The following is a 72089-nucleotide window of genomic DNA, read 5'->3' as shown; positions in this document are numbered from 1 at the left end:
ACCGGAAACAAGACCTGTCAAAGGGTGGATGAGCTTCTAGCGAGCCAACGGCCATCCATACTTCAGTAGAAGTTGCGATCACTGTCATACACAGCATTGTAAGGAATGATGATAAAGCACACACACACAACATCCTATACTTCAAGCGGCGGAAGTCCGCAGGAACTGGAGGACGGAGATGTGTGGTGCGTCCATCATCGTTCCCGTTGGAAACCAGCGCCACTGCGTCGCTATTGTTTTCAACGGTGATGCTGACAACCTACAACTAAACTCTGCATTATTTTAGTTGCACACAGGACTCCAGGCTTGGCTTTGTTTGGCAATATAATGTTTCTTTTAATTGTGGAACTTTTTTTGTTTGTTAATCATGTTATCACTTGAGTACTGATTTTAGAACCCTCTTGTGCTGCTGCAAGTAATGATTTCATTGTTCCATTTCTGCACACTTGAAAATTAACCATTCTTGACTAGAACTTGGACATTGGACTTTGGAACTGATGCATTACAGTGCTGAGAACTACGTTCTGCACTCTGTATCTTCCCCTTTGCTCTATCTATTATACCTGAATTTGACGATTGCATTTATGTACGGTATATCTGACCTGATGGGATAACATACAAAAGAGTGCTTTACACTGTACCTCGGTACACATGCCAATTATAAATCTAATCCTAAATGCTTGATCAAATCATCGGCCACTCCATTTAAAGGGATGGGGGCTATCTGGTGAATCCTGGATTCAGATAGCTATTTTTTATTGATTCTGACACTTTTTTTATGAACTTTATCACCAAATTACCTCAACTTTATTAAAGGATCACCCTAATCTATGTAGGAAAGAACTGCAGATGCTGGTTTATACCGAAGATAGACCCACGTTCCATCCTGATTACTGGTGCCGTCTGTACGGAGTTTGCACATTCTCCCCGTATCCGTGTGGGTTTTCTCCGGATTCCTCCCACACTCCAAAGATGTACAGGTTTGCAGGTTAATTGACTTTGGTAAAAATTGTAAATTGTCCACGGAGTGTAGGATAGTGCTAGTGTACGGGGATCGCTGGTCGGCTCCGACCCGGTGGGCCGAAGGGCCTGTTTCCGCGCTATATCGCTGAACTAAATTAAACTAAATGATCGCAATTAAGGAATATTACCATTACTCAGTGCAATGGGAGTGAATCAGTATTCCACCCTGTCACAGTGTAGGGGAGTGTATCGCTATTAATGGAGACCAGCGAAACAGTGATGTGCAGTGATTAAGGGCTGGATTACTTCTAAGCAATGAAATGTACACATGCTCTCTCTTATATGAAGATTTCGAGCCACACAAACGCTCTAAAATTCTGTTTAATTAGCAGCCCGAGTGCTGGCATATAATAAAATTCAAGGCCATTAAGCTTTCATATATTGCTATTAATATTTAATATGGTTTTATTAGATGTAATGCAACATACATGGTGGTATTGCCCGAGGCTATCACTGAGTGTTCCACTCAAGGCCCTCTCCCAATGTGTCAGTTGTAATTCGGATCAAATTCAAGAACTATCAATATTGCATGCAGGTCTGTAAGGTTTTACAGACTTTGATTTGTTGTGGTTTAACCTCTTAAGTGCCGCGGGGCAGTTCTAAAGTAGGCATCTGAATGCAGCGTCCCAGATGGAAGTGCCACACTGCCAGTGTCCACTCCATGCCCGGCAAAGAGCAGACCAAGCACTGCAGACCTAAGTTTAGATTAGAGATTACAATGGGGAAACAGGCCCTTCGGCCCACCGAGACCGTGCTGACCGGCGATCCTCGTACACTATCCTACACACACTAGGGACACTTTAAAATTTTACCGAAGCCATTTAACCTACAAACCTGTACGTCTTTTGGAGTGTGGGAGGAAACCAGAGCACCCGGAGAAAACCGACGCAGGTCACAGGGAGAACGTACAAACTCCGTACAGACAGCACTCGTAGTCAGGATCAAACCCGCATTTCTGGCGTTTGAAGGCAGCAACTCTACCGCTGTGCCACCGTGCCGCACCCACCTTGTTGGAGATTGTTCTCTTCGCTTGGAACTCAAAGTGCATTGAACACACACACAGATAATTCAATGTTTATAACATCAAGGACTTTTTCACCCATTCTTTCTATCAGAGATGTGGCCTGTCCCGCTGAGTTACTCCAGCGTTCTGTGTCTATCTTCGGTGTAAATCAGTCTGAAGGAGGGTCCCAATCCAAAACGCCACCTGTCCATGTTTTCCAGAGATGCTGCCTGACCCGCTGAATTACTCCAGCAATTTGTGTCTTTCTGGTGCTGTAAGGCAACAACACTACTGCTGCACCACTGTATGTGCCAAGCCAATTGTAAGTGAAGCCTATTCAGTAGCAAAGGTCTTCCTGTTGCACTGCCTGGAAACCCAATCAAGTCTGTAGGGGTCAGGTCAGGAGAGAGGCAACACAATTAGCACCAGAGTCTTCTACTTAGAAACATAGAAAATGAGTGCAGGAGTGGGCCATTCAGCCCTTTGAGCCAGCAGCGCAGTTCAATATAATCATGGCTGATCATCCTAAATTAGTACCCCGTACTGTCTTTTTCCCCATATCCTTGATTCCCTTATTCCTAAGAGCTAAATCTAACTATCTTTTGAAAACATCCAGTGAAATGGCCTCCACAGCCTTCTGTGGCAGAGAATTCCACAGATTCACAACTCTCTAGGAGAAAAAAAAATTCCTCATCTCAGTCCTAAATGGCCTACACCTTATTCTTAAACTGTCACCACTGGTTCTGGACTCCCCAACATCGGGAACATTTTTCAAGCATCTACCCCGTCCAGAAATTAATATATTTCTATAAGATTGCCTCTCATCCTTCTAAATTTCAGCGAATACAAGCCCAGTCGACCCATTCTTTCATCATACGCCAGTCCCGCCATCCCGGGAATTAACTTGGTGAACCTACGCTGCACTTCCTCAAAAGCAATAATGTTCTTTCTCAAATTAGGATACCAAAATTGCACATAATACTCCACGTGTGGTCTCACCAGGGGCCTGTACAACTGCAGTAGGACCTCCTTGCTCCTAAACTCAAATCCTCATGCAATGCAGGCCAACATGCCATCGGCTTTCTTCACTGCCTGCTGTACCTGCATGCTTACTTTCAGTGACTGATGTACAAACACACCCAGGTCTCATTTCACCTCCCCTTCTCCTAATCTGACGCCATTCAGATAATAATCTGCCTTCCTGTTCTTGCCACCATAATCACACATTTATCCACATTATACTGCATCTGCCATGCTTCTGCCCACTCACCCAACCTATTCAAGTCACCTGAAGCCTCATAGCATTCTCCTCGCAGCTCACACTGCCACCCGGTTTAGTGTCATCCACTAACTTAGAGATGTTACATTTAATTCCATCGTCTAAATCATTAATATATATTGTAAACAACTGGAGTCCCAGCACCAAGCCTTGCGGCACCTCACTAGTCACTGCCTGCCATTCTGGAAAGGACCCGTTAATTCCTACTCTTTGCTTCCTGTCTGCCAACCAGTTGTCTATCCATGTCATTACCTTACCGCCAATACCATGTGCTCTGATTTGGCACACTAATCTCTTGTGTGGGACCTTGTCAAAGGCTTTTTGAAAGTCCAGATACATTACATCCACTGGCTCTCCCTTATCCATTCTACTTGTTACATGCTCAAAACATTCCAAAAAATGAGTCAAGCATGATATCCCCTTCATAAATCCATGCTGACTTTGACCAATCCCATAACTGCTTTCCAAATAAGCTGCTATAACATCTTTAACAAGCAACTCCATTATCTTCTCCACTACCGATGTAAGGCTAACTGGTCTGTAATTCCTGTTTTCTCTCTCTTAAAAAGTGGGTTACATTGGCTACCCTCCAATCCACAGGAACTGATCCAGAGTCAAGAGAACATTGGAAAATGATCACCAATGCATCCACGATTTCTAGGGCCACCTCCTTGGATGCAGACCATCAGGCCCTGGGGATTTATCTGCCCTCTGTTTCGAGTATTGCTGGGAGGGGCATTGAATACGCCATTATCTATTGTTCTGGGTTGAGAGAAATATCTAATGGGGGAAGTGAAAGATCAGAGACGTTATACAAGTTTTAGCAAAAATCACACCCTGTCATCATAAGAGAGAATGTGAAACTTCTTCAAAAGCCAGTGTTATCTATTTCACCATGCTGCTTTGAATAAATAACTTGTGAAAATGCACATTGACCTCTTTGTGTTTAACTGTGTGGCAATATCTCCAAGATTAACCATAAATTTGTGAGTCATGGAGTTATACAGCACGGAAACAGGACCTTCGACCCAACTCATCCAAGATGCCTATCCAATCTGGTCTCAGTTGCTCGAGTTTGGCTCATATCCTTCTAATCCCTTCTCATCCAAATAAATTCATAAATTCATAAATTCTAGGAGCAGAATTAAGCCATTCGGCCCTTCAAGTCTACTCCACCATTCAATCATGGCTGATCTATCTTTCCCACTCAACCCCATTCTCCTTCCTTCTCCCCAGAACCCCTGCCTCCCGTTTCCTAAATATTGAAATATTGAAAATAGATTCCAAGAGTTTTTTCAGATTATTAAGTGAGATGAAATTAAGGGGTAGAGAGAATGGCCGTAAGGTCATCTAAATGGTGGCCGATTGGGAAAGGGGGAGATGCAGCGAGACCTGGGTGTCATGGTACACCAGTCATTGAAGGTAGGCATGCAGGTGCAGCAGGCAGTAAAGAAAGCGAATGGTATGTTAGCTTTCATTGCAAAAGGATTTGAGTATAGGAGCAGGGAGGTTCTACTGCAGTTGTACAGGGTCTTGGTGAGACCACACCTGGAGTATTGCGTACAGTTTTGGTCTCCAAATCTGAGGAAGGACATTATTGCCATAGAGGGAGTGCAGAGAAGGTTCACCAGACTGATTCCTGGGATGTCAGGACTGTCTTATGAAGAAAGACTGGATAGACTTGGTTTATACTCTCTAGAATTTAGGAGATTGAGAGGGGATCTTATAGAAACTTACAAAATTCTTAAGGGGTTGGACAGGCTAGATGCAGGAAGATTGTTCCCGATGTTAGGGAAGTCCAGGACAAGGGGTCACAGCTTAAGGATAAGGGGGAAATCCTTTAAAACCGAGATGAGAAGAACTTTTTTCACACAGAGAGTGGTGAATCTCTGGAACTCTCTGCCACAGAGGGTAGTTGAGGCCAGTTCATTGGCTATATTTAAGAGGGAGTTAGATGTGGCCCTTGTGGCTAAGGGGATCAGGGGGTATGGAGAGAAGGCAGGTACGGGATACTGAGTTGGATGATCAGCCATGATCATATTGAATGGCGGTGCAGGCTCGAAGGGCCGAATGGCCTACTCCTGCACCTAATTTCTATATTTCTATGTTTCTAAGGTCATAAGTGATAGGTGCAGGATGAGGCCATTCGGCCCATTGTCTACTCCGCCATTCAATCATGGCTGATCAATCTTTCCCTCATAGTCCCTTTCACCTGCCTTCTCCCCATCACCACGAACACCAGGCCAGTGCCAGAAATCAGTATTAATTGCTGATTTGACACCAGCTCAACCATTTTAGCTAACCTTTGAGCTAAACCAAGTTGAATGGAATGAAGGTCATCCAAACCCACACCCCACAGCAGTGCTAGGTTAAGGGCCTGTCCCACTTACACAATTTCTTCGGTGGCTGCCGGCAGCCGTCATAGTTGCAGCAGGTCGCCGACATGTTGCGGGGTGACGCCTGTATGGTCGTGAGCAGTCGCCCAAAGAGTCGTACCTTTTTCTGGTCGCCGCTGGATTTTCAACATGTGACCTGCTGCGACTATGACGGGTGCCGGCAGTCGATGAAAAAATCTCATAAGTGGGACAGGCCTAATAATGGCATAGTAATTCCTTGCAAGGTCATTATTGGATTATTCTTTCTGACTATTGTATAATCTAATATACGTACACGTTTGTACTTAAGTGTGATCGTGACTATGTGTTAACTATGCAAAAAAAGTAATTTCTCTGTACCGAGGTACATGTGACAATGAAGTACCATTGAACCATTGATGACATGGTCTGTGTGAAAACTAGCAACATTGATCCTTGTAATGACCTGACACAGGAAGCGAAGGATTGGAAATAAATCCACGGGTATCTTTCTGAACCACAAATAGCTGTCCAAGTGTCTTTTAATCGTGACATGGGTCCTTGTCACGGTTTATCCCGAATAGCTCCGTAACAGAGGATTGTCTGATTTACAGACTGTTCCCAGGGACACATTTAGGGCCAGAGAGTGCTGCTGGAAGGTCTTCAACACAGTGAAAGACTCTGCCTGAACCTTGTTGACCTCCCAGCAGAGCGAGATGGCCGTCGGGGGAATGTTGCCGACTGGCCCGCTGCAGACTGCAGGAGTACGTGCTGAGGAACGCACTGAAGCTCGATGCAGCCAACGCCAAGGCTCGGTGGGGGAGGACCACAGTCTAGGGACCTCCCACTGCTGTACTTTGGGGGGCTGAGTGAGGTGGGGATATCCCCTCAAACAAGGGAAGGGATATCATCCCAGGAGGCCACATGAATGGCATGGATGGCAGGTAAATGATGGTTTTGTCAACACTACCAAATGTAACGCAAACTAATGTATGTATAGAAACGTAGAAACGTAGAAAATAGGTGCAGGAGTAGGCCATTCGGCCCTTCGAGCCTACACCACCATTCAATATGATCATGGCTGATCATCCAAAATCAGTACCTCATTCCTGCCTTCTCCCCATATCCCCAGTTGCTGAGAATGGCAGCAGCGTTTTTGTACTCTCCTTGATTTGTGTATATTTTTTATTATTCTGAATTCTGAAATGTGTGCCACTAAGACAACGGGCCTTTAAGCCTTTACATCCGGAAGTGGCGGCGCTGGTGAACGGCAGCGGCTTGCCTGCAGTCCGGTTGTCTTTACTTTTTTGTGTTGGTTTTTTTCATTTTGTCTAGTTAAGTTTTTGGTTTTTAGATTGTGTTTATGTGGGGGGGGGGGGGGGGAATGTTGAAACAGGGCCTTCGGGGGAATGCGACTTTTTTGGCGTATCCCCCTTCTCTGCCTCCGTCTGCGCTGAGGCCTAATGGAGGAGCTGGCGTCCTCGAGACTCCGGAGGCAGCCAGTCAGGACTCACCCTGGGCTCGCTCCCGTGAGGGCGGCCCAGCTCGGGGCTGGAACGGCGCTCCCGTGAGGGGCTGTGACGCTCCCGTGAGGGCGGCCTGGCGAGGGGCTGAGACTCTCCCGTGAGGGGCTGTGGCGCTCCCATCGGAGCGGCCCAGCCCGAGGGTGGAATGGCACTCACGTGAGGGCGATCCGGCTCGGGGCTGGAACTGTGCTCGGGTGGCTGGGATGGCGTTCTGGCGGCTATGACCTGAGTCCTGGGTTCAGCCGTGGGCCAGCGGCTGTGTCCGCTGAACTGGAGGGCGGCAGCTTCGACCACCCCGGGCCGCGGTGTTTGAGCCGGCCCGTTTGCGGGGTTCGATGAGCCGCGGGACTGTTTGTGCCATCGCCCGGTGGGGAATCGCCTCAGCGCAGAGGGAGAAGAGGAGGGAAGATACTGCAGCCCTAAGATTTTTGCCTCCACCACAGTGAGGAGGAGCTTGGAGGATACACTGTGGTGGATGTTAATTTGTGTTTAGTGTTGTTTATTATTGTATGATTATATGTATGACTGCAGGCACGAAATTTCATTCAGACCGTAAGGTCTGAATGACAATAAAGGAACTCAATTCAATTCAATTAAAAAAGATAAAACTTCACTCTTAAAAACTTTAAAATCTAGTTGGCGGCAGTAACGTGGCGACTCTGAGGAGTTCACTGCCTCAGTGAAGTCCCCTAATACATTATAGAGTGGATGTGGAGAGGATATTTCCACTAGTGGGAGAATCTATGACAGAGGGCACAGTCTCGGAATAAAAGAACGTACTTTTAGAAAGGAGACGAGGAGGAGAATTTATATCGTCGGAGGGTGGTGAATCTGTGGAATTAATTGCCACTGACGGCTGTGGAGGCCAAGTCAATGGATATTTTTAAGTCAGGGATTGACAGATTGTTGATTAGTGCAGATGTCAGGGGGGTTCTGGGGAGAAGGCAGGAGAATGGGGTTGAGAGGGAAAGATAGATCAGCCATGATTGAATGGCGGTGTACAGTTGATGGGCCGAATGGCCTAATTCTGCTCCTATAACTAATGAACGTATGGACAAGTGTTGCTCTTTTGTACTTATCCCTGATTGTGCTTAACTGTGGAATGATTCTTCCAGATTGCATGCAAAACAATGACTCTCACTATGCCGAGGTACACGGCAACAAAGTATCATCAACATCTGTGTGGAGTTTGCATGTTCTCCCTGTGACCGCGTGGGTTTCCCCAGGTGCTCCGGTTTCCTCCCGCAATTCAAAGATGGGATTAAATTTGCACCCTGGTCTATATATATCAACCTTCACCACAAATGAATGACAGGCGCAGGGCAATTAATCGGTGATGATGAATGTGCATAGTTTATGCGTAAAACATTGTAGTCAGATGGAAATATACTCGGTATTTCCAGGTTTACTTGGCATGCAAGGCCTCTCCAAGATCAACATAGATTTAACGCACACCCATTTAACTTTATTATATTCTTTTAGGCAGGGCTTGTGTTCTGCTTTATTTGCAAACTTTCTTGCAGGAAGCAAAAAAATAGAGCAGAAAGTATTTGCATTCAGTTACAGGTTTGACGACCCAGCACAATTCCTTTTGTTGCTTCGATCTGAAATGCACTGCCTGAAAGGAGAGGCAAGCAGATTTAAAGGAAATTGGAGAAATGAAATACACTGTATCTTTAAACTAAAACTTAACTAAAACTAATTTGACGAGAAATGGCCTTCACCTGTTTAGTGATTAATGTGATTCTCTCATGCCTCGTAGTTGATAAACCAGTTCAACAGAAAGTTCCAGAAAGTAAAAATACAAAGTTTTTGATTAGTTTTCTGGGTGTAAAACAGACTGTGAGAATCAATTCATAATTAGAGAATGCAGTAAATAATCGGCTCTCAGAGTTAGGACCATAGGCCCCTGTGTGACCGATAGGCCAAAAACCTACTTTTCAAGCTGCATCAAGTAGCAGTGTTACAAAATTTTGAGATTTAAAAAATCAAGCCTGTAATTTATCCCATCAGATAAAGCATAAAAAGAAGTTTAATTTGACACATAATTCACTTTCATATCTTCAGTATTAAAAAAGTTATGGCCATTTTCATACTCGGAAATTAGCATCTTGTTCCCTATTGCTTTTCCATTGACTTAACACAAAAGCTGTGATCAAGGACTGTCAAAAGCCCATAACTTTCTGAAAAATTAAGAGAACTGGATGAAATGTTCAGTTATTATAGATTGAAGCATTCTGAAACAAATATGAAACAATCTTACTTAGATGACCTGAAATTAAAGCATATAAAGAAAGAAATTAGAAAAGCTAAAAGAAGATATGAGGTTGCTTTGGCAAGTAAGGTAAAAGTAAATCCAAAGGGTTTCTACCGCTATATTAATAGCAAAAGGATAACGAGGGATAAAATTGGTCCATTAGAGAGTCAGAGTGGACAAGTATCTGCAGAGCCAAAAGAGATGGTGGAGATATTGAACAGTTTCTTTTCTTCGGTATTCACCAAGGAGAAGGATATTGAATTATGTGAGGTAAGGGAAAAAAGTAGAGTAGCTATGGAAACTATGAGGATCAAAGAAGAGGAAGTACTGACACTTTTGAGAAATATAAAAGTGGATAAGTCTCCAGGTCCGGACAGGATATTCCCTAGGACATTGAGGGAAGTTAGTGTAGAAATAGCAGGGGCTATGGCAGAAATATTTCAAATGTCATTAGAAACGGGAATAGTGCCGGAGGATTGGCGTACTGCGCATGTTGTTCCATTGTTTAAAAAGGGGTCTAAGAGTAAACCTAGCAATTATAGACCTGTTAGTTTGATGTCAGTGGTGGGCAAATTAATGGAAAGAATACTTAGAGATAATATATATAAGCATCTGGATAAACAGGGTCTGATTAGGAACAGTCAACATGGATTTGTGCCTGGAAGGTCATGTTTAACTAATCTTCTTGAATTTTTTGAAGATGTTACTCGGGAAATTGATGAGGGTAAAGCAGTGGATGTTGTGTATATGGACTTCAGTAAGGCCTTTGACAAGGTTCCTCATGGAAGGTTGGTTAAGAAGGTTCAAAGGTTGGGTATTAATGGTGGAGTAGCAAGATGGATTCAACAGTGGCTGAATGGGAGATGCCAGAGAGTAATGGTGGATGGTTGTTTGTCAGGTTGGAGGCCAGTGACGAGTAGGGTGCCACAGGGATCTGTGTTGGGTCCACTGTTGTTTGTCATGTACATCAATGATCTGGATGATGGTGTGGTAAATTGGATTAGTAAGTATGCAGATGATACTAAGATAGGTGGGGTTGCGGGTAATGAAGTAGAGTTTCAAAGTCTACAGAGAGATTTATGCCAGTTGGAAGAGTGGGCTGAAAGATGGCAGATGGAGTTTAATGCTGATAAGTGTGAGGTGCTACATCTTGGCAGGACAAATCAAAATAGGACGTACATGGTAAATGGTAGGGAATTGAAGAATGTAGGTGAACAGAGGGATCTGGGAATAACTGTGCACAGTTCCCTGAAAGTGGAATCTCATGTAGATAGGGTGGTAAAGAAAGCTTTTGGTGTGCTGGCCTTTATAAATCAGAGCATTGAGTATAGAAGTTGGGCTGTAATGTTAAAATTGTACAAGGCATTGGTGAGGCCAATTCTGGAGTATGGTGTACAATTTTGGTCGCCTAATTATAGGAAGGATGTCAACAAAATAGAGAGAGTACAGAGGAGATTTACTAGAATGTTGCCTGGGTTTCAGCAACTAAGTTACAGAGAAAGGTTGAACAAGTTAGGGCTTTATTCTTTGGAGCGCAGAAGGTTAAGGGGGGACTTGATAGAGGTTTTTTTTAAAATGATGAGAGGGATAGACAGAGTTGACGTGGAAAAGCTTTTCCCACTGAGAGTAGGGAAGATTCAAACAAGGGGACATGACATGAGAATTAAGGGACTGAAGTTTAGGGGTAACATGAGGGGGAACTTCTTTACTCAGAGAGTGGTAGCTGTGTGGAATGAGCTTCCAGTGAAGGTGGTGGAGGCAGGTTCGTTTTTATCATTTAAAAATAAATTGGATAGTTATATGGATGGGAAGGGAATGGAGGGTTATGGTCTGAGCGCAGGTATATGGGACTAGGGGAGATTATGTGTTCGGCACGGACTAGAAGGGTCGAGATGGCCTGTTTCCATGCTGTAATTGTTATATGGTTATATGGTTATGGTTATAATTAGTTAGTTACCAAATTGTAGCTAATTACAAAATTCAATTACTAGATCTAAACATCTATCCATTTCTTAAGAATAGATTAACATTTTAAAAAGCCTAAGTGTCCAAATAACATTCACACAAGAATTCACAATATAACATGATTTTTAAATCTCATTGTCATGAATTTATAGGCCAAATGGAAGGAATTTAGTATTTAATTCCTGTAAATTAATGGGCATTTAAATCATCTTGCAAGTGGGATTTTGTGGAACGCGCTGGTTTGGAAAGTGGCGGTTGCAGTGAATTTAAACCCCATATCGGCAGCAAAAATACTGCCGGTTCGTAGATTTAAATAATGACATTTTCGCAACTTGAAATTTTGATTAAAGGAATCCTAAGAAGCAAGTTTATATGAAAAAATAAACGGCATACCTTGCCTTGTCCCCTACATGAGATCCGTCCCGTTGTCGGCATTGAAGGCATTTGAAGATGATTTTAATTTTACTCCAACAATTAAATGATCCAGCGCTAATTTTTTTTAAACTTAATAAAACGGCCGTCTAAGCGATTTTTCTTTAGCAACTAAACAGCCTGACAGAGATCGATTTCAATAGGCTGCAGAGAAATCGCATTTTAAACCCGCCCCCCTCTCAAAGGCGCCAAAGTCGCGCACATGGGCAGCGACAGAACTGTAGCGCCGCTGAAGGTAGGTTTTGTAACATACCTACATCATGAATTTCCCTTCAAATCAATGATCCACAATCATTGATCATCCCATCTTCACCTGCTCTTCATGTTTCCAACCTGCTCTCCTTTATAGAGTCATTGAATCATAGTCCTACAACATAGAAACAGGCTCTTCGGCCAAACTTACCCACGCCGATCAACATGTCCCATCAACACTAGTCCCACCTGCTTGCGTTAGGCCCATATCCCTCTAAACTTATCCTATCCATGAACCTGTCCAAATGTTTCTTACCTTCCACGAGTATGTTCACGAGCTCCTACGAGCTCCTATGAGTAAAAAGTAACAATTTTTTCATCACGAGTATTTTTTTACTCGTGGCCATTTTTCACAGTGTTGAAAAAACTTCACGAGTAAAAAAATACTTGTGATGAAAAAACTTACTTTTTACTCGTAGGAGCTCGTGAACATACTAGTGGAAGGTCGTAGGAGTTCGTAGAATACCATGAGTTTCTTTTTTTTTTAACTCGGGAGAGCTCTTGGGTAAATTCGCATCGTGGGACAGGGGCTTTAGCAGCAACTCAAAATGGTCAAAAGTCAATGCAGATGTTTTTGGCTCAGAGTTCCTTATTGATTGTCTCAACTCATATCCTTTCCTCTTTCTCTTCACGCTACCTTGCGAATGCTACCAACATAATCAAGGTCCTTTCCCACCACAGTCATTCCTTCTTCTCCCCACTCTCATCGGCAGAAGAGAACGCACATTTGAACGCACGTGCCACCAGACTCAGGAACAGCTTCTTCTCCTGAGAGAGGATATTGGCAGCGTGTGCCACTGTGCTGCCCTGTAACATTGCGCCTGTTCCTTTCACAAATATTTGTCGAATAATCTCCTGAAAACCACAATGAAACCTGGCTCCACCTCATTTTCTTTCCTTTTTGCCCCACAAAATGAGGTTTATTAAAACTATAACATAAAGTATATACAAATACACAAGCCGCCAAAACATCAACCTAAGGCAAGAAAACCCACCAACAAAACAAACTATCATGAAATTCAAACCAACTAAACCATCTGCCCAGTGGCGCAGCGGTAGAGTTACTGCCTCACAACTCCAGAGACCCCGGTTCGAACCTGACTCTGGGTGCTGTCTGTACGGAGTTTGTACGTTTTTCCTGAGACCGTGTGGGTTTTCCCTGGGTGCTCCGGTTTCCTCCCACATTACAAAGACGCGCAGAGGTGTAGGTAAATTGTCCCCAGTGTGTGGGATAGAACTAGTGTCTGGGTGATTGTTGGTGCATCAAAGGGCCTGTTTCCACGCTGTGTTGTTAAACTAAACTAAGATGTGCAGGTTTGTAGGTTAATTTTACTTCGGAGCCACGTGAGTGACTACGTGAAGAACCCACCCAGTGCGCAGGCGCGGCATTACGCCAGCAGCGCAACAGCGGCGGCAGCTGGAGTCAGGCTCTCCAGCTGCAGGATAAAACAAGACCTTCAGGTAAGTGTTTTTTTGAACAGGAGAAAAATTGCGAGTATGGCTACTAGGAAGCGACTCGCTAAGAGAACTGGTGCCTGCCCAACTCCCCCCGAGGAGGGTTCGATATCTGGGCGGCAGCCACTGGCGGCGGGACCGCTTTTTGAGCGCTCCCCAACACCTGAACCCGAGCCGCTCCCTGTGCCGCCGATTTCAACACCGGAATCACAGGGAGAAAGTCCACTAGGAAAACGGACCGGCCGGTGGTCTCCGATTCATCGGAGGAACAGGACGAGTCTCCCCCAAAAAAGAGGAGAGACAGCCGCCTGAGCTGCTTGAAACAGCTCCTCGAGCAAATGCTCGAACAAGAGATGCAGGACAAGCATCCTCATGGAGGACGGGCTTATGCCTCCTCTACTCTGTCAGCACACCCCTCTGCTCCCTCTTTATTCGAGGTTAGCAAGGGAGGCCAGGGCTGGGCTGGCTCACACCAAGGGCAGGCGGACGATTGCACAAGCATGCCAGGGGAGCAGGAACAAGAAGAGCTGCTGGGTGTTGTCGGCCGCTACGCGGCACCTCCACGAGCAGGGAGAATACTGGAACCCAGGATGGCAGCCAGTATTAATCAACTTTCAAATAAAGCCCTGCAGGAAAAGGTCATCCTGGAAGCTCTAGAGAAATACACAGCACCTGAAAATTGCGCGGCGCTGAAAGTTAAAACCGTCAACGGACAAATCTGGAGCCACTGGGACAACAAATCCGTGGACAAGAGCTAAAAATGCAGCGCATTCTAAAGCTCCACACAGCGGCTATCACCGCCTTCGCTCGGTCTACAGAGAACACCGATCTGACTACCTGCCAACAGGACGTACTAGCACTCATGTGCAATACTCAGTACGAAATAAATAACCTGAGGCGGGATAATATCAGACCTGCCCTGAACCCCAAATATGCGGGGCTATGCAAAGCCCCTGCAGCAGAAACCGAGGCACTGCTGTTTGGGGCCGACCTCACCAAAAGGCTAAAAGACCTAGAAGAGGCAGCCAAACCTGTGGGCCTCATGAGGGCAGGCCGAGGATCGAGCAGGACACAAACACCCAGCTGGCAGCACCCCTCGGCATCCACCAGCAAATATCCACGACCAAGGACTGGTGAAAGCTCGGGGACCGCTACACATTACCCCCAAAGGTCTTTTTTAGACATGGGCCCAGAGCGGAACCCTTGGAAGATGCGCCGCCCTACGACAGCACCGACAACAGGACAACAGAGCCGCGCCTACAAGAAAAGACAACTCAAAAAATGAGAATAAACTTGGAGGTAGGTGGGTCTGGTTCCTGTCAACATACGCTGAACAAGGGTGCTCTACTAACAGGTGGGCGACTACACTTGTTCAAAAAAGCTTGGGGTACTGTCACAAATAACAAATACATACTCAACAGTATTAGTGGATACAAAATTGAATTTAAAACGGGCATATTACCGCCGGTTCAGCATATACCCCAAAGGGTATTTCTCCCCTCTGAGAAAGAGAAACGGGAAGGACAAGCTGAACTAGAAAGGCTCATGTCAAAAGGAGTCATTGAAAAGACCAGACATGAACCATTGGAATTTGTATCAAACATATTTACTGAAACCAAAAAAGATGGTGGATGTCGCATCATCATTGATTTAACATCACTAAATAAATCTGTTGAGTATATACACTTTAAAATGGAGACATTTGTCACTGCCAGACAACTGATCTCAAAAGGATACTTCATGGCAAGCATTGATATCAAAGATGCTTACTATCTAATACCCATACATAAGGATCATTATAGATACCTAAAATTTATCTGGATGGGGCAACTATGGCAGTATAAAGCATTGCCCAATGGCCTAACCTCAGCCCCCAGATTATTTACCAAAATACTAAAAGTAGCCATGAAAATATTAAGAGAACAAAAACATATAGTCATGGCATATCTGGACGATATTCTCGTATTGGGAAAAACCAAGGAATTAGCTGTGGCAGCAGTTTCAGCTACTAAACAGCTCCTTGAAACGTTGGGGTTCGTCCTACACCCAGATAAATCAAAATTGAAGCCATCAACTACCATGGATTATTTAGGCTTCACTATTAATTCAATCCATATGACTGTTACTCTGCCAAGGGAAAAAATGGTTGCATTAGCACAATCATGCAACAATTTAATAGTCAATAAACGACCAACAATCCGACAAGTTGCCAGAGTAATTGGAATAATTGTAGCAGCAATTCCAGCTACACAATTCGGACCTTTGCACTATCAAAATCTACAAAGAGCAAAGGTACATGCACTGCATCGATGTTCGGGTCATTATGACCGAAATATGTATTTACCCACTGAAGCTATATCAGAACTACAGTGGTGGGCAGACAATGTTTGGCACAGTTTCAGTCCCATTATCATCACTAATCCTAACTTAGTTATCAAAACAGATGCCAGTGCTTTAGGCTGGGGAGCAACTAACTCTATATCCAGCACAGGTGGCAGATGGACTAATTCTGAGTCATCGTTACTACACTCACTGGGCATCAACTATTTGGAAATGCTGGCCGCCTACTATGGGTTAAAAGCATATGCATCTAAAATGCAGCACGTGCATGTTAGGTTACAGATCGATAATACTACGGTGGTGGCTTACGTTAACCACATGGGTGGCATAAAATCATTATCATGCGACAAATTGGTCAATGCAATCTGGCTATGGTGTGTCAAAAGATATATTTGGTTATCAGCTGCCTATCTACGAGGTAAGCTAAATACAGTGGCAGACACCAGGTCACGAAAATTCAATGATAACATCGAATGGATGTTAGATCCAAAAATCTTTGCGAAAATTATTAAGCATTATGGAATGCCAGATATCGATTTGTTTGCATCTAGATTGAATCACCAGTTACCTATGTATGTGGCTTGGGAACCAGACCCAGAGGCAGCAGCGGTAGATGCTTTCACGCTGGATTGGGGAAATTTCTTCTTCTATGCTTTCCCTCCTTTCTGCCTCATCAGTCGGGTACTCCGGAAAATTCAGACTGACTCTGCTTCTGGAATTTTGGTCGTACCCGACTGGCCTACCCAACCATGGTTCCCAGTCCTTCACGACATGGTGGTCGAGTCACCAATGGTTTTCCAAAGTAACCCACAACTGCTGACTCACCCAGTATCCGGCATGAGTCACCCATGCCATCAATATATTAAACTCCTGGCTTGTAGGTTCTAAACAGACCTTACCAGGGACTGGGGCTATCAGAAAGAACAATCACCACCATGTCGGCAGCCCTGCGGAATTCCACAAAGAAGCAGTACCTGACGTACGTCAAAAAATGGGAGAAATACTGCTTGGACGCAGGGACAACGTATGACACAGCCACAATCACCGACGTGTTGGAGTTCCTGGCCCACTTACACCATGATGAGAAGATGAGCTACAGTGCCGTGAATGCAGCACGAAGCGCCCTGTCTGCCTATCTTAAACCAGCAGGACACCAGAGCATAGGGTCCCATCCACTAGTGATAAAACTCCTAAAGGGTATTTATAACAACAAACCCCCAACACCCAGGTATACCCATGTATGGGATATTAGTGTGGTGTTATCACATCTCAGAGGATGGCCACCAGCTGGATCCCTCAGTCTAGAGGAATCTACTCTAAAAACACTCATGCTCATGGCTCTCGTATCTGCTCAAAGGGTCCAGTCATTACACAAGCTACGACTGGACAACATGGTAATTACCCCAGACTGCATCACGTTTGTTATTCCAGATCTGGTGAAACAAAGCAGGCCAGGAATGCCCAACTCACTGATAATATTCCGGGCCTACCCACCAGAACCAAGGCTATGTGTTGTGACCCATCTCCAGAAATATGTAGACACAACCCAAAAACTTAGAGGGAGTGAAAAAGCCTTATGGGTCAGCCACAGAAAACCTTTTGGACGGGTAACTAGCCAAACCATTTCAAGGTGGCTAAAGCAGGTGCTGAAAGCTGCGGGAATTGATACTAACGTTTTTAAATCCCATTCCACCAGGGCAGCATCAACATCAGCGGCGGAATGCATGGACGTCCCAATAGACCACATCCTAAATACGGCAGGATGGTCGAGGGAGTCGACATTCCGTAAATTTTATAATAAACCACTGATGAAACCAGACCTGTTTGCAGAGAAAATTTTACAAACTGCAAATCTTTAATTTAAGCCCGGGGGAGCATTTTGAATTTTTGTTATTGTTAATAAACACTTTTTGTTTTTGAAAACAAACAGATTCTTTGGTCATTAAGATACCACTTCCTCCCTCAAGAACTTCGGCAGCGAGTGATATAAAGCTGTTACACGGTTTGAAATCACAGACCTTTGAAATCTTCACGTAGTCACTCACGTGACTCCGAAGTAAAATAGTAAGATTAAACGAGTACTTACCAGTACGAAGTTTGATCTGTATTTTATGAGGAGTTACGATGAGGGATTACGTGCCCTCCGCTCCCACCCTCATTATATGGATCAAACTAGTAAACTGATGTCTCCTTAATCTTTACTATGTTCACTTCAAATATTGTGTCTATCTGTGATTCCACACCGCTGCTTGGAAGTATGCCGCGCCTGCGCACTGGGTGGGTTCTTCACGTAATCCCTCATCGTAACTCCTCATAAAATACAGATCAAACTTCGTACTGGTAAGTACTCGTTTAATCTTACTATTAACTTCTGCAAATCGTCCCTAGTGTGCAGGATAGAACTAGTGCACTGTTGATCGTTGATCAGTGTGGACTTGTGGGGTCGAAGGCCCTGTTTCCACACTGTATCTCTAAACTAAACTAAACATTGAATAAGTACATTGTCACTTGATCCAGGACACAGTCCACCCACCATGGCATCCAACAGTTCCGGAAAGCATCCATGATGCCCACGGCCACCACGTGTTCTTGCTCAAGGAACACTAAGGCATGAACCACTTCAATTTCAGGCTTCGACCCACCCCCCACCTCTTTTCCAGCTTTCTCTCCCCCTACCACAATCAACCTGAAATAGGGTCCCGACCAGAAACCTCACTATGTGTGGAAAGAACTCTGCATATGCTGGTTTAAACTGAAGATAGACAGATCTGGGTCAGGATCCAGCTCAAAGCAGATGGTTTGGGTTGCGACTTTGACCCGAAGCGTCACCTGTTCCTTTGCTGCAGAGATGCTGCCTGTCCTGCTGAGTTACTCCAGCTTTTTGTGCCTATCTTCAGTTTAAACCAGCATCTGTAGTTCCTTCCTCTACACAGATATGAAAAGATGGTACGCAGTAAATTGCATCATAAAAAAAAAGTCCACTATATTAAAAAAAAACAATAAAGTGCAAGCTAACATGTGTCTTTAAGAGCCAACAGGTGTGAGAACTCACACCAGGTCAGCCGTGCATCATGACATGGGGAAAGCCAACTACAGTGTCTTGTGACTTTTTTTCAAACAGCGTTGGTGAGTGATCCACAGTTCTATTTCATTGCCAAGATAGCATGCATCGAGACTGAAATGCTCTCTCAACACCTAATTAGTCCAAAGATCGACAAAATGCTGGAGTAACTCAGCAGGACAGGCAGCATCCCTGGAGAGAAGGAATGGGTGACGTTTCGGGTCGAGACCCTTCTTCAGACAGTATTCCTTCTACTTAATTAATCCACACTTCACCATGTGAACAATGTCAGAACGGATTCCTATTTCAAAGATAATAGACACAAAATGTTGGAGTAACTCAGCAGGACAGGCAGCATCCCCGGAGAGAAGATGTGGGTGACGTTTTGGGTCGAGACCCTTCTTCAGACAGAGTCAGGGGAAAGTGAGTCTAGAAATGTATAGACTAAGGTGTGAAAAAGACAGCTCAAAGCAGATGGTGCTAAAGAAATGTAAAATGGTTCATTGTTAGCTGAGGGGAATGTGACAAGGAGGAATATAATCAGTAATACTCCATTACATTCAATGATTACTGTTCAGCAACTGCAATATATTCATATTTTTTGTGGTCACTTCCGGAGGTTGATGGGAGACACTTCCGAGACACTGATGGGAGTTCTCTACAAAGCTGCCAGCCCTGCCGGGGCATCTAACGCTGGGGTATCGTAGACTCTTCTGCTCGTAGAGTGTATCACTGAGTGAAGATAGAGACCAAAATGCTGGAGTAACTCAGCAGGACAGGCAGCATCTCTGGAGAGAAGCAAGGGGTGACGTTTCGGGTCGAGACCCTCCTTCAGACAAGTTAGGAATGCAGGGGTAATGGGGAGAAGGCAGGAGAATGGGGTTAAGAGGAAGAGATAGATCAGCTATGACTGAATGGCGGAGTTGATTTGATGGGTCGAATGGCCTAATTCTGCTCCTATCACTTGTGAACTTATGGAAGTGCAACGTTTGGGTTCTGGGCCACTGATGGAGGAGCTCAGACACCTCGGATGAAAGTCATCCCATGCGTATGACAATGAATTTATCTCGTCTCTGGTTACCTTCTCCCCCTCCTCCCGCCCCCTCAACTCCCTAATCAGCCATGATCATATTGAATGGCGAAGGGCTGAATGGCTGTTTGCGAATGAATGCCGAAATGGTGCCTATTTCCTTTGCTCCATAAATGCTGCCTGACCTGCTGAGTTACTCCAGCATTTTTGTCTACCGTCTATATATCACTTTTTTATCACCTCTTCCAGAGCCAACAATGAACCATTGTGGGCTCCACTTTTCCATGCCCATCAGTGCTGGCTCTGATTTGTTCAGAACCTTTTGGTACTTCTAGTTTCCCTCCCCCTTGACTCTCAGTCTGAAGAAGGGTCTCAACCCAAAATGTCTTCTCTTCCCTTTCTCCAGCGATGCTGCCTGACCCGCTGAGTTACTCCAGTACTTTGTGTTCATTTTCAGGCAAAGCATGTTCCAACCACGCTCTGCATAAAAACATTTCCCCTCGTGTCATTTTTAATGTTCTTCCCCTTTATATTTTATCTGCGTCTCCTTGTCCTTCACTCCCACATCCTGTGCGACCCCCTCATTATCTGATACACCTCTATTAAACTTCCCCTCAGCTGACTTCCCCCACCTAACACCTGCCAGGTTTTGCCCTGGCCCCACCTCTTTTCCCACTTTCTCCCTCCCCTTCCCCTCCATCCCTATGACAATCAGTCTGAAGAAGGGTCTCGAACCAAAATGTCCATGTTCTCCACAGATGCTGCCTGACCCGCTGAGTTTCTCCAGCACTTTGTGTTCTAAGCATCATCACGGCCCTGGAGTCATGCATTAGAAACATAGAAACAGAGAAAATAGGTGCAGGAGTGGGCCATTCGGCCCTTCGAGCCAACACCGCCATTCAATATGATCGTGGCTAATCATCCAAAGTCAGTTCCTCGTTCCTGCTTTCTCCTCCATATTCCTTGATTCCTTTAGCCCTAAGAGCTAAATCTAACTCTCGCTTGCATTAGCCTGGAACCACGATGGATCACAGTGTCGGGAATGTTAATTCACTTTGGCAAGTCCCGAGCCCATGAAAGGTGACTCTCGATCGACACAATTACTGCAATAAACCATCTGGGTCACGAATATCCTTCGGGGAAGGCAATGTATTGCTGAGCCCTGACTGAAGATCCATCAATACTGTTGACTCCTACCTGTCCTTTCAGTTGGCCCAGCAAAGCCCCAGAACCAAGGGCAATGTCGGGAGGGAGAGTAAATGCCAGTGAATAAATAAAACAAGAATACATCCCAGTGGTATGAGTATTGAATTATCTAACTTCAGGTAACCTTTGCTTTGCCTCTCTCTCCATCCCTCATCCATCCTAGTTCTCTGACCAGTCTGACTGGCCTCTTGATTATATTTTATATTGTATGCCTCGTTGTCACCTTCCCCAAGCTAACAATGAACCATTCAAGGTCTGAGCTATAGGGCGAGGTTGAGTAGGCGGATGAAGGGTGATCTTACAAAATTGTGAGAGGAATAGATCGGGTAAAAGCACAGAGTCTCTTGCCCAGAGTAGGGGAATCGAGGACCAGAGGACTTAGGGTCAAGGTGAAGGGGGAAAGATTGAATAGGAATCCGAGGGGTAACCTTTTCACACAAAGGGTGGTGGGTGTATGGAACATGCTGCCAGAGGAGGTAGTTGAGGCTGGGACTATCCCAACGTTTACAAGGTACATGGATAGGACAAGTTTAGAGGGAAATGAACCAAACGCAGGCAGGTGGGACTAATGTAGCTGGGACATGGCCAGTGTGGGCAAGTTGGGCTGAAGAGCCTGTTTCCACATTGAATCACGATGATACTACATTTCCCTTGCCCTTTGTCAACTTTGATATCTAGTTTTCACACCTTACCCTTCCATATCTCTTGTTTCCCTCTCGCCTGACTCTCGGTCTGAAGAAGGGTCTCGACCCGAAACATCACCCATTCCTTCATATCCAGAGATGCTGCCTGTCCCGCTGAGTTATTCCAGCATTTTGTGTCTATCTTTGGTGCAAACCAGCATCTGCAATTCCTTCCTGAACGAAAATGCAATCTTTTACTTTGCAAATGTTTACAAAAAACATTGATCTGCCTCCTTCCTTGGTTAAAATCTCTGATATGATTCTCCACCAGAGGGGTCGGGGCTAAATGCAATCCCAGCGTAATACTTTCATCAAGCATGTTTGCCTAGAAGAAGCAAGAATGCTGCTTCATTTGATTTTTGAGATGTCGCCGTGTGTTGGAGGCAGGCAGATGGTTGCGTAGACAATGAGGCTGGCTCTGCCTTTGTTGAGCACCTACCTGTTTTGACTCTTGGGCAGGTGCTTGCAGCTGTTCCCACCGCACCTGTTCATGCCTGTTGTCTCTTGTACTTCTATCCAATTCAAACAGAAGCCGCTATTATTTTTTTTCAGTTGGAGGGCGCGAGTGGCGGTTTGCGCAGCTTTACAATTCTGAAATGAATCAATTTAATACGCTTCGCTGGTTTTAGTCTTTACGATGGGGGGGGTGGGGGTGATAGGGGTGAGGGAGGGCAATCGACCCCACTGACTCTCTGAGCGTTACAGGATTGAGTACAGTTAGAAACATAGAAACGTAGAAAATAGGGGTAGGAGTAGGCCATTCAGCCCTTCGCCATTCAATATGATCATGGCTGATCATTCAAAATCAGTACCCAGTTCCTGCTTTCTCCCCATATCCCATGATTTCTTTAGCCCTTAGAGCTAAATCTAACTCTCTCTTGAAAACATCCAGTGAATTGGCCTCCGCTACCTTCTGTGGCAGAGAATTCCACAGATTCACAACTCACTGGATGAAGAAGTTTTTCTTCATCTCAGTCCTAAATGGCCTAACATTGTCCAGAAGCCCATTGCAAGAGCGGGGTGTGTGTTTGGCAGCCATGTTAGTGATGGTTGGGCTATTACCATGTTACTCTAGACTCTGTTTGGGCTATTAAAGAGATCCACATCGATGTAACACCAACATCAGTGGACCAACAGGTCCTGTGTTTAACTCCAGTTCCCCTCTGCGTGGGTTAGTATTCACAGAACATTCAAAGAGGGATGGGCTGAGTGGGCAGGCAGGTGGCAGATGACATTTCATCCACAGAAGTGTGAGGTGTGGCACAGTGGCACAGCGGTGGAGTTGCTGCCTCACAGTGGCATAGTCCCTGTTGTAATGAAGAAAACAGCCAATTTGTAGGCAGCCAGTTCTCACAAAGGGCAAGACAATGGTAACCTGATTATTAGTTGTGTTGGGCAGGGCCTGCTCTAGGCCAGGGCACTGGTGTGGCACGGTGGTGCAGAGGTAGAGTTGCTGCTTTACAGCGCCAGAGACCCGGATTCGATCCTGACTATGGGTGCTGTCTGTACGGAGTTTGCATGTTCACCCTGTGACCGCATGGGTTGTCTCCAGGTACTCCGGTTTCCTCCCACACTTCGAAGATGTACAGATTTGTAGGTTAACTGGCTTTTATAAATCGTAAATTGTCTCCAGTGTGTAGAATAGCGCTAGTGTACGGGGTGATCGCCGGTTGGCGTGGACTCAATGGGTCAAAGGACCTGCTTCCCCACTGTATCTCTAAAGTCTAAAGTAAAGTATAATATGATACACTTTGGGAGAAAGAATACAGAGAGACAATGGATTTGAATGGGACAGTCTCAGTGGGTCTGCAGGAATAGAGAGATCTAGGTTTCGTAGATAAATCCCTTAAAGTCGAAAGCGGTAATGTTGAGATCCTAGGAAACATGAATAGAGGCGTAGATTACAAAAGCAAGGATGATGCAAGAGACTTCAAATGCTGATATCTTGAATAAAAAACAAAATAAGTTCATGTTCATATGTTATAGGAGCAGAATTAGGTCTTTCGGCCCATCATGTCTACTCCGCCATTCAAACCTGGCTGATCTATTTTTTCCTCTCAACCCCTTTCTTCTGCCTTCACCCCATCACCCCATCATCATTACTAATCAAGAATCTGTCAATCTCCGCCTAAAAAATATCCATTGACTTGATCTCCACAGCTGTCTGTGGTTATGAATTCCACAGATTCACCACACTCTGACTAAAGAAATTCCTCCTCATCTCATTTCTAAAGGAGCGTCCCTTTTATTCTGAAGCTGTGGCCTCTGGTCCGAGACTCTCCCACTAGTGGAAACATCCTCTGCACTATCCAGGCCTTTCATTATTCGGTGAATTTAACTGGGGGGGGGGGGGGGGGGAGCATCTGTGGAGGGGAATGGACAGTCATGTTTCGGGTCAAGACCTTACTTCTGACTGAGGAAGTTATAGTGAACATTGTGAAACGGCCACAGTGGAAAGTTGCGTCCACTTCTGGTCACCTGTACGTCCTTTAGAAGAGTGTGCAGGTCCCAGAGGGGGGTGCAAGAAAGATGCGCTGGAATAGTGGGTGAGAGGAGACCATGCTGATGATTCTTTGCGTTGAGCATGGTGCATTGTGCAACCTCCTGAACGGCCAAACTTTGAGCAGCAAACTGTGCCAGAGATCATTAACAGCAGAAGACATCGGCCCAGAGACATTGACCTCCGGTGGTAGAATAGCCCAGACAACGGAGGCTGTGGGCCGTCGCTCATCTCAGTGAGGCTTAGCGGGCCGCATGAGTGTAGTTTAGAGATTCAGCGCGGATAACAAGCCCTTCGGCCCACCGTGTCCGCGCCAACCAGCGATCCCCACATTATCACTGCCCTACATTCGAGGGACAATTTGCAATATTTTACCAAATCAATTAACCCCACAGCCTGCACAACTTTGGAGTGTGGGAGGAAACCGGAGCAGCTGAAGAAAACCCATGCAGTCACAGGGAGAACGTGCAAACTCCGTACGGGCGCGGTTGAGCCCGGGTCTCTGGTACTGTAAGGCAGTAACTCTACCACTGCACCACCATGCCGCTCTATTTGTTGACATAGCATGGCGGCGCAGCGGTAGAGTTGCTGCCTTACAGTACCAGGAAGGAAATGCAGACATTGGTTCATACCAAACGAAGATAGACACAAAATGCTGAAGTTACTCAGCGGGTCAGGCAGCATCTCTGGGCAGGTGACGTCTCGCGTCTGAAGAAGGGTTCCGACCTGAAACGTCACCTATTCTTTTTCTCCAGAGACGCTGCCTGACCTGCTGACTTACTCCAGCTGTTTGTGTCTATCTTCGGCAATGGACCTGGGTTAGGTAAAGCTGGCTGTTCGTGGTAAGTGAATGAAAACTGCAGGTTTATTTTAAGTATGCTTGCAAATCTCACTGCAGGTGAACATGTATTGTCTTTCCACTGACTGGTTAGCACACAACAAAAGTGTTTCATGACAATAAACTGAACTAAACTAAATGTTGCTGTTGATGTAATTCATGGCAGCTTTACGCTGATGCAGAGGCAAACAGCAACCCAGCTGAGAAGGCTGGAGTTGAATTTCCCATGGCCACAAGGAGTTTAGGCATAGTCGCTCCATTGTGGGCTAGTGTGCATCGCTGTGGAACGGGTTATTTATGGAATATTTTATTAATGTTGAACAGCACAATTGACCGGGTCTGTCTTTAATTTGTTGCTTTATTTAAGGATCCCAGGGTGGTTTAATCATGGGTTATTTTATTCCAGGGAGGACTACATCTGTGGCCTCACAGGGTTAAACACAAAGAGTGGAATTAGATTTTCATGTGTAAAGCAGCAATTTTATTTGTTCATTATGCACGTCTCGCCATTGTGCAAAACCCACGCTCTGATGCTCGCTGACCCTCTGCCCCTCCGCAGTCCACCAGGAACAGTCACCATCAGCCACCAAGGCTCACCTCAGGGTGACAAAGGTTGTGGAGAAACGAGATCCACGAGAGATCACGAGGGGCCTCGAAGGACCGAGAGCTCCACTCTACAATAAAACAAGTGCCCCCCTAACTGCCCCGGTCTCGGGATCTGTGCGTGTTGCTTTTTTATTCTTTAAAAAAATAATTGCAATATTGGGCGGCACGGTGGCGCAGCGGTAGAGTTGCTGCCTTACAGCGCCAGGGACCAGGGTTCGATCCTGACTACGGGTACTCTCTGTACGGTTTGTATGTTCAAAGAGTAGTAGTAAACGGGTCCTTTTCAGAATGGCAGGCAGTGACTAATGGGGTACCGCAAGGCTCAGTGCTGGGACCCCAGCTATTTACAATATATATTAATGATCTGGATGAAGGAATTGAATGCAACATCTCCAAGTTTGCGGATGACACAAAGCTGGGGGGCAGTGTTAGCTGTGAGGAGGATGCTAGGAGGCTGCAAGGTGACTTGGATAGGTTGGGTGAGTGGGCAAATGTATGGCAGATGCAGTATAATGTGGATAAATGTGAGGTTATCCACTTTGGTGGCAAGAACAGGAAAGTAGACTATTATCTGAATGGTGGCCGATTAGGAAAAGGTGCCGCAGGCAGTGAAGAAAGCGAATAGTATGTTAGTATTCATAGCAAAAGGATTTGAGTATAAGAGCAGGGAGGTTCTACTGCAGTTGTACAGGGTCTTGGTGAGACCACACCTGGAGTATTGCGTACAGTTTTTGTCTCCTAATCTGAGGAAAGACATTCTTGCCATAGAGGGAGTACAGAGAAGGTTCACCACTAATTCCTGGGATGGCAGGACTTTCATATGAAGAAAGACTGGATAGACTCGGCTTGTACACGCTAGAATTTAGAAGATTGAGGGGGGATCTTACAGAAACTTACAAAATTCTTAAGGGGTTGGACAGGCTAGATGCAGGAAGATTATTCCCGATGTTGGGGAAGTCCAGAACAAGGAGTCACAGTTTAAGGATAAAAGGGAAGTCTTTTAGGACCGAGATGAGAAAATCATTTTTTTTACACAGAGTGGTGAATCTGTGGAATTCTCTGCCACAGTAGGTAGTTGAGGCCAGTTCATTGGCTATATTTAAGAGGGAGTTAGACGTGGCCCTTGTGGCTAAAGGGATCAGGAGGTATGGAGAGAAGGCAGGTATGGGATATTGATTTGGATGATCAGCCATGATCATATTGAATGGCGGTGCAGGCTCGAAGGGCCGAATGGCCTACTCCTGCACCTAATTTCTATGTTTCTCCCCGTAACCTGCGTGGGTTTTCTCCAGGATCTCCGGATTCCTCCCACACTCCAAAGACGTATAGATCTGTGGGCTAATTGGCTTGGTATAATTGTAAATTGCCCCTAGTGTGTGTCGGATAATGTTAATGTACAGGGATCGTTGGTCAGCAAGGTCTCAGAATTAAGGGACAGAAGTTTAGGGGTAATATGAGGGGGAACTTCTTTACGCAGAGAGTGGTGGCGGTGTGGAATGAGCTCCCAGTGGAAGTGGTGGAGGCAGGTTCATTGGTATCATTTAAAAATAAATTGGATAGGCATATGGATGAGAAGGGAATGGAGGGTTATGGTACGAGTGCAGGCAGGTGGGACTAAGGGGAAAAAAAATTTGTTCGGCATGGACTTGTAGGGCCGAGATGGCCTGTTTCCGTGCTGTAATTGTTATATGGTTATATGGTTATATGGTCTCGGTGAGCCGAAGAGCCTGTTCCTGTGCTGTATCTCAAAACTAAACTAAAAGTGGACCTGTGGTTTGAATGCAGGGAATAAGTAAAATGCTACGCAACTCCATTCCAGGCCAAGCAGGTTTCGAATTGCAATGGGTTTTGAGCAGGACTAAACCGTGAGTGATTACCTTGACCAGGGAGACAAAAGAGCAGAAAGCAGTTAGCAATGGAAAGACGAGAAAATGTTAGAAGGGTATTCTTCCCGCTGAGTTTATTGCACATGGACAGCTGTTTCTCAAATGTTTTGCTTACGTGGAGGCTGCAAGTTCATTTTAAGGGAACTGGATAAATATTTGAAAAGGACAAATATAAAACATACAGGCAGCAAGGGGGATTACAGTTGCTAACTCCATTTGAAGGGCTAATATTGGCATTGATGTATTGTATTGATTAGCCTACAATGCTGTAATCCCAATGTTGTGCTAATCCATTATGTTAGTTCACAGCCTGGGAAGATTAGATGAGCAGCTTCATCCAGACGTCATGAAGTTAGGGTAGATAGAGAGAAACTGCACACTCAGCAAACCGCGGAAGATGTCCTTGTATTCATTAAACGCACTCCTTCAAGGAAACACTTGCATCAGACAGATTAAAGGAAACCAGCGACACACAAGGTTAGCTCCTCCCTGAAGAATTGTGCTTCTGTGCAACAATTTATGGCCTATTTAATTCAGAAAAAAAGGACGTTCTTTTAGGAAGAAGGTGAGGAGAAATTTTGATAGTCAGAGGGTGGTGAATCTGTGGAATTCTTTATCACAGACGGCTATGGAGGTCAAGTCGGTGGACATTTTTAGGGCAGAGATAGATAGATTCTTGATTAGTATGGGTGTCAGAGGTTCTGAGGGGAAGGTGGGAGAATAGGGTTAGGAGGCAGCGATAGATCAGGCATGATTGAATGGCCTAATTCTACTCCTAGTAGACTCAATATGCCAAATGGCCTAATTCTACTCCTGTCCCTTATGATCGTATGATCTTATGATACCTTTTGGATCCAGTGCTTTAAGGACATCGTGACTATGGAGGTGACAGTCTGAATATCTTGAAAACGTGACAGGAATGGAGCGATGCCATCAGGACTAAACTAACTTAGTGGCGCAGCGGTAGAGTTGCTGCCTCACAGCGCCAGAGACACGGTTTCAATCCTGACTATGGGTGCTGTCTGTATGGAGTTTGTACGTTCTCCCCGTGACCATGTGGGTTTTCTCCAGGTGCTCCGGTTTCCTCCCACACCCCAAAAACATACAGGTTTGTAGGTTTATTGGCTTTGGTAAAATTGTAAATTGTCCCTAGTGTGTGTAGGATACTGTAAATGTGCAGGGATTGCTGGTCGGCACGGACTCGGTGGGCCGAAAGGCCTGTTTAAGCTCTGCATCTCACTACACGAAAACCTGAATTAGCCCGTGAGGTGTTGTCATTTTTTAAAATTCCTGAAATAAGAAATAGAGTCATAGAGTCTATAGCATGGGAACAGGCCCTTCGGCCCAACTTGCCCATGCCGACCAACATGTCCCATCTACACTAGTCCCACCTGTCTGCGTTGTGATAGTACCCGCTTCAACTATCTTCTCAGGCAGCTCGTACCATACACCCACCGCCATTCAGCCCGACTTGCCCACACCGACCAACATGTCAGATCTACACTAGTCCACTTGCCTGTGTTTGGCCCATATCCCTCTAAACCTGTCCTATACATGTACCTGTCCAATAAGCATCTTCAATGTTGCAATTGTACTTGCCATAACTACTTCCGCTGGCAGTTTTTTCTATATACCCACCACCCTTTGCGTGAAAAAGTTGCCCCTCAGATTCCGATTAAATCTTTACCCATCACACCTTAAACCTTTGTCCTCTGGTTCTTGATTCCCCAACTCTGGACAAGTCAATGTGTGTTTACCCGTTCTATTCCTATTGTGATTTTATACACCTCTATAAGATCACGCCTCATCCTCCTGCGCTCCAAGGAATAGAGTCCTAGCCTGCTCAACCACTCCCAAGAGCTCAGGCCCTCGAGTCCTGGCAACAGCCTTGTAAATCACCTCTGTGCCGTTTCCTGTTTATAAACATCTTTCTTGTAACATGGTGCCTAAAACTGAGCACAACACTCCAAATGTGGCTTCACCAACGTCTTATATACTATAATTGCATAATGGCCTCCCATCTTCTATATTCATTACTCTGCCTGATGACGGTCAATGTGCCAAAAGCCTTTTTGACCGCACTATCTACCTGCTAGGCCACTTTCAAGGAGCTATGTACCTGCACTCCGAGATCCCTCTGCTCTACACTTCACAGAGCCCTACCATTCACTGTGTCGGTCCTGCCCATGTTAGGCTTTCCAAAGCATACATGTATACAGGCATACAAACGTGCACAAGAACATGCAGATGCATGTACACAAGAACAGATACACACATATATGCAAGCAAACATACATGGACACAAGTACACACATAATCACCCACCTTATCCCCCCCCCTCCTTCATTACCACTCTGCACTGTTTCGGTCACAGGGAGATCATGCAAACTCCACATAGACAGCACCCTGGCGGCACAGTGACACAGTGGTAGAGTTACTGCCTTACGGTGCCAGAGGCCCGGGTTCAATTCTGACCTCGGGTGCTGTCATGGAGTTATAGAGTCATAGAGTGATACAGCATTGAAACAGCCCCTTCGGCCCAACTTGCCCACACTGGCCAACATGTCCCAGCTACACGTCCCACCAGCCAGTATTTGGTCCATATCCAACCAAACATGTCCTATCCATGCGCTTGTCTAACTGCTTCTTAAATGTTGGGATAGTCGCACTTGGCACACCAGTACCACTTGCCTCCATTTAGCCCATAACCCTCGAAACCTATCCTATCCATATACCTGTCTAATTGCTTATTAAACATTGCGAAAGTCCCAGCCTCAACTACCCCCTCCAGCAGCTCATTCCATACACCCATTACCCTTTGTGTGAAAAAGATACCCCTCAGATTCCTGTGAGAGTGAGACCAGGCGCAGGGTGGTGGGAAAAGAGCGTTGGACCAAGAGACATGGGTAGGTCCAGTGGGGACAAGGGACAGACAAGGGACTGAGAAAGAGCGAGAGCCAAGGTTAGAGAGACAGAGGACGTGTAGATGCAGCGGGATAGAAGGACAGAAAGAGATGACGTTGGAGGGGCAGAGAGAGCCTTGATTTGCATCCACCCTACGTCTGGGCAAGGGGTTGAGACCTCGTGACCTGCTCCTTCAGAAACGTGGCCAGCAGAGACTCATGTAAAAGGCCATCCCAGAGATGCACGGCTTGCTTGCTCCCACTGTTGACAGTTCAGCAGGTACAACGCTGGGAGCAAAGACATTTTAACCGTCACCTATCATAATATTGCAAGTGACGGCCACAGAGAGCAGATAGGTGCGGGACACAATGCTGCCTGCGAGATTATGTCATGACAAGCCAAAACGTGGCAGAGGATTACCCTGACGCAGAGCAGGAGGTCAGCAAGAGGTGTCCAAGGTGATCAAGGCATGGCTGTCTGAACTAGGCCACTTAAGGAAATAGGACTTTTTTCTGCGGGAACAAGAGAACATTGAGTTTAGAAGGATGAGGGGAGCTCCATTGAAAACTTACCAAATAGTGAAAGGCTTGAATAGAGTGGATGTGGAGAGGATGTTTCCACTAGTGGGAGAGTCTAGGACCAGATGCCATTGCGTCACGAAAAAAGGACGTACCTTTATTAAGGAGATGAGGAGGAATTTCTTTAGTCAGAGGGTGGTGAATCTGTGGAATTCATTGCCACAGACTGCTGTGGAGGCCATGTCATTGGGTATTTTTAAAAGGTGAGATTGACTTGATTAGTAAAGGTGTCAGGGGTTAAGGGGAGAAGGCAGGAGAATGGGGTTGAGAGGGAAAGATAGATCAGCCATGATTTGAAAGGCAGAGCAGACTTGATGGGCCGAATGGCCTGATTTTGCTCCTTGAACTTATGAACTCCATGGACAGTGGCTGACCCGTTGAGCTACTCCAGCATTTTGTGTCTTCTTTTTGCAGTAAACCAGCACTTGCAGTTCCTTGCATCTCCTACGGATTTGCCTTCTCTTGTTTCTTCTCTTGTGTCTCCAAGCCCTACGCTTTGGCCTTGGTTTATAGTTCCACCAACGTGACTGGTGGCAATGTGATGCACCATTTCTGCTCCTAGAGAATAAAGGTGCAGAAAAAATAGGGCCAGAAAAAAGGACATTGCCTATTTCCTTCACTCCATAGATGCTGCCTCACCCGCTGAGTTTCTCCAGCATTTTTGTCTACCTTCGATTTTCCAGCATCTGCAGTTCCTTCTTAAACTATAAACTTCCAAGCTCCAACTTTCAGTGTGGTTGCACGCTGGAAATTGCTGGAGAAGTTGGCTTTAAATGTTTGGAAATATTTTCATAACTTTGATTGTTTTAATCCCCCGGGCATGTTGTCTACTACACACTAGACTTCTACAGCAGCTGCGATAATCCATCGACTAAAACAACCTGAAAGCTTTCAATTAGTGCTCAAGAAAATAACAGTGGGGAGAAACTGAATTCATCTCTTGATTGCAATTCTAATGATTAATTCCTTAGATTTAGCAAGTTAAAGAGAGGCAGGTTGCAGACTGGGCGGCAGTAAAGCATTGGTCTGCACCTTTGCTGCCAGTTCCCTGGTTGTTCATCACACCTCACACGCCTCTCACTGTTCAACCTGCGTCTCTCTACTGTTCTGTACTGGTGAGTACTGTCCACTCTTTATTGATGTTCTCAGCTGAACAAACCCGATGAAGGGTCGTGAAATAACTTCTAGGAGCCATTCGGCCCATCGAGTCTACTCCAGCATTCAATCATAACTTGTCTATTTTTCCCTCTCAACCCCATTCTCTTCTTCTTCTGTCGTATGTCTTTTAGACCTGCAGCTCCGTTGAGGCGAGCCAGGCCAACGTGTCCTAGTCCAGATCAATCACACCTCGTTCACCATTCGGTGGCTGGTGTTTGGGGCAACTGGTAACGATGTGCTCCACTGTCTGTGTTGGGTCCCCACACTCGCAGGAGGTGCTGTCCACGAGGCCCCACCTCTTCATCGCTATTCCCATTCTCCTGCCACCCTTACTAATCGCAACATCACCTCACTTATCCATGTGCTCCACAGGTGCACCATGAGTTACTCCAGGTTTGGCTGGTATCTGCAGTTCTTTGGTCCCTTTCAGCTCCATGTAATCCCTTGTTGATATAGTGCATGGATGTGAGTCCATCCCGACTGTCTGTGTTATCCCACTTTCTCATCCACTCCCTACACACTAGGGGCGATTTTACAGAGGGATCCCCACAAACCTCGGGATATGGGAGGAAAAACCGGAGCAGAAGGAAACCCACATGAGGCGCTCTGGCGCTGCGAGGCAACGGTTACACCAGCTGCATCACCATTGTGGAAGCCTTGTTCAGCTCGATTCAGTCAGAGAAACTTCAAACCTCAGGTTAGGTCTATCATGGGAGACAGTGCTTTGGGATATGGAGGAAAGGAAACACATGGATAGGACAGGTTTAGAGGGATATGAGCCAAACACAGGTAGGCGGAACTAGTGTAGGTGGGACATGTTGGCCAGTGTGGGCAAGTTGGGCCGAAGGGCCGTATGACTCCATGACTGGAGATTGGGAAAAATATCTTTCCAACTAATAATGACCAGTGTTCCATTTGCCTTCTTTAACCATATTATCTGTCACCTTCAAGAATCATCGTATTTGTACACCAAGGTCACTTTGTTCCACAGAACCATGCCATTTCTGGTGGATGTAATCGCCTCATTGGTACACTCTCATAGAAACATAGAAAATAGGTGCAGGAGTAGGCCATTCGGCCCTTCGACCCTGCACCGCCATTCAATATGATCATGGCTGATCATCCAACTCAGTATCCTGTACCTGCCTTCTCTCCATACCCCCTGATCCCCTTAGCCACAAGGGCCACATCTAACTCCCTCTTAAATATAACCAATGAACTGGCCTCAACTACCTTCTGTGGCAGAGAATTCCACAGATTCACTACTCTCTGTGTGAAAAATAATTTTCTCATCTCGATCCTAAAAGACTTCCCCTTTATTCTTAAACTGTGACCCCTTGTTCTGGACTTCCCCAACATCGGGAACAATCTTCCTGCATCTAGCCTGTCCAACCCCTTAAGAATTTTGTAAGTTTCTGTAAGATCCCCCCCTCAATCTTCTAAATTCCAGCGAGTACAAGCCGAGTCTATCCAGCCTTTCTTCATATGAAAGCCCTGACATCCCAGGAATATGCATCTCAATGCATCAACTCACAAATAATCTTTAATCTTGCCCTTCAGAAATGTTTCCATAACTTCCCCGTCAGACTCACACGGGCCTGTAATTACTAGACTTTTACCTGCTGCTCTTCTTGAAACCGGAGCCATATTTGCCATCCTCCATTCTGCTGCCTCACCTGTAGAGCTGTAGTGGCTGTAGCGCCAGAGACTCTGCTTTGATCCTGTCCACAGGAGCTGCCTGTACGGAGTTTGTACCTTCTCCCCGTGACCGCATGGGTTTTCCCCCGGCTGCTCCGGTTTCTTCCCACACTCCAAAGACCAACAGGTTTGTAGGTTAATAGTGTTAAAGTGCAGGGATCGCTGGTCCGTGTGCACTCGAAGGGCCGAAGGGCTTGTTTTCGCTTTGTATCCATAAACTAAACTTGGTAAAATTTGCAACTTGTCCTCAGTGTGTAGGATAATGCCAGTGTGCGGGGATCGCTGGTCGGCGCGGATTCGGTGGGCAGAAGGCCAGTTTCCGTACTGTATCTCTCAAACCAAACTAAGGCAGGCCTCGCTGTAGAAACAAGGAACTGCGCATGTTGTTTTAGAAAAGAAGACACAGAGTGCTGGAGTAACTCAGTGGGTCAGGCAGCATCTCTGGAGAACATGAGTCAGTGACGGTTTGGTTCGAGACTGTTCTTCAGGCTGATTGTGGTCGGAGGGGGAATGAAAGCTGGAAGAGAGGAGGGGCAGGACAAAGCCAGAGATGAAAAGACAGAAGGTGCGTGCCCAAAGGATTGAAGAGTTGTGAATTGTGAAGCTAGAGGAAGGAATGTAGGTGGAGGGGGTGGGGAGAAAACTGGTGTGAGGCACAGGAGAGGGAGGTGGCGATAGAATGGGGGAGGTGGGTTATATGGGGGAAGAAAGGTGAGGGGAAGGGTATGTAGCTACGTAACATTGGAGAATTCAATGTTCATAGCATTGGGAGCAATGCCCCTGTCCCACTTAGGAAACCTGACGGAAACCTCTGGAGACTTTACACCTCACCCACTGTTTCCGTGCAGTTCCCGGAGGTTTCCAGGGGTTTTTGTCAGTCTCCCTACCTGCTTCCACTACCTGCAACCTTCGGCAACCACCTGCAACCTCCGGGAACTGCACGGAAACCCTGGGTGGGGCGCAACGTCTCCAGAGGTTTCCGTTCAGGTTTCCTAAGTGGGTCAGGGGCTTTAGCTGCCCATGTGGAATATGAGGTGCTGTTCCATAGTTTTAGCTACCTTTTTCCCTTTGTACTTCCTTTTTATATATTCCTGTCTTCAACATCTTTGTTGGCTGTGCCTGGACAATACCTGCTGTTCTGTACATTACTTGTAAATTATGTGTAGGAAGGAGCTGCAGATGCTGGTTTAAACCGAAGGTAGACACAAAATGCTGGAGTAACTCAGCATCTCTGGAGAGAAGGAATGGGTGACGTTTCGGGTCCAGACCCTTCATCAGACTGAGTCATCCATTCCTTCTTTCTAAAAATGCTGCCCGACCCGCTGAATTACTCCAGCATTTTGTGTCTATCTGCTTGTATTTGTTCACTAAATATGTGCCGTTAGCTCTTTACTTATACATTGTAAGTTCATATTTATGTTCATCGACCTAAGCCAACTCATTCTTCCGCAATTTGCTTTTAGATGCAAGATTCTGGATTTAGAATGAAATTTATCATTTCCAATCTATATATGCTAATTTTTCACAAAAGACTGCCTTTTTTCCCTTTCTCTCACCCTCCATATCCCTTGACATTTCCTACATCTGTCTTCCTTGGTTTTTACCCTTAGAGGAACACGATATTCCTGAACTCTTGTTGTTTCCCCTTTGAATCCTTCCCACTGCACCGATGTAGCCCGACCTGCAGTCCACCTTTGTCAATTGCTGTCTCCGTAGGTTCATAAGTCACAGAAGCAGAATTAGGCCATTCGGCCCATCCAGTCTACTCCGCCATTCAATCACGGCTGATCTATCTCTCCCTCCTAACCCCTGCCTTCTACCCATAACCTCTGACATGTGTACTAGTCAACAATCTATCTATCTCTGCAGTAAAAATATTGACTGAATTGCCCTACACAGCCTTCTGTAGCAAAGAATTCCACAGATTCACCAACTGCTGACTAAATTCCTCCTCATCTCCTTTTATTCTGAGGCTGTGCCCTCTGATCCTAGACTCTCCCACTAGTGGAAACATCCTCTCTACATCCACTCTATCCAGGCCTTTCACTATTCTGTAAGTTTCAATGACGTTCGCCCCTCATCCATCTAAACTCCAGCGAGTACAGGCCCAGTGCCGTCAAACGCTCATCATATGTTAACCCAATCGTTCTTGGGATCATTCTTGTAAACCTCCTCTGGACCCTCTCCAATGCCAGCACATTTTCCCTCAGATGTAGGGTCCATAACTGCTCACAATACTACAAATATGGTCTGATTACATCCCTGTTTTATTCTGTGGGGGCTGATGGAAACTATTGGGATCCATGGAGATTCATTCTACTTCTACAAGAAGTGTCTGGAAATTGAGGGACTTCAGCTCAGGATATAATTGATAAAGGCGCCCCACCAGGATAGGCACCCATTTCCCCCACTATCCTGCACCACCCCAGTCCCTTCCACCTGTACCCCTTCCTCTAGCTTCACATTTCACCCTCCTCTCCCCTTATGTCACAGCCTTTTGTGCCCACTATTTCACCTCTGGCCTTTGTCCACCCATCTGCCCATCAACCCCCTCACCTGTATCCACCTTACTGACTGAGGAAGGAGATATTATAGTGGGGCGTAATGAAACAGGCAGGGAAATTAGACAGGACAATTTATTTTGTGTCTCTCTTCACAGAAAAGACAGAGAATACGTTCAGGTAAAGAAATAGCAGGTTGCGGGTCTAGTGTATACAAGGTGAAAAATTAGCTTCAGTTCAACAAAATGTATCAGAGAAACAAAGGAGACTAAATGTAAAAGAAAACCTCTCATTGCTTCTCTCCAGAGACCTGCTGAGTTACTCCAGAATTTTGGATGTCTGTCTCCAGGACCTGATAACTTGGGTATTATAAAGGCAGCAAGGGAGATATTGAATGCACTGCTGCCATCTTCCAAAATCCAATCGATCCTAGATTGGTTCCCACAATGTGACTGTTATCAGGCAACCAAACCATCCTTTCAACAGCTAGAATGCAGTCCTGACCTCCCTTTAACCTCATTGGAGACCTTTGAACTATCTTTGATCAGACTTTACCTTGCACTAAACAGTGTAGCCTTTATCCTGTATCTGTACACTGTGGACGGCTTGATTGTAACCATGTACAGTAGTCATTCCTTTGTCTGGATAGCATGCAAACAGAAGCTTTCACTGTAGCTCGGTACACATGACCATAATAAACTAAACTAAACTAAGATCGCTAGTAATGAAAATGCAAGAATCTATTATTAAGGAAGTGACAGAAAATGGTGCATGGATTGAGTAAATTAATGGATTACTTGTTAATGAAAGGGATTAATGAATGGATTAAAGAAAAGGAAATCATGTTTGACAAATGGACTAAAGTTTTCTGCGATTGTAATGAGTAGAATAGACGAGAAAGGAAACTATTGAATGTGGTCTATTGGCACTTTCAGAAAGCCTTGTGTAGGAAGGAACTGCAGATGCTGGTTTAAACCGAAGAGAGACACAAAATGCTGGAGTAACTCAGCAGGACAGGCAGCATCTGTTTCGGGTCGAGACCCTACTTCAGACGCACAGTGCTCAACAAGAGGTCATAGGTCAAAAAAGACCCATGGTATGTAGGTTAATATACTGGAAGAGATTGAGGATTGTTCAACAGACTGAACACAGTATGGCGGCATGGTGCTGACTGGATAGCACGCAACAAAAGCTTTTCACTGTACCTCAGTACACGTGACAATAAACTAAACTGTTAAACAGGCGCAGCAGTAGAGTTGCTGCCTTACAGCGCCAGAGACCCGGGTTTGATCCTGACTACGGGTGTTGTCTGTACTGAGGTTCTACGTTCTCCCTGTGACCTGCGTGGGTTTTCCTCCGGGTGCTCCTGTTTCCTCACACACTCCAACGATACACCTAGTGTGTAGGATAGTGCTAGTGTGCAAAGATCGCTAGTCACTGCGGACTCGGTGGGCCAAAGGGTATGCTTCTGTGCTCTATCACTAAACTAGAGTAGAGTAGGAGATACAAGGAACTGCAGATGCTGGCTTACAAAAATATACACAAAATGCTGGAGTAACTCAGCGGGTCAGGCAGCATCTCTGGAGAATACCAATATCGAGATCTTTTTTTCAAATTGATTGTGGTGGGGGGAGTGGAGACATCTGGAAGAGCGGAGGGGCAGGACAGAGCCTGTCAAGTGATAGGTAGATCCAGGTGTGCTGGGGGGGGGGGGGGGGGGGTGATAGGCAGATGGTTGGACACAAAGACAAAAGGTGTGAGATAAGGATAGGTGTGAATTTTGAAGCCAGAAGAAGGACAGTGGAAGAGGGGGAGGGGAAAAATGGTTGTGAATCTAGGGTGGGGCACAGAGAAGGGTGGAAATAAAAGCAGAGGGGAGGAGAAGGAGGAGTGGTTCAGACTAAAGAAGGGTCTTGACCTGAAACGTCACCACTCCATGTTCTCCAGAGATGTTTGACCTGTGGAGTTACTCCAGCACTTTGTGTCTTTTTACAGTGGAGGGGTAAAAGGGTCTCTTTTGTGTAGGGACCATGTGACCAGTGAGATGCCACAGGGCTTGGTGCAGGGACCCCAGCTGTTCGCAAATCTATCACTGATCTGGATGCAGCAAATGTAATGTGTAGAGATTGCTGATCACACAAAGCTGGGTGTCAATGTGAGTTGGAATAAAAAGGCTTCTGGAGATACAGGCTGTGTAATTATGTGTAGGAAGGAACTGCAGATGTTTGTTTACACTGAAGATTGACGCAAAATACTTTAGCATCTCAGTGGGACTGGCAGCAGCTCTGGATAAATTGAATAGGTGACGTGAAGTGTCGAGACTCTTCTTCAGACGGATGCTGCACTGTGAAATCTCCTCAAGGGATGCCGACTTTGAAGAGGCTCGGAATCTCAACATCTCTGGGAATGTGTCTCGACCCGAAACATCACCGATTCCTTTTTTTCAGAGATGCTGCCTGGCTCGCTGAGTTACTCTAGCATTTTGTCTCTCTCTTAGGCTGTCTAAGCAGTTTAGTTTTACTTTAGTTCAGAGATAAAGTGTGGAAACAGGCCCTTCAGCCCATCAAATCCATGCCGACCAATGATCACCCATACACTAGTTCTACCCTACACACTAGGGACAATTAACCTACAAACTTGTACGTCTTTGGGGTGTGGAAGGAAACCAGAGCACCCAGAGAAAACCCACGGGGTCACAGGGAAAAATTACAAACTCCATACAGACAGCACCCGTAGTCAGGATCAAACCCAGATCTCTGGCGCTGTAAGGCTGCAACTCTACCGCTGTGCCACCGTGCTGCACCTTCATACAGGGGCTAAAGGACATGGCATGTAGAATATGAAGTGGGAAAATGGGGCCATCCACTCTGGAAAAAGAAATAGACAGATGGAGTATTGTTTTAAATAGTGAGAGGTCGACAGATGTTTGGAGGAACCTAATGTCCGTAGTTAGTTGGCCTCTGTAGTGTGCAGGGAATGTATGAGAAAGCGGGATAAGATAGAACGTGAGAATGTGTTGAGCTGAGTTGAGTTGATTGTCACGTGTACCGAGGTACAGTGAAAAGCTTTTTGTTGCTTGCAAACCAGTCAGCAGAAAGACAATACATGATTACAATTGAGCCGTCAACAGTGTGCAGGTACATGATAAAGGGAATAGCGTAAACAGCGGCGGAAAACCCGGGGGGGGGGGCCAGATGGGACACGTCCCCCCCATGTTTTGAGAGGTGGGCGACATCCCCGTCAGGTTAACCTGCCTGGGCTTGCGGGAAATATGGCCAGCGCGGAGAAGCAGCGCTGGTATCCCGTCAGTCCAGACAGGGCTGTAGTTAACCCAGTGAGACAGGCAGTTGAGCTGCATTTAGCGCTGGAGGGAGCATCCAAAGCCTCGCGTGCGTGTGTGAGTGTGCCCATGCGCGCGCGGCCGCCAGAAAATGGTGTCCCCCGTCCCCTTCATGTTTTGATAGTGAGTTCCGTTCTTGAGCGTAAATAACATTTACTGCAAGATCAAAGATAGTGTGAAGATTTCCACTGCAGTAGATATCAGCTCAGGGCAACTCTCCAGTTGGTGGTAGGATGGTTCAATTACCTGCTGGGAAGAAACTGTCCCTGAATCTGGAGGTGTGCGTTCTTTTTCACACTTCTGTATCTCTTGCCTGATGGGAGAGGGGAGAAGAGGGAGTGGCCGAGGTGTGATGGGTGTCAATGGTCAGTGTGGACTCAGTGGGCCGAAGGGCCTGTTTCCATGCTGTATAGATCTGTAAACTGAACTAATCTAATATGCTGGTTCAGCAAGCAACTAGGAAAGCAAATGATATGTTGGCCTTTATTACAAGGAGATTTGAGTACAACTACGGAGGTGTATAGCTTCAGGATATAGTCGCTTCCCACTAGAGTACTGGTGAGAATGTATCTGGAAATGATAAACTAAATATAGAAGGAGTGCAGCAAATATTCACCTGATTTATTCCATAAACGGCAGGTTGGTCATTTGGGAATATATCTCGCAGACCATGCCAGTGCTACTCTGAGTCTGGAAGAGTGGAGGAGATCTCACGGAAACACACAGTAATTTTCTGGAACTTCTCAGGGTAGGTGTGGGGATGACATTTCCTGGCTACAGTGTCCAAAGCTGAGATATGTAATCTCAAAATAAGGAATCGGCAAACAAGATAGAGACTTTAATTCTCCTTCCCATTCCTACACAGATCTTTCTATCCTCGTTCTCCTCCTTTATCAGAGTGAGGCTAAACGTAAATTGCATCTCATATATCGCTTGGGCAGCAATGGTATAAATTTTGATTTCTCTCACTTCAGGTATCCCCTGCATTCCCTCTCTCTCTACCCCTCCCCCACCCAAGTCGCACCAGCTTCTCATTTTCACCCTACCAGCAGCTAATATTGGCCCGTTTCCTTTATCATTGTTAACGGCCTGTCCCACTTTCACCACCTAATTCACAATCTTTTTTACTCGTGGACATTTTTCATCATGCTAGAAAAATGCCCCGACCTACTTGATGCCACGAGTACCTACGACTAGCAACACGACCTACCTACGACCTACCTACGACCTCTTACGACCTCCTACGACCTCGTGACGACCATGCTGTGAGTATGAGTCAAGGGCAAACTCGGCAGAGGTCGCAAATTAGGTTGTGAAAGTGGGACAGGCCCTTTACTTTTTTCCATATCTTTCATTCATTGATGTATCTCTCCACATCATCGTCTATATCTCTTGTTTCCCTTATCCCTAACCAGTCTGAAGATGGCTTCTCAACCCGATATGTCACCCATTCCTTCTCTCCAGAGATGCTGCCTGTCCCACTGAGTCACTCCAGCTTTTTGTGTCTATCTTTGGTTTAAACCAGCACCTGCAGTTCCCTCTTACACAAGCTAGGGAAACAGAGCAAGTTCTTGATCCAGAGAGCAGTTTATCTTTCTGAGTCATTACTCCAGAGGAGGGTGGGGATAGATGCTGAACATACTCAAGATACAAGATACTCAAGAGCCCTGTGGCTCAGTACGTCAACTCCCTCTACCATTCCGAATCCAACCTTTTTGTCCTGGGCCTCCTCCATGGCCAGAGTGAGCACCACCGGAAATTGGAGGAGCAGCACCTCATAATCCGCATGGGCAGTCTGCACCCCAGCAGCTTGAACATTGATCTCCAATTTCCGGTAGCCCTTGTTGTCCCCTCCCCTTCTCAGCTCTCCCTCAGCCCTCTGGCTCCTCCTCTTCCTTTCTTCTCCCCCCCCTGCCCACCCTACGTCAGTCTGAAGAAGGGTTTCGGCCCGAAACGTTGCCTATTTCCTTCGCTCCATAGATGCTGCCTCACCCGCTGAGTTTCTACAGCATTTTTGTCTACCTTCAATTTTCCAGCATCTGCAGTTCCTTCTTGAACATCTATTTTGGGATATCGAGGGGTGTGGGGTTAGGTGCAGAATAGAGGTACTGAGTTAAAATGTCAGCCATGATGTTGTGGAATGGCAGGGCAGGTAGTAAGAACCGAATGGCTTATTCCTGCCTCTATGATGGTGAGAGTTCAAGGTGTGCACGTTCCTGTTAGAGTGCAGGGCAAGGCTGTTGGGAGTAAGGAACCTTGGATGATGAGAGATTGAGGCACTGGTCAGGACATGGGTCAGGTAAGGCAGATGGGATCCAGTGTATCTCAAGAGGAGTTTAGACCGGCTCGGTGGCGCAGCGGTAGAGTTGCTGCCTTACAGCGGCAGTGACCTGGGTTCAATCCTGACTACAGGTGCTGTCTGTACGGAGTTTGTACATTCTTCCCCAAGACCTCGGTGGGTTTTCTCCAGGTGCTCCGGTTTCCTCCCACAATCCAAAATTGTTAATTGACCCCAGCGTGTGTAGGATAATGTTAAGGGCCTGTCCCACTTTCACGACTTAATTCATGACCTTTTTTACCCGTGGACATTTTTCATCATGTTGAAAAAACGCCCCGACCTATTTGATGCCACGAGTACCTACGACTAGCATCACGATCTGCCTACGACCTCCTACGACCTCCGTGATGACCATGCTGCGAGTATGAGTCAAGGGCAAACACAGCACAGGTCGTGAATTAGGTCGTGAAAGTAGGACAGGCCCTTTAGTGTGCGGGGATCGCTGGTCGGCGTGGACGTGGTGGGCCAAAGGTCATGTTTCCGTGCTGTATCGCTCAACTGGACTATAAACTGGCCGATTGCAAACGTTCAATTGCTAGATTTATGAGGTCTTCAACTTTTGAAGGAAATTGCATTCAAGTTAAGTAAATCATTTTGATATCAAAGCCTAAGTAGGTCAGGAAATACTCCAAATGCATCCAACATTAATTTTTAAACAAAATGTATAGCTGAACACTTAGGTCCGAAATCTTCATCGGGAATCTTCTCCACATTTGCAGATGTCACTTAAAGCATTAGGTTTAAATGGGAGATAAATGGATTAGTGCTAATATTTCCAGCATCAGTGAATGACAATAAAAAATACACTGAGTATAAGCTATGTTGTGATTGATAGCTGTCTCAAAGCACACGGTGACAAGTGGTGTGTGTGGGAAGGAACTGCAGATGTTGGTTTAAACTGACGATAGCCATAAAAAGCTGGAGCAAGTCAGCAGGACAGGTAGCATCTCTGGAGAGAAGGAGTGAACCAATCCCTTCTCTCCAGAGATGCTGCCTGTCCCGCCGATTTACTCCAGCTTTTTGTGTCTATCTACGGTAGCATGTGGCAAGGTGGCACAATGTTGATTTCTCTAATTTTAAGTAGCGCTTGCAGTCCCTCCCTCTCCCCCTCCCCCTCTCCCCACCATAGTCATCCTGCTAGTTCCACTTTCGTATCCTTGTATCCCTGTTATCATTTCTTCCCCAGCTAACAATGGAGCATTGTGGGCTCCACCCTTCCTTGGCCATCTGTGGCCGGCCCTGCTTCCTCCCGGCAACAGATGCCTACCCCGTACTTTCAGTCAGAAGAAGGGTCCTGACCCGAAAACCATCCATCCCTTTTCTCCAGAGATGCTGCCTGACCCACTGAGTTACTCCAACACTTTGTGTCCATCAGCAGAAAGACTATACACGATTACAATTGAGCCACCCACAGTGTACAGATCTGCTGTATGGGGTAGAGGTTTAACGGAGTGGAGCCTTTGTAATGATGAGTGATTGTAGATCCACTTCTGGGCCCAGCATGCAGAGAGACTTCTGGCTTGGGCCCATAATAAAGACGTACAGTTTGTAGGTAGATTTCCGTGTCCATTGACAGTGAAGCAACAGTAAAAACTAGGATATTGAATAATATTAAAGGAGTTAATAGAAATATGTTGGATTTTGTCAATAAACTGGTTCAACCCTTTGATTGCTGCCAGTGTTAAAGATGGTTGAGCCAGAGGTTGAGGGGAGACCTGATAGAAGAATATAAAATGATGAGTAGGCAGCCACGGTGGCGCAGCTGTAGCGTTGCTGCTTTAAGGGCCTGGCATCATTAAGCCCGGCATCATTGACTGACATATCAGGTCACCGGAAAATTTGCGGCGTGACGCAGCGTGACGCGGCGTGATGACGTATTGACGCCGCATGTCTTTTCAAGTGTCTCAACATTTTTTTGTCGTCGCTGGATTTTGAAATGTTCAAAATCTTTTGGTGACCCTGATATGATGCCAACAGCTGGCAAAAAAATCGCTAAGTGGAATAGGCCCTTTATAGCGCGTGCAGCGTCAGAGACCCGGCTTCGATCCCGACTACGGATGCTGTCTGTATGGAGTTTATACGTTCTCCCCGTGACCACGTGGGTTTTCCCCGAGATCTTCGGTTTCCCCCACACTCCGAAGACGTACATGTTTGTGGGTTAATTGGCTTGGTGTATGTGTAAAATTTTCCCTAGTGTGTGTAGGATAGTGTTAGTGTACAGGGCTCACTAGTCAGTGCGGACTCGGTGGGCCGAAGAACCTGTTTCCGCACTGTATCTCTAAACTAAACTAAACACAGATAGGGTAGACAGTCAGAAACCTTTTTCCCAGGATGGAAATATCAATTATAAATGGGCACAGGTTTAAAGTGCGAGGGACAAAGTTGAAAGGAGATGTACCGGGCAAGTTTTTTATATAATGAGAGGAATACCAGTGAGCATCAGCACACATGGACCACATGGACTCGATGGGCCGAAGGACCTGTTTCCATGCTAAACTAAATCAGTGATTTACAAATTGCCAATGCTCATTCGATAGAGGGTCTAAGTATGTCTGCGGCAGAGTCCTGACTCAAGATGTCACCTATCGATGTTCTTCTGAGATGCTGCCTGACCCATTGAGTTCCCCCAGCACTGTGTGTCCTCATTTGGCAGAAGCTGCGTAATACAAAATCTCTTCAACTTGAAGTAAACGGACGGCAGTCGAAAGATAATACGTGAGCGTTCACTTTATACCTGCCCCCTCATGATTTTTCACACTTTGATAAGGTCACCCCCCAGCCTCCTGCGCTCCAAAGAAAATAGTCCCAGCCCATCCAACCTCTCCCTATAACTCGGGCAAGAATATGGGTACTGACCCATAGCTGATGGACAACATGGTGGTGCAGCGGTAGAGTTGCTGCCCCACAGATCCTGACTATGGGCGCTGACTGTGTGGAGTTTGTACGTTCTTCCTGTGACCGCGTGGGTTTTCTCCGAGTGCTCCGGCCCCACCCACACTCCAAAGACGTGCTGGTTTGTAGGTCAATTGCCTTTGGTAAAATTTGCAAATTGTCCCTAGTGCGTAGGATAGTGCTTGTGCGTGGGGATCGCTGGTCGGCACGGACTCGGTGGGCCGAAGGGCCTGTTTCCACATTGTATAACTAAACTGAACCAGACTGAACTAATCTAAACTAAACAAATGCTGCCATGAAGAATACACCACCATTACTTAGATAAGTGTGAAGGATTACACTTAATCTACCTTCCCCACCAGAAGCAGGATCAGTCAATTTTGTAGATGATTCATTCATGGATACTGTAATGGCCGCTCTCTGCTGCCCATCACTAGTCGCCCTTGATCTGAGTGCTTTGCTGGGTAGAGGACAGAGAACAGCCAAAGACGCATGGTCGGAGACACACGCATAGAGCCGTGAGGACAGCAGATTTCCATCACTGAAGAAAATTAATGTATTAAGCTCTTTACAACAGTCCAATAATTTTATGGTTGTCAGATGAGATTCCTTAATTTAATTTAAATTTCCAACTGATTATGATGAAATTTAAATTCACATCCACATCTACAAAAGACACAAAGTGGCAGAGGAGGTCAGCGGGTCTGGCAGAATCTCTGGAGGGCTCTTTCTGCAGACGTTGTTTTGTTAAACGTACTGGAGGAACAGCACCCCGTATTCAGCTTGGGTAACTTGCACCCCAACAGTAGGAACATTGAATTCTCAGATTTTAGCTTCGCCAACAACGACCAAGAGACGTTTGGACAGGGATATGGATAGGATGCGTTGAGAGGGATATTGGCCAAATGTGGGCAGGTGGGACTAGCATAGAAGGGGCATCTTTATCGGCACGGGCAAGTTGGGCCGAAGGGCCTGCTTCCATGTTGTGTGAGTTTCTGACCTGCAAAAAAAGTACAATTAATTTTTCTTTTAGAAGCATCTTTAAAATAATATGTCCTGTACAAAACCAGAAATGCTGGAACATTCGGTCAGTCAAACAGTATCTGTGGAAAGAGAAACAGTTCAAGTTTCAGGTGGAATACCCTTCACCAGGGGTAAGGACGAGAGAAAACTAGTCAGTCTAAGGCGAGACGAGGGACTGCAGATGCGGGTTTACAAAATAAGACACAAAGTGCTGGGGTAACTCAAATGGGTTGGGCAGCATCTCTGGAGAACATGGAAAGTGATGTTTTGGGTAGAGACCCTTCCTCAGCCTGCTAAGGGCTAGAGAAGGTCGACAGATGGAACAAAGGGAGCCTCTGCAATAGGATAGATCCTGGAGTGTCGCTGAATGGAAGTTAAGCCCCGTCGTCTGTGCATCGTACTGCTAATGTTGTGGAGTTTGCCTGAGCAGCGTGGAATCTACAGCTGGCAATAAAAGGAGAGAGAGGAATAGCCAGTCCTGATGGGGAGGGAGAGAAGTACGCAAGAAGGGAAAAGTAAACGATCCACTTTCACCTCCTCTTTGTAGGCATCCGCACAAGATGTGGACGTCAGTTTCAGCAGCTATTTTGGGCGACTGGGTCAACCTCAGAGGGAAGAGGAAGAGTGAGAGACCAGAAATGAAGGAATACGGATCTTAGTTTACTGCTGTGTAGGAATAAACTGCAGATGCTTGTTTACACCGAAGATAGACACAAAAAGCAGGAGTAGCTCAGCGGGACAGGCAGCATCTCTGGAGAGAAGGAAAGGGTGATGTTTTCGGTCGAGACCCTTCTTCAGACTGAGAGTCAGGGGATAGGGAAAAGAGAGATTATGGAAGGGTAAGGTGTGAAAACGAATGATCGAAGGGGACGAAGTTCAAGAAAAATGTTAAATAGATGAAATGTAGCAGGTAGAATGGTAAGCTGTAGAATTAGCATGGGGAAGGTGACAACGCGGCACACAAAGTACAATTTAATGAGGAGGACAGTCAAACTAGTCAGAGAACTAGGATGGGGAACGAGGTTTAATGGGTGGGGGTGCTGGTAGTGGGATTATGTTGGAGCTGGCAAACTTGTCAACGTTACTATAATACTGTCCTAGACGAGAGGGGGTGAGAATAGATGAGCAAGATATAGAAATGCAATAGAGAGCCATGTTGCAGGAAGAAGGAAGACATTTCCTCCCCATACCTTATGGGCTTGTATTCACTGGAATTTAAAAGGATGAGAGGGGATCTTATAGAAACATATAAAATTATTAAGGGATTGGACAAACTCGATGGACAGTAAATGTTCCCCATGTTGGGGGAGTCCAGAACCAAGTGTCACAGTTTAAGAATAAGGGGTGGGCCATTTAGGACTGAGATAAGGAAAACCTTTTCAGCCAGAGAGTTGTGAATCTGTGGAATTCTCTGCCACAGAAGGCAGTGGAGGACAACTCACTGGATGTTTTCAAGAGAGAGTTAGATATAGCTCTTAGGCATAACGGAATCAAGAGATATGGGGAGAAAGCAGGAACGGGGTACTGATTCTGGATGATCAGCCATGATCATATTGAATGGCGGTGCAGGCTGAAAGGGCTGAATGGCCTACTTCTGCACCTATTCAGAGGCACCACAGCTGAAGCCCTCATCATTGGAACAAGTCTGATGGAAGCAAAGGAACTGGGAAAAGGTAAGGACTTCCTTACTGTGAAGATACTCTTGGAGCCTGTGGGCTTGTAGACCATAATGCAGCTAGGTCCTGAGATGGAGGCAGAGAGGCAGAAAGGGATGGAGAGTGTCAGAGATGGACCAGTTGTTTTGACCTTTTAAACCTTCTTGCCAAAGTTGCCAATGATGTGCTCAATACTCAATACTCATATGCCAATGAGTACTCCCCACTCATCAGACGGGTTAAACCCACTGTGAGGACAGTTAAAGTCTGGTCAGAGGAAGCGGACTTCACACTTCAGCAGTGCTTTGGAAACACTGACCGGAAGGCGTTTGCAGCCTAGGCCACCCTTGACTCCCACACGGACATTGATTCACACACATCCTCTGTTCTGCACTTTATAAACTCCACCATCAATAGTTGTCACCTCCCTCAAACAGGCGACCATATTCCCGAATCAGAAGCCATGGATGAACAGCGAGGTCAGGCTACTGCTGAAAGCACGGGACACCGCTTTCAGGTCAGGCGATGCTCGAGCCTACAGTTCATCCAGGGCTAACCTGAAGAGGGGCATCAAGAAGGCCAAGCACTGCCATAAGCTCAGGATTGAGGAGCACTTCAACAACAACTCCGACCCCCGACGCATGTGGCAAGGCATCCAGGTCATCATGGACTACAGACCCACCAACATCACCCCCACATCCAGCGACGCCTCCTTCCTTGAGGAGCTTAACCACTTCTATGGCCGCTTTGACAGGGACAATCTAGAGACAGCCATCAAGGCTGTGCTACCTGACGATCACCAACCCCTCACACTCAACCCCTACGACGAATACGTGGCACTGACTAGGACCAATGCACGTAAAGGCTGCTGGCCCTGACGGCATCCCCGGGCGCGTGCTCAGTGCCTGTGCTGCGCAGCTGACAGACGTCTGGACTGACATCTTCAACCTGTCACTTGCCCAAGCAGTTGTCCCCACGTGCCTTAAAACCACCTCCATCGTACCGGTGCCAAAACACTCCACTGCGGCAAGCCTCAACGACTTCCGCCCAGTTGCACTTACCCCCATCATCACCAAGTGCTTCGAGAGGCTGGTCCTGGCACACCTCAAAGGCTGCCTACCCCCCACATTGGATCCCTATCAGTTTGCCTACCGCAAGAACAGGAGTACGGAGGATGCCATCTCAACGGCACTTCACTCCGCCCTCTCCCACCTCGACAACAGAGACACCTACGTAAGAATGCTGTTCATGGATTACAGCTCAGCATTCAACACCATTATACCATCAAAACTGATCACCAAACTCGGTAACCTGGGCATCGACCCCTCCCTCTGCAACTGGATACTGGACTTTCTAACCAACAGACCCCAGTCTGTTAGGTTAGACAAGCACACCTCTTCAACCCTCACCCTGAACACCGGCATTCCACAGGGCTGTGTGCTGAGCCCCCTCTACTCCCTCTTCACCTATGACTGCACACCTGTACATGGTACTAACACCATCATCAAGTATGCAGATGATACAACGGTGATTGGCCTCATCAGCAACAATGATGAGTCGGCCTATAGGGAGGAGGTCCAGCTCCTAGCAGCATGGTGCGCTGACAACAACCTGGCCCTTAACTCCAAGAAGACCAAGGAGCTCATTGTAGACTTCAGGAAGTCTAGGGGTGGCACGCACACCCCCATCCACATCAACGGGACAGAGGTGGAACGTGTTTCCAGCTTCAGGTTCCTGGAGGTCAACATCTCTGATAACCTCTCTTGGACCCACAATACCTCAACTCTGGTCAAGAAGGCTCACCAGCGTCTCTTCTTCCTGAGGAGACTGAAGAAGGTCCATCTGTCTCCTCAGATCCTGGTGAACTTCTACCGCTGCACCATCGAGAGCATCCTTACCAACTGCATCACAGTATGGTATGGCAACTGCTCTGTCTCCGACCGGAAGGCATTGCAGAGGGTGGTGAAAATTGCCCAACGCATCACCGGTTCCTCGCTCCCCTCCATTGAGTCTGTCCAAAGCAAGCGTTGGCTGCGGAGGGCGCTCAGCATCGCCAAGGACTGCTCTCACCCCAACCATGGACTGTTTACCCTCCTACCATCCGGGAGGCGCTACAGGTCTCTCCGTTGCCGGACCAGCAGGTCGAGGAACAGCTTCTTCCCGGCGGCTGTCACTCTACTCAACAACGTACCTCGGTGACTGCCAATCACCCCCCCCCCCTCCCGGACACTCCTCCCACAGGAAAAACACTATGTCTGTATACATGTAAATAGATTTATTTATTGAAATCATATTCTATGTCGCTCTTCCAGGGAGATGCTAAATGCATTTCGCTGTCTCTGTACTGTACGCTGACAATGACAATAAAAATTGAATCTGAATCTGAATCTGAATCTGAATCTGAATAATGACACAGCTGGTCAAGTGTGAAGCTACATCCATAGTAAGGGGGCGCCTTGATGGCACACTGCTGTTTGTTGTGAAGTCAAACGCAGCCTTGCCTGTGCACTAAATGTTGTGTGTTGATATTGAACTATTTGAAAATAGTGTTGATATTTGAAAATAGACAGTCTGAAGAAGGGTTCCAACCCAAAACAATCACCTATCCCTTTTCTCCAGAGATGCTGCCTGACCCACTGAGTTACTCCAGCATTTTGTGTCTATTTAGTTTAGTTTAGTTTAGAGATAGTGCGGCCAGCAATCCCCACATACCAACACGATCCTACATACACTAGGAGTATTTTACAATTTTACCAAGCCAATTAGCCGATAAACCTGTCCGCCTTTGGAGTGCTGGAAGAAATCGAAGAACCTGTAGAAACCCACGTGGTCACAGGGAGAACGTAAAACTCCACACAGACAGAACCCGGGTCTCTGGCGCTGTAAGGCAGCAATACCGCTGCACCACTGTGCCGCCCATTTTAGGTATAAACCAGCATCTGCAGTTTCTTCCTACGCATACAGTGTCAAAAATAGTGGATGTATTCAAGTGTTCATGTAACTCAGCGGGACAGGCAGCATCTCTGGAGAAAAGGAATGAGTGAGACTGAACATATTGTTCACATGGTGACGTGTGGACTAATTAAATAGGAGGAATACTGTCTGATGAAGGGTCTCGACCTGAAACATCACCCATTCCTCCTCTCCAGAGATGCTGCCTGTCCCGCTGAGTTACTCCAGCATTTTGTGTCTATAAACTGAGAGGGTGGTTAGTGCCTGGAACATTCTGTTGGGGGTGGTGGTGGAGGCAGAAACAATAGTGGCATTTAAGAGGGTTTTGGTCAGGCATATGGATATGCAGGGAACGGAGGGGAATGGGTGCCCTAAGGAGAGGTGTACGCAGATAAGTGACGGTCTTGATATCATGTTCGTCACAGACATTGCGGGCCAGCAAAACCTGTTCCAGTGCTGTATTGTTCGATGTTCTATTTTTCTTTGAAAGAGAGGAACAAAAGAATGCCATCCTTCCATTTATTTTATGTGTCAACTTATTAAGAAAAATGATGAAACTTCCAGCAGAGTGCTTATTAATTATGGGCGGATACATTTTCCATTTCTTGGTTTGCATTTCCAGCCAAAACTACCTGTCAAGTTCGTAACAGTGATATAACCTGCAATTAAATAGTTTTTCAAGAATGCACACAATCACAGCGCTATGTTGCACTGCACGCTGTCACAGAACATTTAGCAACTGCAGACCTGTGCGCGTTACAAAGATGTACAGTTCTTGTGACCACCCCCAGAGGAAGCTTGTAAAGACCACTGGAGACAATGCAGACACAATTTCCAAGGATGTTTAGTTTAGAGATGCGTGTTTGGTCATGCTGACCATCGATCACCCGTTCACACTGGTTCCAAGTTATCCCCGCTTTCTCACCCATTCCCTGCACACTTGGGCAATTTACAGAGGACCGATTAACCCACAAACCCGCACGTCTTTGGGATGTGGGAGGAACCTGGAGCACCCGGAGGAAACCCACGCAGTCACAGGGAGAACGTGTAAACTCCACACAGACGGCACCCGAGGTCAGGATTGAACTCTAGTTTTCGGCGCTGTGAGGTAGCGGCTCTACCCGCTGCGCCGCCCTTATGAGGACTGAAATTGTTTAGTAATGATGAGTCAATGCCTAAACTGTGCTTCTTTTCTTTGTAAAGGTAGCAGCTGAGGCAGGAGTTAATTAAAGCGTGGTCTCAGGAGGGTGAACAGGCAGGGGGCAGGCGAGGGGGTTCCTACAGCTTCAGCATAATGGGAAGGAGAGGGGATCAGAGGAGAAGTTTTCTCACCCAGAGAATGATCGGACTCTGCAGCTCTTTGCCAGAACAGAAACATTAAACACAGATAGAAGTTACTCTGCTAACTGAGGAACACATCAGGGCAAATGAATCATCCTACCACATCTAGGGGGGCACAGTGGCGCAGCAGTAGAGTTGCAGCTTTACAGCGCCAGTGACCCGGGTTCGATCCCGGCTACCCGACTACCGGGTGCTGTCTGTACGGAGTTAGTACGTTCTCCCCGTGACCTTGTGGGTTTTCTCCGAGATCTTCAGTTTCCTCCCACACTCCAAAGTCTTCCAGGTTTGTAGGTTAATTGGCTTGGTATAAATGTAAATTGTCCGTGGTGTGTGTAGGATAGTGTTAATGTGCAGGGATCGCTGGTCAGTGCAGACTTGGTGGGCCGAAGGGCCTGTTTCCGCACTAGACTGTATCTCTAAACTAAACTAAACTAAACTAGAGAGTAGTCATGAACAACTATCTCCCTCGTTGGTGACCCGTGGATTATGTTTGATCGGGTATTACTGGCTTTCCTTGCACTAAACATTATTCCCTTATCATGTGCTGCATCTACACACTGTAAATGGTGTAATCATGTATTGTCTTTCTGCTGACCAGTTAGCACGCAGCAAAAGCTTTTCACCATACCTCGGTATATGTGACAATGAACTGAACTGAACTGAACTCATCAGGTCAAACAGAACCTCTGCAGGGAAAGGAATGGTCAACGTTTCAAACTTGTCTGGAAGAACACTTCTTCAAAGTTTAGTTCAGTTTTGTTTATTGTCACGTGTGCCGAGGTACAGTGAAAACCAGTCAGCGGACGACAATATTTGATAACAATCGAGCCATTTACAGCGTGAAGATACATGATAAGGGGATATCGTATTGTATTGTGTTGTATTATATTCAACTTATTGTCATTATCTCATATTAGAGGCAACAAAATTAATTTTCCTTAGAGTCAAGTATCATAAAAATAAATAAATACTAAATAAATAAAACATATTAAAATAAAGAAAAAGCACAAACACAGAAGTCCACGACACAACATAATCACAACACAACACAGTGGCACCAAAGTTGAGGAAGGTACCATAGTCCAGCCAGCCTCCCCGCCGATCTTCCCAGATGTTCACCCGTGGTCGGGGCCTCCCGAGCACCCGCAGTCACCATAGTTAAAGAAATAAACATTGATGTAGGAGTGAAGATTTAAGAGTGCGAAGCGATTGTAATATGTGATTGTCGATCTACTTCTGTGGCGAGCGTGCAAATAGTCGCTTGGGTTGGGCGCCATCTTGGAAGCAGGCGTACCTTGAAGAAACATCGCAATGGGGTGGTGAAGTGGAAACACAAGAGACTGCAGATGCTGGATTCTTGGAGGAGGGTTTTGACCTGAACCTTTCACCAGTTCCTTTCCAGAGACAAAAACAAAAAATGCTGGAAACCGGTCAGGCAGTACCTGTGGAGAGAGAATCAGCTAATATTTCAGGTCCAAGAACGTTCATCTGAAATGTGCAGGTAAGCTGACAAAGGGTCTTTGATTTGTTTAGTTTAGTTAAGAGGTACAGCACGGAAACAGGTCCCACCGGCCCACCGAGTCCTCACCGATCAGCGATCCCAGCAATCACATTAACACTATCATACACACACTAGGGACAATTTTACATTTATACCAAGCCAATTAACCTGTTCATCTTTGGAGTGTGGGAGGAAACCGGAGCACCCGGTGGAAACCCATGTAGGTCATGGGGAAAACGTACAAACTCCGTACAGACAGCATCCGTAGTCGGGATCGAACCTGGGTATCTGGCGCTGTAAGCACTGTAAGGCAGAAGCTCTACTGCTGTGCCACCGTGCCGCCCCAAAGGTTAATTCTGTAATGTTAATACTGTTTCTCTTTCCACAGATGCTGCCTGACCTGCAAAGTGTTTCCAACAGTTTCTCGTTTTGTTTCAGATTTCCAGCAGCTGCTGTTTCCTGGCCCCCGTTCTGTTTTGGTGACATCGATTGAGGGATAAGCTTCAGCCAAGGCATCAGGGATAGTTCTACAAAATATAACCATGAGATATTATACTCAAGAGTTGCCTGCATGTTCCAGCTGGTGGGATATCAGATCTACAATAGACAATAGATGACAGGACTAATGCAATGCAAAACAAAGCCTTTCACCTCAGTACAGGCGACAATAATAAACTTAAATCTAATCCTAAACCTAAACCATCGGGTTCAGGAATAGCTTTTTTCCCGCAAATATCAAGTTCTTGAACCAACCAAGATTTAGAAGCTAAGAACAGGGATGTAATGTTGATGTTTAATAAGGCACTGGTCAGACCTCATTTGGAGTATTGTGAGCAGTTTTGTGCCCCATATCTGATGAAGGATGTGCTGGCCTTGGAAGGGGTCCAGAGGAGGTTTATGCGAATGACCCCAGGAAATCGTGGGTTACCATATGATGAGCGTTTGATGGCACTGGGCCCGTACTCGCTGGAGTTCAGAAGGATGAGGGGGGAGCTCATTGAAATATATCGAATAGTAAAAGGCATGGATAGGGTGGATGTGGAGAAGTTGTTTCCACTAGCGGGAGAGTCTAGGACCGGAAGGCATAGCCTCAGAATAAAAGGACGTGCTTTTAGAAAGGAGATGAGGAGAAATTTCTTAATAGTTAAAACAGTTAATAATATTTTGATAAAGCATAATCTCTCCTGAATGACTTTTCAATTTGCCATCAGCTACCAACTTAAATCTGGAAGGAAACCCAGTCAAAGGGTGGTGAACCTATGGAATTCATTGCCACAGAAGGCTGTAAAGGACACAACAATGGATATTCTTAAGTTGGACATCAACAGATTCTTGATTAGTAAAGATATCCGGGGTTATGGGGAGAAAGCAGGAGAACGGGGTTGAGAGGGAAAGATGATTGAATGGTGGAGTAGACTTGATGGGCTGAATGGCCTAATTCCCCTCCTATAAATGATGAATTTGTGAACCTGCACTACCCTAACCCTGCCTGGGCAATGGAACACAATGGAGTAACTCTTGTACCACCATGCACCTGTTTACTCATTGTGTTTTGCACTCATGTTTTTTTTTGTCTTTTTCACTGTCATGCAGAAGTTATGTGCAATTTATGTATAATTTATGTTCTTCCGCATTGTCGGAATCTATCTGCTTGTGACGCTGCTGCAAGCAAGATTTACATTCTACTCGTACACTACACTGGTGCATATGACAATGAATTCAACTTGACTTGACTTGACTTGAACACATGTCAGTGCTGATATTGTAGGTGCACTTCAATGCACCTTGGTTTTTTTCTCCATGTTCCAACACAGTTTCAAACTCAAAGTTTTACAGTTCTTTGAAAGGATAGGCATTCATTATTATTTGCAAACGGGGGAGTCTTTTGCTGGGGGTGTTTCAGACAGCATCATGAAGCAGCAAACCAGGAATGTTTCTTCACGACAATCTACAACTGTGTCCATTTACAACAAGGCGTCCATTTTACCTGCAATAGGGTCAAATGGCACGGAAAGGCCCTTCAGCCCACCAGGTCCATACTGGCCAGAGATAGAGTGGATGTGGAGAGGATGTTTCCACTTGTGGGGGAGTCGAGGACTAGAGGTCATAGACTCTGAATTAAAGGCCGTTCCTTTAAGATGGAGATGATAAGGAATTTCTTAAGGTAGACAAAAGTGCTGGAGAAACTCAGCAGGTGCAGCAACATCTATGGAGGAAGGAAATAGGCAACGTTTCGGGCCGAAACCCAGGGTGTGGGCCCGAAACGTTGCCTATTTCCATCGCTCCACAGATGCTGCTGCACCCGCTGAGTTTTTCCAGCACTTTTGTCTACCTTCGATTTTCCAGCACCTGCAGTTCCTTCTTAAACAAGGAATTTCTTAAGTCAGAGGGTGGTGAATCTGAGAAATGTTTTGCCACAGACTGCTATGGAGATTGTCAATGGACATTTTTGATGCAGAGATTGATAGCTGCTTGATTAGTACGGGTTATGGGGAGAGGGCAGAAGAATGGAGTTAGGATGGAGAGATAGATCAGTCATGATTGAATGGCGGAGCAGGCTTGATGGGCCGAATGGCCTAATTTTGCTCCTGTCACTTATGACCTTAAGGCCAGCAGGCCTCCATTTGTACTAATTATATTTTTGCTATTTTCTGATTAATTTCTCCCAGATTCAATTACCTTCCTGCTCACTGGGTGCAACTATTGCCTGATCAGTATGCGCAGCTGTTAGTGCTAATGCCTCCCAGCGCCAGAGACCCAGATTCAATCCTGACACCAGGTGCTGTCAGTGTGGAGTTTGCACGTTCTCCCTGGGACTGCGTGGGTTTCCTCCGGATGCTCCGGTTTCCTCCACACTCCAAAGGCGTACAAGTTTGTAGGTTAATCTGGCTTTAAATTGTCCCCAGTGTGGAGGATGGTGCTTGTGTATGTGGATCGCTGGTCAGTGCAGACTCAGTGGGCTGAAGGGCCCGTTTATACGCTGTATCTCTAAAATACAGTGTGGAAACAGGCCCTTCAGCCCACGGGGTCTGAACCGATCTGCGATCGCCGGTACATTCGTTCTATCCCACACACTAGGAACAATTAACAGAAACCAATTAATCTACAAACCTGCACGACATTTGGAAAATGGGATGAAACCAAAGCACCTAGAGACAACCCACGTGGTCACAAGAGAACGTACAAACCCTGTACAGACAGAACCCATAGTCGGGATCAAACCCGGGTCTCTGACTCTGTGAGGCTGCAACTCTACCGTTGCGCCACTGTGCAGCTGACGGTGTTATTGCATTCTTGTCAAAATGTCAAATCCGATGGAATGAAGAGATTGGCAGTGCCTTCAATACAATACAACGAATGCAGTCCAACAGGGAGATTACAGAATGCAGCATGCAATATGTCACTGTGTGACGGTTCCCTCTGTGTCATTGATATATGAGTATTTATGAGAACCTATTTCAGGCATTTTTGCTGTTACGTGTCTATTTTTTCATTTCTCACAAAAGATCATATCTCTGAAGACATTCCGAGATAGTTTCCAACCAGTATTTTCCAAGACTAATGTAGACTGTCCCTCACCCACTGCATCTCCCAGAGATCTCCAGAGATGCCGTCTGTCCCACTGGGTCACTCCAGCATTTTTGTGTCTACAGATTCATAGAGTGATACAGTGTGGAAATAGGCCCTTCAGCCCAACTTGCCAATTCCGGCCAACATGTCCCAGCTGCACAGGTCCCACCTGCCAGCATTTGGTCCATATCTCTCCAAACCTGTCCTATCCATGTACCTGACTAGCTGCATCTTAAATATTGGGATAGTCCCTGCCTCAACCTCCTCCTCCTGTGGCTTGTTCCATACATCCACCACCCTTAGTGTGAAAAATCTGCAGAAGGGTCCCGACCCAAAACATTACCTATCCATGTTTTTCATAGGTGCAGCCTGACCTGCTGAGTTACTCCAGTATTTTGTCTATCTTTGTTTTAAACCAGCATCTGCAGTTCCTTTCTACACAAGACGGATATCCCTTCCTAATCTACCAGAGAAAACAGACAGGATCCATATCGCCTAGAGACACAAAATGTTGGAGTAACTCAGGGGACATATTGCCGAGGACTGAATAGCCAGAATCACAGCATTGAATTATCTTGTAAATATAGAAACAGAAAAATAGAAAAATAGGTGCAGGAGTAGGCCATTTGGCCATTCGAGCCAGCACTGTCATTCAATATGATCATCCCAAATCTGTACCTGCTATTTCCCCATATCCCTTCATTCCTTGAGCCCTAAGAGCTAAATCTAGCTCTCCCTTGAAAACAGCCAGTGAATTGGCCTCCACTGCCTTCTGTGGCAGAGAGTTCTACAGATTCACAACTCTCTGGTAGAAAAAGCTTTTCCTCATCTCTGGCCTAATTGGCCTACCACTTATTCTTAAACTGTGACCCCTGGTCTTTCCTGCATCTAGCCTTTATGAATTTTGTATGTTTCTATAAGATCCCATCTCATCCTTCTAAATTCCAGTGAATACAAGCCCAGTCTTTCATATATAATTAGTCCAGGTCTTCTTATGTTTAAGAAAGAACTGCAGATGCTGGAGGTCTGCTCAGTTCGCAATATCCAACCTGATCTCCCGGTGGTTCAGCACTTCAACTCCCCCTCCCATTCCAAATCCGACCTTTCCGTCCTGGGCCTCCTCCATGGCCATAGTGAGTCCCACCACAAATTGGAGGAGCAGCACCTCATATTTTGCTTGGGTAGTTTACACCCCAGCGGTATGAACATTGACTTCGCAAAATTTCAGGTACTCCTTGCTTTCTCCCTCCTTCCCCTCCCCTTCTCAGCTCTCCCACAGCCCACTGTCTCCGCCTCTTCCTTTCTTCTTCCCGCCCCCCCCCCCTCCCACCCTCACATCAGTCTGAAGAAGGGTCTCGACCCAAAACGTCGCCTATTCCTTCGCTCCAAAGATGCTGCCTCACTCGCTGAGTTTCTCCAGCATTTTTGTCCACCAGGTCTTCTTATTGTAACCAGTTGCAGCCTCCGGATTTCCCCACAGTTTGTAGTTTTGCAAACTTCTCCACCACAATCAAGGTAAATCAATGATTTGAGAAGATTTACTATCGTTGCTGTAGAACAACCTGAAGATCCTTTACTTTGTTGTATACCTTGCCTTAATTACTGTTTATCAAACCCTCTGGTCCCAAAATACTAATCTATGCACATGTATTATAATTTCCTCAAATTAATATTTCAAAGTATTATGCCTTTTAAAACCTTGTTAGAAGGTTTATTTATGAAATGTTACCTCTCACCATAATCATGTGTATACATTCCAGTAAAAAATAGCAGCAGCAGACGACGGCTTTTATCGAAGATAGACACAAAATTTTGGAGTAACTCCGCGGGTCAGGCAGCATCTGTAGAGAACATAGATTGTGTAGTTTAGTTTAGTTTAGTTTAGTTTAGAGATACAGTGCGGAAACAGGCCCTTTGGCCCACCGAGTCCGCACCGACCAGCGATCCCTGCATTAACACATTCCTTGACACACCAGAGACATTTATTTGACATTTATACCAAGCCAATTAACCCACAAACCAGTGTGGAGTGTGGGAGAAAACCGAAGATCTCAGAGAAAACACACGCGGTCACAGGGAGGACGTACAAACTCTGTCGGAACTTAGGAGGAGAGGAACACCCCTGTCCCCTGTCTCCATCAATGGTGTGGTGTTACCAAGGAGTACAAATACCTTGGAGTGTACCTGGACCGTAAACTGGACTGATCCAGGAACGCTAAAGCCCTGTGCAAGAAGGGACAGAGCCGACTGTACTTTTTGAGATGGCTCCGCTCCTTCAACGTCTGCAGTAAGATGCTGCAGATGTTCTACCAGTTGGTGGTAGCCCGTGTCTTCTTCACTGCCGAGTTCTCGGGCAGCAGGGATCAACAAACTCATCAGGAAGGCTGGCTTGTCCTGGGGGCAGAGTTGGATTCATGGGACGTGGTCTTGGAGGGGAGGATTCTCCTCAAACTGCGGAGCACCTTGGACAATACAGCTCACCCCCTCCATGACACACGTCAACCTGAGGAGTACCTTCAGCAACAGACTGGTTCCACCAAGATGCAGGACCGAATGCCACAGGAGATCCTTCTTCCCTGTGACTATCAAACTGTACAACTCCTCCCCCTTCTGTCGTGGGGTAGACCGACTCCCCACCCCCCCCCCCTCCCCACTGCCAATCTTTCACATCCCCAATCCTTTCCACTCATCATTTTCATTTCATGTCTCATGTATCTTGTTGTGTTTTACGACTGTTGGCAGACCAATTTCAGTCCGGAGATAAATAAAGTTCTATCTTCAGACACTGCCTCAAGTCTGCAGAAGGGTCCCGACCCAAAACATCACCTATGCATGTTCTTAAGAGATGTTGCCTGGCCTGCTGAGTTACTCCAGCACTTTGTGTCTTATTTTGTAAACGAGCATCTACAGTTCCTTGTGTCTCATACATACATATTCCAGTCTTTAATTAAAGCATTTACAATGTTTGAAAGATTAGCAAAATGCTTCGTTTTTTTACTTTCTCGCTTGCAGCTTGTGGATATGTTTCAATATGATTGTTTACTCGGGCAGTCTGAGGACACCACAGCAAGTGGGTCCTTTTTCAGCTGGCATCCAATGGCAGCGAAGGACAGACTAGAAGGTGCCCATGCTACAGAGATCAATACCGGCAGGTTCCACCAGGGGCGCCGCACGGCCGGCAGCCCCACCAACAGTCTGTCTGTTTTTTCGTCTTTTTTTCATTTTCAGTGCATTTTAAAAGTCTGTGTAAATGTTCTCCGGTTTGTTTGATGTGGGGGTCGGGGGAGGGGAGTGGGGGAGGGGGAGGGGGGGGGGGGGGGAAAAACTTTTTTTCAGTTTCTCACCTTGCCAGAGATGCAATTTTTTTTCCGGGTCGCATCTCCGCTGCTCTGCAGCCTACCATCCATGGAGCTGGAGGCCTCATCGGACTGACTTGAGCCCCACCGCAGGACGTGAACATAACATCAGAGTCGATCCCTTGCCTGGGATCACTCCAACCTGCGGCCTGCGGACTTTACCAGCGTGAGCTCGCAGTCTCGGGAGAGGCTAGTCGGGAGCTCCAGCGACGCAGAGTCTCAACCAGCCCTGACCCGGCGTTCGATCGTCTGGCGAGGGGTAGCTGACAACCCCGCCCCCCAATGCAGCTGATCACCCCGATGTGGAGGGCCCAAGATCATCCTGTCAACGGAGGGCTTCGCCTTCCATCACAGTGAGGAATGTGGAGGAGTTACTGTGGTGGATGTTTATGTTAGTAAATGTATTTTGTGTATTCCGTTGCTGTTTGCTTGTATGACTGACTTGGCAAATGAAATTCCTCGTATGTTGCAAAACATACTTGGCTAATAAAGTATGATTGTGATTTTGACCTCGAAATCCAAGAAAGACAAGAGTCAAGAGGGTTTTATTGCCTTATGTCCCAAAACAGAACAATGACATGTTTAGCTGCAGCAGCACAACAAATATATGAACATAAAGCCCAGTAAACACCATAATACATAAAGCAAGTAGTGCAAAGACAAAAACCATGCACCCAAGTCTATGTGTCTGTGTGTGTACGCACGTGTGTATGTATATATAATATAAACAATACTAGTGCAAAGACAAGAACAATGCCCGCAAGACCATGTAGTTCATAGTTTATTTAGAGGTTGTGGTGTTTAATAGCCTGATGGTTGTAGGGAAGAAACTGCTCCTGAACCTGAATGTTACAGTGTTCAGGCTCCTATATCTTCTTCCCGATGGCAGGGGTGATATGAGAGCGTGGCTAGGGTGGTGTGGGTCTCTGAATGTGCTGGCTGCCTTCTTGAGGCAGCGACTCTGGTGGATCCCTTTGATGGTGGGGAGGTCAGTAACCGTGATGGACTGGGCAGCGTTAACGACTTTATGCAATGTTATTTGTTCTGGGGCATCTGAGTTGCCATGCTCGCTACCGTAGTTACATGCTCTCTACCGTGCAGCTGTTGGAGTTCAAGAGAGTATTCATCAACATACCAAACCTCCTCAAACGTTTCAGGAAGTAGAGGCATTGATGGGCGTTGTTTATGATTGCATCAATGTGCTGGGCCCAGGGCAGATCTTCAGAGGTACGCACACCCAGGAATGTGAAGCTTTTGACTCTCTCCAATGAAGATAGATTTGTGTATCCTCCTTCTTCCTCTTCCAAAGTCAACAATCAGTTCCTTGGTCTTCCTGGCGTTGATCTGGAGCACTATCTCATTAAGTTGCTTTCAGTGTCAGATCAACTTGGAAGGAATGGCTTTGAAAATGGTTAGTTGAGGATGAACCAAATGAAAATCAAATTTGGCAAGAAATGGTTCTGAAAAAAGCCCCGCATGTTGTGAGGTCTTTATCAACGTGCAGGAATATTGTATCATCAGTAACAGACAAATCTCAGGTGGTGTCTCACCATTGCTGGGTTGTAAATATTTCCCTGTGGTTGATGTGGGCTGAAATGCCATCCCTTTTTGCACCAACGTGCTATGATGGAATTATGACTAACGTACCATTTCGGTTCTCATTTGCGAACACAAAGTCTTGCTTCATCCGTTCTCTCGCTCTGTGACACAAGGGGAAGGACCCATTTTCCCAACTTGGGCAACATCACAGCAGCTTGGAGCTGAGTCAGGCATGGCAGTGCCCCCGATAGTTGGGTCTCTCAACTGCAAGTCAATGTGAAGATCCCTTATGCCATTTACCCTTCCTCTGGGTCTTTGTATGTAAAATATGCTACTATAATTTCATGATCTTGGTTTAGTTTAGAGATGCAGCGTGTAAGCAGGCCCCTCGACCCATCGAGTCCACGCCGACCATCGATTCCCCCGTGCATTAGTCCTATCCTACACACGGGGGTCAATTTTACAGAAGCCAATTATCCTACAAACCTGTACGTCTGTGGAATGTGGGAGGAAACTGGAGAACATAGAGTGGTGAACAGTACAACATAGGAAAAGACCCCGAGCTCTCGAAGTCTATTTCAACCATGATGCCAAGCCCAACTCTTATCCACCTGCACATAATCCATATTTCTCCATTCCCTACATCTCCACGTGCCTATCTAACAGTCTCCAAAATGCCACTATCGCATCTGCCTCCACTACAACCCCTGGTTGCCTGTTCCACGTCTCCTTTAAACTTTGCCCCTCTCACCTTGAAGCTATGCCCTCTCGTATTTGATATTTCCATCCTAGGAAATAGGTTCTGACTGTCTACCCTATGTATGCCTCTCATAATTGTATATACTTCTCTCAGGTCCCCCCTCAACCTCTGGCATTCCAGAGGAAGCAACCCAACTCTAACTAACCCCTCCCTGTAGCTGACAGCCTCTAATCCAAGCGTCATTCTGACAAATCTCCGCTGCACCATTTCCAAAGCCTTCACTTCCTTCCTATAATGGAGCGACCAGAACTGCACACAATACTTCCACAGCCAGACACAAAATGCTGGAGTAACTCAGCAGTTCAGGCAGCATCTCAGGAGAAAAAGAATAAGTGACGTATTGGGTTGAGACCCTTCACGCTCCCAAACAATACTTCAAATGCGGCCTAACTGAAGCACAATAGATCTGCCCTGGACCCACTTTTGAGGATTGTATTGTATTGTATTCCTTTATTGTCATTCAGACTTTTCATTCGGACCAACATTTCATGGCCTGCAGTCATAATATAGAATAAAATAACAAAACACACAATAAACACAGATTTAACATCCACCACAGTGAGTCCACCAGGCCCTCCTCACTGTGATGGAAGGCAAAAGTCTTAAAGTCCTTGTCTCTTTCTTCCCTCCTTGTTCTCGCTCTGCGTTGAGGCGATCCAGGTTTCCGATGTTGTAACCCCGCCACGTGATGGTAAGTAAGTCCCGCGGCTGAATCCGAGCTCCGCGAATAGGCTGGTCCAAACTCCGCGGCCCGGGGCGGTCGAAGCTGCTGAAGCCGCCACCCTCCAGTCCAGCGGACGAAGCTGTCTTTGCAGGAGCTCCAGAGAACCGGTCACCAACCTGGGACCTGCGAGCTCCCGATGATATTGTCCACTGGGCCCACGGCCGAGCCTCCGAGGCTCTGAAGTCGGGTCGCCGCCGCCGCAGCGCCACCACAGCCCCGAAGTCGGCCAGCCTCACGTTGGTAAGTCCTGGCTGGCTCTGCCCCTGCCTCCCGAGCCTCGAGGTCGGTCCCAGTTGGAGCCCCCCAGCTCCGCCATTAGGCCTTAGCGCAGACGGAGACGGAGACGCGGGATACGACAAGAAAAGGTTGCATCCCCCCGAAGGAAGAGACTAAAACAAGTTTCTCCCACCCCTCCCACACACACACACACAACTCAAATAAACTGAAATAAACTGTAACAACGGGACAAAAGAAAATAACAAATAGAAAAGACAAACGGACTGCACCCCCACCATCCCCTTCCCCCACCCTCCCCTCGCCCACTCTCCCACTACCTTCTCCCCCCCACCACCACCCTTTCCTTTCCTCACCCACTCTCCCCCCTCCCCCCACCCTCCCCTCCCCCACTCTCCCTTCCCCTCCCATTCCCCACCCCCCCCCCCCTTCCCCCCACCCTCCCCTCCCCCACCTTCCCTTCCCCCCAAACCCCCCAAGGTTTGTGTGCGGTTCCAGGAGGTTTTTGTCAGTCTCCCTACCTGCTTCCACTACCTGCAACCTCCAGCAACCACCTGCAACCTCCGGGAACCGCACGGAAACCTTGGGTGGGGCTCCAGAGGTTTACGTTCAGGTTTCCTAAGTGGGACAGGGGTATTAGAGTAAAAAGCTGCTGGGAGAACTCAGCAGATCAAGGAGACAAGGTCTTGGGTCAATGTTATGGGTTGACCAACGTCAGTCATCCATTTGACTCTGCAGATGCTGCTTGATCCGCAGTTGGGTTTTTGCTCCAGACTCTAGCACCTGCAATCTCTTGCATCTGGAGAACATGGATAGGTGGCGTTTTGGGTCGGGACCCTTCTTCAGACTGAGGGGTTAACTATCCATTTCCTCCAGGGATGCTGCCTGACCCGCAGAGTTATTCCAGCACTCTGTGTCTATCTTTGGTGTAAGCCAGCACCTGCAGTTCCATGTGATGATGAGAACTGTACATTGTACACAGTGCATTGTACACTACTGCAGTCCAGCCACAGGGTGCTGGTGATGGTACAGTGCAGTGCTCAGTGGGTATAGGGAAGGACTGCAGGGTGAGGTCCTGTCTCCATTCAACACTGTATAACAGCCTCAAACACAGCATGGGTGTATTGTTTAAAGAGGAAACACGAGTGGCAATGGTATTTTCTGTACATTGTACACAGTGCATTTCGGTAGGAGGCGCGACTCTCGTCAGCAGCGGCCTCCGCAGCCCGTCTGCGTTTTTATTATTTTTTGTCTATGATTTTATGTAGTTTTTGTTATTTTTTGTTGGGGTGTGTGTGTGGGGGGGGGGGGGGGGGGGGGAGGGAGGGGGGGGGTAACTTTTAATCTCTCCCTGCACGGGTGACCCGACCTTTTCTTTGTCGGGTCTCCGTTGTCGTTGGGGCTGCAACGAGGAGCGGCCTCCAAAAGGAAGACCGGGGGCTCTGGTGCCGACTACTCACCTCACCGTCGCGGAGCTGGCTGAGTCCGGAGCGGGAGGAGCGGTGATGGAGCGCTGCTGCGACCCGACCTCCGGAGATTCGGAGGCTGCAACTGCGGGTCTGGCGGACGGCAACACCGGGAGCCCGCGGGTCCCTGGAGGGAGACCGCTTTTCAGGGCTCCCGCAACGGCGACTTCTCCCGCCCGAGTTGTGGGGTCGAAGAGCTCCTGGAGCGGGGCTTTACAGCACTGCCCCGCGCGGCTTGGAATGGCCGCGGGACTCTACGAGCGCACGCCGGGGGCTCTAACATCAAGAACCCGGTGTGCGACCTTGCACCACCCGGCGTGGCTTTAATGGCCGCGGGACAATCGCCATTGCCAGCCGGGGGCTTTGACTTTGACTCTGACATCGGGGGGGGGGGGGGGGGGGAGTGCAGTGGAGAGATAAGTTTTTTTGGCCTTCCATCACAGCGATGTGATGGATGTTTATGTAAATTATGTTGTGTCTTGGGTCTATTTGTTTGTAATGTATGGCTGCAGAAACGTCATTTCGTTTGGACCTCAAGGGGTCCAAATGACAAATAAATTGAATCTTGAATCTCTTGATCTTGAATCTATTTTGTTCTTTGATCACACAATGAATATGAAAACACTACACTCTGGCCCGAACCGCCACCTAGACTTGACAATTTCCCTCCTGGGATAAATAAAGTTCTATCACATCATGTTATGTTTTTGCATATACTGTGTTTTTATAAATAAGATATATTTTTGAAACAAGCAAAGGAATGTTCAGAGATAGACAAAAAGCACTGGGGTAACTCAGCAGGTCAGGCAGCATCTCTGGACAAAATAGACAGGTGCATTTCCCTCTGTACTTGAATGCGTGCCAAGACATAGTTGCTTTGGAGCTTGCAATGCTTTTGTGAGTCCCATTGGGAAATGCCTTTGAGAAGGGTCCCAACACAAAATGTCAACTATCCATTTTCTCCAGAGATGCTGCCTTACCTGCTGTTACTCCAGCATTTTGTGTCTATCTTTGGTGTACACCAGCATCTGCAGTTCCTTTTTATTACAAAGAAATGTCCAGGGTGTGTGGCCTGCTTCCTGCTCTCTCAGTATGGGTGTCAGGGGTTATGGGGAGATGGCAGGAGGATGGGGTTATGATATTATGCGATACGAAACGATAGAATATTATTTATCCAAGGAGGGAAATTGGTCTTCCAACAGTCATAAAACACAACAAGATAGATGCAACATGATGAGTGGAAGTTCAAGTTCAAGTTCAAGTTCAAGTTCAAGTTCAAGTGAGTTTATTGCCATGTGTCCCTGATAGGACAATGAAATTCTTGCTTTGCTTCAGCACACAGAACATAGTAAGCATTTACCACTAGGAAAGTCCAGGAAATTCGGGATGTGCAAAGATTGGGGAAGGGGGTGGGGGGATTGGGGGGGGGGGGGGGGGCGGGATTGGGGGGCGATTGGGGGGGGAGGGGAGTCAGTCAGTCTACCATTCTACAGAAGGTGAAGGAGTTGTCCAGTTTGATAGCCACAGGGAAGAAGGATCTCCTGTGGCGTTCTGTGCTGCGTCTTGATGGAACCAGCCTGCCGCTGGTGAAGGTTCTCCTCAGATTGACCAGTGTGTTATACAGGGGGGCGATAAGAGGGAGAGGTACATCAGCCACGATTGAATGGTGGAGAGGACTCGATGGGCCGAATGGCCTAATTCTGCTCCGATCACTTATGAACTAATGAGTTCTCTCGTTTTCTGAAGCTTCCCCCATGCGGACAAGACCCTGTGAGACACAAGGAATGAACGGCTTGCCCCTGCGCCAGGAGATGGGATGAAAGGAGCTCAGGTTTAAGGGGGGTTCCCTCTCGACACCGAACTCATTGCAGCCGACCAACTCTGCAATGAGTGAACTCTGCCGTAATGCAGTAAATTTGATCTAAAAGCAAAACACTTAAAGTAAAAGAATTTTGCCTACCTTTTAATAAGATTCCTTCCTATGTAACCTGTGAGAGCAATAACATTGTTGCCACAAGATATGTATAAGAGTTTTAATGCCTTCTACAGTTGCATTAAAAATCAGCAAATCTTATCATAATCAATAGAAATGCTTTCTTTAATGGGCCAAGGTCTATATTTTTCCACATGTGGCATGTCCCTATAGGTGTGTATATGATCACTAATTCCATTAAGTGGATAAGGTTTCACAAACCACATGCATTTCTAACCCTAGTCAATTACTGTTTCCAGTTCTCCGAAAGTAGATGTTTGTGAGGAGCAGAAATGGGAGGAAGCATTAAAAAGAAAAGCTTGCCCTTTCAGAATGTCTCCAAGTGTTTACAGTGAATAAATCACTTTTTAAGACGTGGAAACAAGGCACTGTAGATGCTGGTTGACAAAAAAAAATGTAGGAAGGCGTGGATAGGTGACATTTCGGGTCTGGAGTCTTCTTCAAGTCTGAAGAAGTGTCCTGACCTGAAACACTGCCTCTCCATGCCCTCCAGAGATGCTGCCTGACCCGCTGAGTTACTCCAGCACTTTGTGTCTCTTTCTGCCACGTAAATATAGTTGCCAGGGAATCCAACACTGTCCAATATCAAAGAATGGTCTGCTGTTCATCAGTGCTCTTATTTTAATGACAAATTATCTACACTGCAGAAAAGTTTGATAAGCATAAAAATACTCTCCGTCCTTTCCCCACCCAAGGCGTTGACCAAGGTTCAAAGTCGTCTTGTTGTCTCATTGTACCTCGTTTTCACCTCGTGCTTAGCTAACAATGGTTGTTTTCCTTTTTTATCGTTATTTGTTTGCATATTTTTCATTCCTTTTTTTCTATATCTCTCTATATCATCGCCTGTGTCTCTCATTTCCTTTTCCCCTGGCTCTCAGTCTGAAGAGGGGTCTCGACCCAAAACGACACCTATTCCTTTACTCCAGAGATGCTGTCTGACCCGCTGAGTTACTCCAGCTTTTTGTGTCTATAACACTCACGAATGAGTACTGAACTGTCCTTCTTAATCAGGAATTTCTTTCATCCAAAACATTGCAAGTCTGTGGAATTCCCTGCCTCAGAGGCTGGTGGAGGCAGGTTCTCTGGATGCTTTCAAGAGAGAGCTATATAGGGCTCTTAAAAATAGCGGAGTTAGGGGATATGGGGAGAAGGCGGGAACGGGGTGCAGATTGGGGATGATCAGCCATGATCACATTGAATGGCGGTACTGGCTCGAAGGGCCGAATGGCCTGCTCCTGCACCTATTGTCTATTGTCTATACATGACACAACAGTTGACTTGACTAGACATCCCCTTGAGCCTGTCCTCAACTCACACTATTGTGACTGATCTGATCTTGGCCTCAACTCCATTTTCTTCCCTAATTCTCACAACCTATAATCCATAAATCTATCTCCATCTGAAATATGTTCAAGGAGTCAGCATACAGATAATTCAGCACAGATTTCAAAGGTTCACGGCCTTCTTAGAGTCGACGTTTACCATCATCCTATATTTAAGTGGTCGACCCCAGAGACCATATCTATTTTTCCCAATCATTCCTCAGAGGGTCAGACCCTTGGCCTGAGGATGAATCAACCAAACCCTTGAGGCATCATGTCTAAGGTCCTCCATTAAACATAGCAAGCAAAACTGTACGGAGCAAATCAAACTGAGGGCTCAACAAAACAGTGTACAGTTGCAGCTAATAACAGCTGGTCTTCGGAAAGACTGGGAGTCCAACACACCGACAATAACAGCCGGCATCCATTTGACTGTAAACTCACCTGCTTCACCTGCATGCTAACATTCTGGGTTTTACTATGGTTCAATGGAACTTTTATTGTCTCATGTGCGAAGTACTAACTCAGTGAAATTATTTTTCTTACAAACAGTCCAGTAGAGTATTGCCATACAGAAGTGTACCGAAATAGTCTACTGTGTCCCGCATGCAAGAGCCTCCATGTTTTGCCGCTATTTTCAAAGTCCACGCTCTAGTTCTCATGAGCGGTCCCAGGCTGTTGCGGCCTCCAGCCATCTCCTTAGGCAATAGACAATAGGTGCAGGAGTAGGCTATTTGGACCTTCGAGCCAGCACCGCCATTCACTGTGATCATGGCTGATCATCAACAATCAGTACCTCGTTCCTGCCTTCTCCCCATATCCCTTGACTCCGCTATCGTTAAGAGCTCTATCTAACTCTCTCTTGAAAGCATCCAGAGAACTGGCCTCCAGGCCAGTTCTCTGAGGCAGAGAATTCCACAAACTCTCTGCGTGAAAAAGTATTTCATCATCTTTGTTCTAAATGGCTTAACCCACCTGCATGGTAACCCCAACTTACCCAAAACTGCACACAATACTCCAGGTGTGGTCTCACTAGGCTCCTGTACAACTGCTGAAGGACCTTCCATGGACATCGCATCCCTGTCCTCACCCGTCTACCTTTGTTTTCCATGGGGGTGGGAACCTCCTACAGCCGTCCTTGAGGGCGTGGTAGGCCGTGGTAGTCCCGATTCCTTCTCCTCTCCTACCGGCCTCGCCCCTCGCCCGTCGTCATGGTAACCAGCCCCCTACAATGGGTCCCAGATCCATCGGGAGACCAACCTTTATTTATCTGCTCTTCATCCTCCGTACAAAACCTCGCTCTGTCTTCCATTCTACTCCTTCTGCCATCTTTTTGCCCATTCAAACTGTCCATTTGTTTTCCAGGCTTTAGGGCCTGTCCCACTTTCACGACCTAATTCACAACCTCTGCCGAGTTTGCCCTTGACTCATACTCGCAGCATGGTTGTCACAAGGTCATAGGAGGTCGTAGGTAAGTCGTAGCAGGCAGTGATGCTAGTTGTAGGTACTCGTGGCATCAAGTAGGTCGGGGCATTTTTCTAGCGTGATGAAAAATGTCCACGAGTCAAAAAGGTCGTGAATTAGGTCGTGAAAGTGGGACAGGCCCTTTGTCTCCTCGTCGCAACGTACTTTGAGTAGTCAGCAATCCTGAATGCATTACCTTCAGCTAAATCATTAATAGAAACTGTAAATAGCTGAGGCCCGGGAACACCTCAGGGGTTAGAGCTTGATAAATTGAAAATAACTCATTTAGCCTTTTGTTTCTTTTCCGCTTGTTAACCAATCCTTCATCCATGTCGATATCTCACCCTTAATATCACGTCTTCATCTTGTGCACCAGATATTTCTGCATCAGGGTTTAGAGGGGGCGGCACGGTGGCGCAGCGGTAGAGTTGCTGCCTTGCAGCTCCAGGGACCCGGGTTCGATCCCGACTACGGGTGCTGTCTGTACAGAGTTTGTACGTTCCCCCTGGGACCTGCGTGGGTTTTCTCTGAGTTCTTCGGTTTCCTCCCACACTCCAAAGACGTACAGGTTTGTAGGTTAATTGGCTTGGTATTAACGTAAAATTGTCCCGTGTGTGTAAGATAGTGCTTATTGTATGTGATTTTAAGGCAGGGTAGTGTTTGACCAACGCAGTTTTGCATGCCAAACCAAAGGTAAGGGCTGGTGTGTTCAGTAATTTTGATTGGATTCACTCATCCAGCAATTCACATACAAATCCATCATGCAAAGTTCGAACCAGAAATGTTCCAAAATTGCAGTGTGGAGATAACTTCTTCAATAGATACATGAATACACAGATAATAGGTGCCTTCACCACCACCTTCGAGCCAGCATTCAATGTGATCATGGCTGATCATCCACAATCGGTACTCCATTCCTGCCTTTTCCCCATATCCCTAGATTTCGCTAGCCCTAAGAGCTCTATCTAACTCTCTTTTGAATGCATCCAGTGAATCGGCCTCCACTGCCTTCTGAGGCAGAGAATTCCATGTATTCACTACTCTCTGGATGAAAAAGTTCTTCCTCATCTCAGTTCTAAATGGCCTACCCCTTATTCTTAAATTGGTCCTCAAATGGAGGGGGACTGACGTTCTGGCAGGCAGGTTAGCTAGGGCTACACGTGTGGGATTAAACTAAATAATGGGGAGGGAGGAATTGATAAATTGGGAGTATAAAGATTGAGTTGTATTGTATTGTATTGTATATCTTTATTGTCATTTCCTGAGTATTCACATACCCAGAGGAAACAAAAAAACGTTGCTCAACCAGTGTCCATTCAGTGTGCATTAAAAAATAAATAGAAATAAAAATACATATATCATGAACAAATTAACACTCTACTAAACATCAACAGGTGTTCCGATCGGCAGCTGCACGCTGCCGATCGGAGTTGAAGGGGAAGTGAGTACAGGAAACGTTACAAAAGATTCCCGAATTAATGGGAAGGAAAGTTCGAGAAGGGATAAGAGAGTAAAGTCAGGGCCAATTGCGAGAAGGGAGGTGAATACCGAGGTCAAAGCGTTGTATATGAATGTGCGAAGTATAAGAAATAAAGTGGACGAGCTTGAGGCTCAGTTAGAAATTTGGCAAGTATGATGTTGTGGGAATTACAGAGACATGGCTGCAAGAGGGCCAGGGCTGGGAACTGAATATTCAAGGGTATACCTCCTATCGAAGAGTTAGACAGAGGGGGTGGGGTTACCCCATTGGTGAGAAATGAAATTCAGTCCTTTGAAACAGGAGATGTGGAGTCAGTATGGATAGAACAGGAATTGTAGGGTAAAAAAATACCCTAATGGGACTTATCTACAGGTCCCCAAACAGTAGCCTGGATATAGGGTGCAAGTTGAATCGGACATTAAAATGACATGTCGTAAAGGTAATGCTACGGTTGCTATGGGAGATTTCAACATGCAGATAGATTGGGAAAATCAGGTTGGTACTGGACTCCAAGAAAGGGAGTTTGTGGAGTGCCTCCATGATGGATTCTTAGAGCAGCTTGTATTTGAGCCCAGCAGGGAGAAGGCAATACTGGATTTAGTGT

The sequence above is a fragment of the Leucoraja erinacea genome, chromosome 30 (genome assembly GCF_028641065.1).
Source record: "Leucoraja erinacea ecotype New England chromosome 30, Leri_hhj_1, whole genome shotgun sequence".
Taxonomy (NCBI): Eukaryota; Metazoa; Chordata; class Chondrichthyes; order Rajiformes; family Rajidae; genus Leucoraja; species Leucoraja erinaceus.
This window is presented reverse-complemented; position numbering follows the sequence as displayed.